The sequence below is a fragment of the Pyrgilauda ruficollis genome, unplaced genomic scaffold, assembly GCF_017590135.1.
Source record: "Pyrgilauda ruficollis isolate IOZ18807 unplaced genomic scaffold, ASM1759013v1 scaffold165, whole genome shotgun sequence".
NCBI classification, from domain to species: domain Eukaryota; kingdom Metazoa; phylum Chordata; class Aves; order Passeriformes; family Passeridae; genus Pyrgilauda; species Pyrgilauda ruficollis.
In genome coordinates this window covers 789,245-843,717 of record NW_024515320.1, presented here as the reverse complement: position 1 = coordinate 843,717, position 54,473 = coordinate 789,245, and the positions used below count along the sequence as shown (strand labels likewise).

The window sequence follows — 54,473 nt, the reverse complement described above, 5'->3', positions numbered from 1 at the left end:
CCGGCCGCCGGACCGCACCATCCCCGCCGGGGGGGCCCCCTGCCCGCCGGGCCGGCTGCCGGGCGCCGGGCTCGCTCTCCGCCGCGGCTGCGCTCCCTCGCCGGCTCCCCCCGCCGCGCCGCCCGCTCGCTCGCTCCCGCTGCCTCCTCCTGCTCCTCCTCCGGCAGCGGCAGCGCGGCGCTCCCGCCGCCGCCTCCTCCTCCTTCCCCCCCCGCGCTCCCGCTGCTCCGCCGGCCCGGCCGCGCTCGCTCGCTCGCTCGCCCCCCCCTCCCCTTCCCTTTTCCCTTCCCTTGCCCGCGCCTCGCGGGGGGGGTGTGGGAAACGGGGAGACGGGAGAATTGGGGTGGGGGTGGGAAATGGGATGAGAATTAAGATTGTGAAACAGTGGGAGACAGACAATGGGGGGTTGTAATACAACAGGAGGCTCCGAGAATCTTATTGGGGGGCTGTGAGGATCATTACAGGGGCTTTGAAAATTGTAGTGGGGCTGTGAGAGTTGCAGTGAGGGGCTCTGAGAGATGTAACAGGCTCTGCAAGAATTGTAATGAGGGGCTGTGAGAAGTGTATGGGGGCACTGGGAGTCTTGATGGGGCTGTGAGACTCAGTGCTGGGCTGGGGGAGTTGGAACGGGGAGCTGTGAGAGACAGAACGAGTTGCACTGCAAGGGCAGGGTCCTGCTGGCACGGCTCAAAGGGGCTTCACCCAGCCAGGGGCCCCTGCTGACCCCCAAATCTACAGCTCCCCCTAATCCCATAAGGATTCCAAAATCCTGGGGCACAAGCTACCTTCATCCCCAGGTGAGCACACACCCAGCTGTGGCCACTGGGCCGACAGGTAAAAAGTGAATTGAGGTGATGGCAGGGAGGGCCCCTGCTGCCCTGGCTCCGGTGTCTGATGGCCCCAAAGGCCAGAGCAGCAGGAACCTAGAGTGGGGCTGCAGGGGGATCCCCAAACCCCCTCAGCCGCTCCACGTGCTCCCCTCCGCTGACACCCTGCGACACTCCCTCCACCGAAGCAGGGTGTCCCAAGTTGTACTTCCTCCAACAGAACAGAGACCAGGCTGCCCTGAAAACCACACAGGAGAAACTCCCACTGTGGGAAGGATTCACCTCCCGCTCCCCCACGGGGGCTGGCACAGCTCCCTAATTAACGTGGGGTGAAGAAATTGCCCGTTGCCAATATCACCCGTCTCTAGTTGCCTGACATGTCACACCAGCTCTGCAACGTACAACTAGACATTTTTTAACCCACAAGATCTTCTTTTCCACCAAAACATGCCATTGCACTGATAAGACACCTATTTCTATGTCCCAAAATGAAAATCAGATCCCATTGTGAGACTCTCAGCAGCTTGAGGTCAGGATAAAACACACACCCACAGCCACGAGTGGTGGTGTTTAAAGCCTTCACTGCTTCTGCCACAGAGCAAACCGATATTTCAGTATTTTCCATGGCCAAAGTCTCCTGATGACGTTTTGGTATTGATCAAACCCATGTTTTATTTGTCAGAGCTGCCTTTTGCCACCCAATCCAGGTGGGACACCGTAACCTTCCGGCAACAAGTCCACCTCGCTACTGGTCAAAGTCACTGAGCTGTAGTGGCTTAACAAACATGCAAATCTCCCGATTTAATCACGTCTCTGACGCACATGGACTCGATCCGTGGTGGCCCCGAGCCTTATCCTCGACTCCAGTGGCTGCAAGCCCATCCTTTGGCAGCCCCGTGCCTCAGTTTCCCCAGTGATGATGGGCTCTGCCAAACTGGGATCTACTGATTAATTAAAAACCCCAACAACTCCTTGCACGCAAACCATCTATTATTCAAAACGTGCGATGGAGCCACGTGTGCACAAGAAAATGTGCTGCCAACACGCTCCACCGGTGCTTCCAGTGTGGAACTGGGCTCAGCTTTCCATTTTTTTACCTGGTGGGAAGCCCAAGGAGCAGTTTGTACGTGTCTCTACCTTTAAGGGGCTCTGCATTTCAGAGAGGAAAAACCCAAACCAAAACCACCAAAAAAATCAAACGGCTTTTCCATGACAAATTCTCCCTCTGATGGAGTGCACTTGCTGCAACTGTAATTCCAACTGTTCATTCTCCCTGCTGGGGTGGCATCTCCGAGGGACACGAGGCAACCACACCAGCTCCCAGGTCCTTCCAGGGAATCTCACATGGAGTCACTGCTGTCACCCGGCCACCTCACAGGACATGCAGGCACTGGGAGCTGTCACAAACAAAGCCATCGACTCTGTTGACAGGAGAGGGTTGAGACGAGTGCCAGGAGGGCTCCATTTACACAACAGCCAGCTGGAAGAGCAGCACAAAGCTCGGCTGGTGACGCAAAACAAAGCTCCGGACCGTGGTGATGGTCTTCAAATGCTTTGCAGGGAAGCTGTTCCTAGTTGCAGCTGCATCAGTGATGCTGCTGTAACCAGATCCTCCCAGCTCAGTCGAGGATTTTAAAGAACACAGACCCAGGCTGGAGTGCAGAGCAGGTATAACCCTCCCCTCAGCAGGCCAGAGGGGCTGTGACGAAGGATCAGCACCAGCCTTGCATCTGCAGAACAGACACACATTTGTTCCAGCCCAGTGTCCTGCCATGAGCGACAGCGTGAGGAGCACCCAGGGGGAGACATGGCTGCACTGCCCTGCGTGCTGCCCTTCCCAGGGGCCAGACAGCTGAGCACAAGGGGACTTGAGCTGTTCTCCATGACCCTCGGCCTTTGGGATACACACTGCAAAAAACAATTTAAATTACTCCTGGGAGGGTGTAGCTGAGAGCCTGGCTATCTCCGGACAACTCAGCCAGCCCCACAGTTAAAACATTTGGATGTTTCTTATCAGTGCTTGGAGAGGATTAAAGTGCCAGGCCATTTATTAGCGAGGGAGCAGGTTATAAACCTATCTCAGCTTGAGCACCACGTTCATGTCAGGAAAAGCAAGGCAAGAACAGGACAGATCAAAAGAGAGCCATTAAAGGCGTGAGAAAATGGGGCTGCCATATAAGGAGCTAATAAAGTTAGCAGCTCTCCAGTTTGAAGGAAAAAAAAAAGTGCAGGAGAAGCGGAAAACATCCTTGGGGTCCACACAGCAGCCTCTCTTTGAGGAGGATAAACCAATAAATAAAAGTGGGCAGACACAATGCTTCAAAAGGCAGGTTTATCCATTTTGAACACGGCGCCTTTCCCGAGCGGCGGAGCTGCCACGCATCGCTGAGACTGCTCACCAAACATTTCAAACAGCAAAGATTAGATACTGAACAAGGACAGCAACCAGGACTTGTTGGCTCAGACTACAACTTCCTACCCTCAGGTCTGGGTCAGCAACATCTCTGTGTGGTGTGCTGGGAAAGGGGGACATTACACCTCTCCCTGGCTACGTCAGCTGGAATTCACGGGGATCTGGGCAGGAACACGAGGGTTCTCCCCACCACCAGTGCACAGCCAGTTCCTTTGCTTTCTGTACAAAACCAGGAGGTTTCCCAGCAAAGAGCCCCAAGAAACACTCAGTGTTCCTTTCTTTGAGCCAGCCAGCTCCAGCCACCATCTTGTCAGGATAAAATGTATTTACATGTCTTCCTTGCTTATTGATAGTATTTATTAAAAGAACACTATGACAGCTGAATATCAAATTCCCAGCTAGGCTTTTATCTCCTTTTTAAGCCAGCCTGAATTATTGGCCTAATTTTATAGCTTACCCATTCTGCTTTATGCTCGTTTTCTCCAAGAAAGAATTGGTGCTGTTTGATATTTAGGCCCATTTGTTGCTAAGACAGAGGCTATGGGCTTAGGGGCTGAAAATACTTGGAGCACAGAGCCGGGTTCTGGGGCCTTAATCAACACAAAGCACAGGATTTATATTAATAAACTCTTGATTTCGGTTCTTTTTGAGGGTTAGTGCTCCAAATCTTCCTGATGAGATGACTCAGTGCAGAAAATTCCCTTCACGTTTTTGAAATGCAACATTTAGTAATTTATTTTCTGTTGCTCTTCCCTGTGGTGTTCTTACCCACAGCACCAGGGAGAGGAGCTGCCACAAAATGCCACCATTTTAGTCAGTGTCTTAACAGCAGCCACATCCCACAGCCCAGTATACAGGGGGCCCTGGACCTCAGTTGATACTGAACACACTTTTATGTCTATATAAAAGCACATTTCTGTTTTTAAAATTCCTTCTACAAAGAACCAGAGGTTTCTTCAGCAGAACCCAGAGTGATGGTTAAGCCACACAACCAAAGCTTACATGCCAACATAGGACTGCAAAAGAGTTTACTCTTGCTCATGGTGTGGTAGATATATTAGAAAGAACACCCTTTTTTAGCCTGTTGTTGGGGAAAAAGAAATCACAGGAATATTACAAGAATCACAGGAATACCACAGTGCCAACTTCTGCCTGACTTCCCCTTGCCCCCAGACTCCTGTACAACTACATGCTAGAGAGCTGTGTCTGCTCACTTCACAAGGATTCTCCCCAAGCACAGGGCTTTCATCACTAGACAGGACTAAAGCCTTCCAGGCTGCAAAAGATTGCATTTTAAGGGAAAACCAAAGATAACAAAAATAAAAAAAGACAGTTCCATGTGATTTGATACCCAAATAGAACAACTGTAAAGGATATAGGTGCCCTAGGACTGGTCACTGAATCACTGAATCCTATACTTTGCCATTTTTAACACCTAATTGGTATATTAACTCTATACCCAGATGTGATGTTTACCTGTGTGCAATGCCCAAGAGAAAAAAAAATCTCAGAAGTTACACTGGAAATGTTACAGGACAAGGCTTTAGCACAAGCCCCACAGTCCAAACCTGCAAGCTACAGGCTGCTCTTCCCACATTCCGCATTGGATTGAGCAGCACACCCAGCACAAAATAAACTCCGAGCCACCACTATCTGAGCTTTGGTTTCATCAAACACCATTTTGATACCACAGCAACGTGAGGGTGTTTAAATGAAGAGGAGTGAGCCCATGTCTGTGGAATTACCACTCCTTCACTCCAGAGAAAGCACAAAGAGAAATATTTGTGCATCAACACCTGCTGCGTTCTAAAGCCTCTCCTCCAACACAGCATGGGAGAAGTTCCTCATCTGCCTTTGGCTTTTATTTTCACCTCTGCAGATCTCACTGTGCAGCTTTTTAACTCCTTGGGCTAAGAGCAAAGCTTGAAAGACTGTGGTTTTCTCCTGAACAGAGGAGGAGTGGAGGTTTGTATCGCTTTTTGGCACTGGAAATTCAGGTTTTGTTTAGCTTGGAAATATCATGGATGTAGCTCGACTTCAGGGTGGTAAAAGTTCAGCGCTCACAAGGCAATTCTCGGTCGTTTATCCTAAACTGCCAAAGGAAAGTAATTTAGAGTCCCACAGGGTGTGCCAGCCTGAAAAATGTGGAATCATCCCAAGAGGCAGCTTCTTGCTCCTCCGAACCTCTCTGCCAGCAAAGGCCTATGAAGAGTACAAGGTGTATCTCCAAACCAACACAGCCCTAACGAGGGAATAAAATCCAAATCCCTGTCCACACTGCCTTATTCCAAACAAGGCTCTAGGCACACTTTTCACACATCTACCACAGGGAGCAGGGCATGAAATCTGGCCTGGCCACTTCATCCCCACCCTGTGCTTAATTTCGGCTAAAAACAAAAATAAAGCCGTAGCTGTGCTAGAAATCCCTGCAGCAACCAGTCAGTGAAATAATTTCTCCTAAGGGGTTTCTCCAGGGCCGGGTCAGCCAGCGGCATCCATGGAATCCTGATGCGATATCCTCATTAAGAGTGGCTAACGACCCCCAGCACTCCCTGTGCACTAATGACTGCGGGAAGCTGCGCCTCCAAGCCATGTGTGACCTGGCAGAGACCAGCACCAGGTCTCTGGTTATTACCTTTGCAACACAACAAAAGGAAGGACACCCAAGTAAGGAAGCGTTTCCCTTCTTCCTGGCGAGTGAGCAGGACTCTGAGGAATGGAGTAATGAACCAGCTGCATCTCACAGGAGCAAGTTCACAGAGAAAAAAAATGTAATTCAAGGGGACCCTTGATCTTCATCAACACCATTTAAGATGTTCAACACTCCCTCTGACTTTCACTGCCTTTGCCTGAGCAAAATTAGGAGGAATAGACTATCCCACATAGGTCTGTGGGCTTGGAGGGAAAGGGGCCTCACAGTTTTGCTCCCTGGAGGCACCCGCTCTCCCCACCCCTTTTGTGTGTATTTTTTTTAACGTGCCACACATCAGCACAATGCTGACAAGGGCTTTGTATGTTTTCTGCCTATGCAGCAGTTCAAGACACACAACTCTGGATTTTTTGAAAGGGAAAGGGGGAGGGAGCTGCCCTTTGCTGTACTGTTTAATTGCACTGCTTGCTCTTCTGCATGACCACAGGGAAGGGAAAAAGCACCAAGGTTTAAAAACAGAACCATTTTTAGTAGCCAAAAGGGTCAAACTCAGTCTTCTCACGAGATACAGTGGAGCTCACAATAAAATCTACCAGAGACAAGAAAAAAATTATAAATCACCAGGGTTTCTTCTCTGGATTTGGATGTGACCCCAGAAAAACAGCTCATCCATCCTCGCTTGCTGCTGTTACCGTCTCCACATTTGCACACCTGCCAATGCAGATTCCAGCACTGAGAAAAAAAAAGGAGGGAAAGGTCTGGAAAGCTGGACTGTCGGTTTTTCCACCTGCCAGGAGCAGCTCAACGAAGCCCGGGTGGCTGAGCTCCAAGGAGCAGCGAGCAGAGCACGTTACCAGCCTTCTGGAGTTCCCATCTCACACGCACATGCGTGATTCCGACAGCGCTGGCAAACAGCTTCCTTCAAAAATAAGGATGACTAATCCACAGCAGCGCCGCTTTATTTATTTATTTTAAAGGCCACAAGGCAGAGCTTTTTCCAGAAGCATCAGCCTTTGTGAACCAGCAAGCAGTGGGAAAGGGAAGCCCTGGGACCCACTCATGCTCTGCCGGCAGAGGTAATCACAGGAACACTGTGGGTTTGTGTGGCCCGTGTGTGACACACGCAGACGTGGCTGGAGCCTCGTCATGGATCCCTCATGCTTCTGGCAAGGCCAGATCCCGCTGCCTGGGTGACTCCCGGATCCCTGCATGGTTTCTAGGGATCTGCTGTGGAGAGGGGCTACATAAACAATACATTGTTTCCCTTGGAAAAACAAACAAACAAACCAGAGGAAAAAAATAAGGCATGAAACAGCTTTAACCCATAAGTGCAGCAACCCCCTGGGCGCTGGAAAAAAACAGGATGCAGGGATGTGGGACCAAAGCAGAGCACCTGAATCGCTCGGTGGGCCCAGTCCCCCCAGCAAGGTCACTCTGGCTCGCAGGGACACACATCAGTACTCCAGTGCAAGGCTGTGCTGGAACTGCAATGGATGCAGCGCTGCAGGAGGTCACTTAGGGACTGCAAAAAGGGAATGGATTAAAAAAAAAAAAAATTCAAAAAATCCATCAGCAGATGTTTACTGACATGCAGCAAATCCATAGCTCGGCTCTGGAAAGCTGCATGGCTGGGGGGATAACAGCCCAGTTCCCAGGACGCAGCAAACACTCTGCATCTACAGATTTAGGTTACAGCTTTTAGCCAGCCCCACACCCCAACCCCACCCCACCCCACTCACCACCCCCCACAAAAAAAAGAAAAAAAAAAAAAAAAAAAAAAAAAAAACCAAACCCAAACCAAATTTGTCATCTTTTTAAGCACTCAGAAATTGAGGTTTGCCACCGAGGTGATTTTGGGTGGTGGCACCATTAAATACTTACCCACCTCACAGCCAAGGGCTGCACAATCTGAAATTTGTGAGTGTTTGCAAATGGTTTGGAAAGCTTTCCAAGGAAGGTGCTGTACGATTGTAAATCCTTCCCGTTATTAATAAAAGGGAGCTATTGTTCCAGCTCTAATCAAGCCTTGTCTCCAGCTGGGCAATTTTAAAATGCAATTCAAAACACACACAGGAAAAAAAAAAAGATCATGAGGAAGCTTCGGGAAAAAAAAAAACCAAAACAAAACAACAAAACCAAAACAAAACAGTGAAGGAGAAATGGGAGGGGGGAAGGAAAATAAAAAATAATACTCCTTCTATTTAAAATGAATTCCGAGCAGGAGCACGCTGGGGCGGGGAGGGGAATCCCCTCTCCCACCGCCTGGGAAAGGTCACTTATGCCATCGGTGCCATGGCCACGCCGGAATAGAGCTGCGGCGCTGCCAGCCCTGCCTCATCCATCTCCATCAGCGACAGCTCTGCTTTCCATTTATTTAGAGGGAAGAAAAGGAAAAAAAAAAAAAAAGGAAAAAAAAAAAAAGCCAAACCAAAAAAACCCACAAACCCCTCCAAGTTGCAAACACCTCCCAGCGCTCTGTTTTCAAGGCTGGGGAATGGAGCAAGGGGGAGCGGCTTGGAATGAGGCTCCCAGCCAGGGAGAGGTGGCGCATCCTCCGCATCCTCCTCCTCCTGCCCGGCGCTGCGGCAAAGGCGCCGCAGTGGGGGCTCCCCGCCCCCGTGGAAACTTCTGGAACAAGCAGCCAAGCTGGAGAGAGGAGAGAAACCTTTATACCCGCAGAGGGGAGAGGAAAAAAAACCCCAAACCCATGTAATAAAACGGAGAGGATTGCACAAGGCCCGGGAAAAATAAGAGATCTCTGTAAAAGTGAAGCCCCCGAGCGGCTCCGGCAGCCCCGGCTCGGGGGGTGGTGCAGCCGCCTCGGCTCGAAACAAAACGCCCCAACAAAGCGTATTTAAAAACAAAAAGAGAGGAAAAAAATGGTGGTGTTTGTAGCGCGAGATGGTGGGATAAAGGAGCTGATCCCTCCTCCTGGATCTACAGCAAAGCCGGCCATTGCAGTTCCATTTATCCTTTTTTTTTGTGCAATGAATTGTCTGATCCGGACTGTTGGGTGGCATTTGCAGCTTCACTTACTGCGGTTTGGTTCTGTTGTGCTTTTTTTCCTTTTTGTTTCTTTTTCATTGTTTGTTTTGGTTTTGGGTTTTTTTTCTGGGTGTATTTTTTTCCTCTTTTTCATTAAAAAATAATCCTTCCCAAATCTCCCAAGGAAAATCTACATCTCTGTGGAACAAATAAAACATTCAGGCACAAACTTCCATCATGGACTGTAAAAAAAGAGATGGGTTGGTTTTTGTTATTTTTTCCTTTTTTTATTTTTGATGGCATTTTTTTCTCCTGCTTTTAGGACACATTGTAGTAGGAAACCAATGGAGGAAAACAAAGGTAATATATATATATCTATAAAATCAAAGATATATTATTAGGCCAAAGTTATAGTGATTATATATAATTAAATTATAGTTTTTAGGTGTGTGGGCTTATTTTATATTTTAAATAGTCCCTGGGAAAAGGTCATTTATTGAAAAATTTGAAATATATAACAGTATTTACATATTTATATTTAATAAATATATGCAAGTATTTCTGTATCCGTAGAAATAAAAAAGCATCTGTATGGGCCTAAATCTGCAATTCTATGGGAAAAAAGCATTATTTTTAGATACGCAGCTTTTAAGAATTAAGAGGCAATGTTATAGCCTGTAACAACATTCTGATGCAGGAAAAAAGGGTAAGGCAACATTAAAAGAATATTTAAAACAACAAAAAAACCCCAAAACAAAACAAAAAAAAAGCATAGTACCTTGGCTACAGCCTCCAACAACGAGCGTGTGGATGTTACAGGATTTGTTTTTGGTTTTTTTTAACGGTATTACCACGTCTGATCACACCAATATATGATTTTAATTAAGCGAATGGCGGGTGAGCTGTCGTGGGGAGCAGGCAAGCAGCGATGGCTTCTTCCCATACCACTACGGCTCCGATGATAAATCAATCCTCGTGCGTTTGGGACTTTTTTATTTTTGTGTTGGTTTTTTTTTTTTTCCTTTAAGTACTTTTGGGGATTTTCCATGCCGTGAAGAGACCGGGAGATGTCGGCTTCAACCCCTGCGAAGGAGAAAAGCGGTGGAAAAGCAAAGAATTAGGCATAAAACTACCCACCTTGGGGGTGCGTGTGGTGATGATGAAGGGAGGGGTGGGGGGCATGTGGAAAGCGCAATTCAGGGCCAAAACCCCTCAGCTGTGAGGGAAAAAAATAACATTTCAGGGGTATAACTGGGGGAGTGGGGGAGCTGAGGTGAAGGGAGAAACCGGAGACTCCGCCATGGCTGAAAGAAAATGCGCATTTCTGGCCATTTTCACATCCTTTCGCAAAGGCGGCGTGGAGAAAAGGGCAGGAGGGAGGGGGAATAAGAAGAAGGTCAGGTTTCACCCGCAGCGCTTTCGCCCCCCGCCCGGAGGGGATTCCCACAGGATCAGAGCCCTTCGCTGCGCTCATGCCGCTCCTCGCCCGTCCTTCCCCCCGCTCTCCGCCCGCCGCCATTTTGTCGCCTCAGAGCCGCTCCCGCGGCCCCGCCGGGCGGCCATTTTGTGAAGCGAGCGCGGGGGGGCCGCGCCTGAGGGGCAGCCCCGGCCGGAGCCACCTTTTGTCGCCCCAAACCCTCCTTTTCCTCCTCATTCTGTCTTTTTTCTTCAGGAGTTTGTCTTTTTCCTCACGAAACACTTCGTGCTTAACTTCCCGCCTAGAGCCTCATTGCTTCAGCAAACAAACAAAAAACTACCATACTCAGAGGAAGCAATCCAATAAATGAGATTAAAGCGTATTCCCCAGTTTGGCTGTGAGGAAAAGTTTAGCAGCACGGAGAATTAAGGTATATATTATTATATACATATTTATTCCCCATCCTTCTCCACTTTTTCCCCCCCAGTGATAAATCCCTGAGGTCAATAATCCACCTTGACAAAGAGGATAACCTCTTCAAAAAAATATCCGTGTTTTTATTTCAATAAAACTCCTCACTCACGCTGCTTTATGGGACATTCTATCAAAATAAAGATGTTACTTAAACCACTTGAAGCCAAATCTGGGTGAAAATTGGTAATTTTCAGGAAATAGGGATGCAGGATGCTATAATCCCTGATATGATGAAGGAAATCTGGGATATGAAATAGCAAAACCCTGCTTGCAGGTGTGTGCTGTGCGTGTGTTCACAGAAATAGGGTGGGTTGGGCTTTTTATCCTTTATTTTATAAAGAAGCCAGCATAGCACTCGCAGCCTGGTAACGCGCTTGCGCACTCGCCTCATCCCTTTCTCCTCATGCTATCAAAATCAATGTGTTTTAAAACTACATTGTGGCAGTGGGTGGTTCAGTTTTGCCAGGAAAATTGGGGATAAATGAGAATATTAGCATACAGCCTTTTTTTTTTTTTTTAATATATATTTCACCTGTGCTGCATGACCTGGAGAAATCCTCGCTTGGGCTGTTCATTTTATAATCCCTGCTGGTTTTTGCCTCTCCCAGAATCAGCAGTATCAGACCACTTTTCATGGAAGAGATATAATTTTTTTTTTAGGCTGTGTCAAAGGAACATGCAGAAAATAGGTCTGAACGCTCTGTGGGGAAGAACAATACTGCAGGGAGCTGGCTGGGATGTGACTGCTGTTAACCTGGGATCCAAAAGAAAAAAAAAAACCCCAGTTTTCCTACAGCTCTTTCTATCTTATTTCAGAAATCCATCACCAGCACCCAACCTTGCTCCCAGCACCTTTTTGAGCCCCTTTGTCATCCCAGTTTCCTTGCACCACACTACAAATCTTCCATTTCCAAATAAACCTGCAAAAAGGTTGGTGTTTTTTTCCATGAAGCAACACTTTAACCACTGTTTTAAAACCACTGTGCCTGGCAGCTCCTTCTTCAATTTAAAACCTCTTTTTAAAAACCAGGCAGTCCTTTGAGTCGTAAAAAGATAACCTTTAGGCTTTTTTTATGGGACACATGGTTGTATTCCTGGGAGCAAGTTGGCCTCGCAGCAGAGCAAGAGATCGGATGCCTTTGCTGGGAAAGCCCAAGGAAATTTTATCCGCGGGCCGCACCCAGCCTGAAGTGAGGAAATATTTGCATTTGCTGCTCCTTGGAAGGCAGCCAGGTCCTTCCCGCTCTCCTCAGCCTGCCAAGAGGGATTGCAAGAGCTGATTGCAGCAGCCAAGGGAAGGGCTGGAGCCATCCGGAGCACTGCCATCCTCTCTGCCCTTTGCCACTGCCACAGGGACAAGAGGAGGGACTTGGAGTGGGGTTTACACCTGGGTGGTCCAAGGTGGGCCCAGCCCCCTAAAATGTTATTGTTCGAGGCAGGATGTGTGATTGGTTTATTTCTGCGGACCTGGGTGCTTGCAGAAGTGCTCGTGACGGGGTGAGGAGCCCAAGGACAGGCCGAGCCACTGCAGATGATCTGGGTTTGCTCGGCAGCAGGACAGGATCCAGCTCCTGCAGGATCTCCTGCATGAGGCTCAGAATTCCTCGAGCTCCTCCCAAGGGAAAACACGGGGCTGTGCTTTTCAGGCAAAGCAATGCTCCCCATGCCTCAGCTCATAGTGCTCCTCCCTTTATTCAGGACGAAAATGCTTTAAATCAGCCTTTTTGTCCTCTTACCTATGTCCATGTATCCCTGTTCCTTGTCACCCTCCACTCCTGAAATACCACATCAAATCTGACCACACCACATCCCTTCACCATGCTGCCAAACTCTCCAGTGGTGCCTTTCCTTTCTCCTTGCTTTCCAGGACCTTCTCCAAGGCTGCCTGTAAATAAAAGCATTTCCCTGCCTGTCTGCAGCCAAAAATTCTGCAGTCCCAGTGCCAACAGCCCATCCTGGAAGGCTCCAAGAGGGAAATACCCAACTCCTTCCCACCATTCCTCTGTGGAAGGGTAGTGCAACTTGCAATAACACATCCAAAACACTCAGCATTGCACTTCCACCCTCCCCAAAAACCTTGAGTGGAAAAATATCCATATTACAAAATGCAAGCAGCCCTTTGCCCTCTGGGCCTTCTTTTTTCTGCTCCCTTTGGCCACTGCCACATCCTTTTACTTTTTTAGCATTATTTTGATGCCAGATTTTCCTCACAGTGCAAGAAGCTTTGGAAAGTGAGAGCTGACTTGGAGCACAGGAATTCCTTGGCATGGAACAAGGAGTTCCCACCCAACTGGACCCAAAGCCACCAACTTACGTGACTGGGACAGACCACAACTTATTTATAAATACCTTTAAAGCAAGTTGTGACCTGATTGATGGCCCAGAGATGCTCATTAACAAACACTGAGTAATCAGGTTTGTAGACAGGGAAGAGTCACCAGGAAATAGTTATTGATGTGATTAATTAACCATCATTAACCCCTTCACTCATAAACAAAGCACATGCTGGAGATGTTGTATGTGATCTGGGAGCTGCTAGCCTGGTGGTTGTTTTCTTTGTTTACAGCTCCCATTTTCCATCAGGAAAGCATTAAACATCATCTCACATGCTCTTGCTATTTTCTGCTCTTGATTTGTGGTTTTTTAAACACTTTCGGTTAAAAAGAAAGTTAAAAAGTTTCTCCGCCTGGTTTGCAACGCCCTCACAAAAAAAACCACTAAGCACTGGCAACATCGGCTGCGCAGATGTTGGACACACAGAGAAATGGTCTCATTTCTGCTGTTTTGAGGCCTGGACTGAGAGGAGATCAAAAAGCTTCCACTGGCAGAGCGCTATAATCTCGGATAATACGCAGAAAGCGGGCTGTCCGTCTTTCCCAGTGTCCCGGCCCTGCGGGATGCTTTTAGTTGGAGCTCTGCTGCCTGATGGAGGAATCTGTGCTCCGGCTGCCCTCTGCCGGCTCCGGGATAGATAGTCAGCAAAAAAAATCCCAAACCACACCAAAACCCCTTTTATCAACTCCATGAAACATCGCCAGATCCCATATACACCCCAAAAATTAACACTCGGCTCCCTCTCGGGTGACAGCAGCATCTGCAACATCGCTACACTCTAAAATCAACTTTTATGGACCAATTCTCGCACGACTAGAAAATCCAAAATCGGCTTTTTTTCCTTATTTTTAAAGTTGGATTTGATAGGTTTGGAATGCAGGGTGGATGAAAGGAATGAGAGTTTTTAAACTCGGGGTTTTATTTAACTGTGATTAACTAAATCAGTGCCCGCTCTCCACAGAGAGAAACATTTCAGTGAAACCCCAAGGAAGCTCGAGAAGAAAGAAACACCACCCAAGAAAACCAAACTGGCCTTTGGAAAAAGGAGTTAAAAAAAAGAAATAAGGAATAAAACCTCCACTCCTCATTACTGCTCTGTCAGGGCATTTTATATTCGTTATGAGTGCAGAGCTGTGCTGGGACATATCCACGATTTTTCATCCCGCCAGCCCACTGGGTCAGGGTCCTGGGGACATTTTGGTGATGAAAACCCAGTTCTGCAGTAATTTGGGGGTGCAGCAGGCACCCAGGGTCAGCCATGGGGCTCATCCCACTGTGGGCACCCCCTTTTTGTTGCCTGGCACTGGAAGGGGGTGATGAGTTGCAGGGTCTCAGCAGGATGACTCGTTGCGCCAGTGGATGTGGCAGGACTTGCAGAGGAGGTGGTTGTCCAGGGGGTAGCACCCGTTCTCTGTCAGCTCCGGCGACAGGGGCATCCTGCAGCTCTGGGGGCAAGAGGGGAAAAGGAAGCCACCTTTTAGGGGTCCCTGTATGTGTCACATACTATTTTCCCTGCAAAACCCACCAGCACTCCAAAAAAGTGACAAACTACATCAAAAGCATGCAAAGCTGAAGTTCTCCAAACACATCATTGTCTCACCACCACCCAATTTATTTATTTTCCCCATCCCCATTATTTGTAAGGTAAACTGGGGTCTAAAAACCAGCTGTGGGTGCTGCCATCCCTGTGTCCATGTTCAGCCAAGGCTCAGTGCCACCCAGCCCCTGGGGCCATACCTCGCAGCGGTAGCAGCTCTCGTGGAAGCTGCGTCCCAGGCACTCGATCTTGTAGGTGTCCTCGTCCTCACAGGGGACAATGGGGCGCTCGCAGGCGCTGCACACCGCAGCATATTTCCTGATGGAAGCCAACGGGGGCAGTGTGAGCCCCACGGGGTGACGGGGACGAGCCAAACCCAGCTCCCAGCGTGGGACACCCTTCCCCATGGCCAACCTGTAGTAGTCGGGCACGCAGTACACGTCACCCTGCTCGTCCACGGCGAAGCTCTCCGTGCCGATGGCCCGGCCACAGGCAGCGCAGGAGAAGCAGCTGGGGTGGTAGCCCTTGCCCAGAGCATGGACAATGTGCTCTGTGATCAGCCCCTGGCACTTGGCACATTTCTCCAGCGTGGCCTGGAATTTAGGGAACACGCGCCATGAGACACCAGCCCGCGCCCCAACATTCTGAGGGTGCTGGTTTTCCCCAAAGGAGGACGGGTACCTGGAAGCAGGTGTCACACGTGGGGCACCCATCTCTCTGGAAGTAGCGCTGCCCAGCCAGGAGTCGGTGGCATGTGCGGCAGGTGAAGCAGTCAGGGTGGTACTGCTTCCGCATTGCCTCCACCGTCGGCTCCCGGGGCCCCAGCGCTTTGTGGCAGAAGGCACAGATGTCTGCAAGAAGCAGGGAGAGTGGCTGGGAGCTGTGTGCCTCAGTTTCCCTAAGTGGGGATGAGCCCATGCACAGCTGGGTCTCCCTTACCTCTGGAGCTGTCCCTCCCCGGGTCACCATTCACATCCTGCCACTGCCGCTTGCCTGCTTGCTCCTGGGAAAATGTGGGTGGCTTCAATTCAGCAGGGAAGGTGGAAGGGGCCTGGCAAGTGGGGAAGGGCAAAGCCATGTTAGTTATACCCTGCAGGTGGGGAAACTGAGGCACTGGGGGGGACTGCACTCTGTTATCCTCACCTGGAGGGTGGAAGGTGCTGCAAGGTCCAGTTGCTGCAGTGCCAGACCCAGCGGCTCCACGGACAAGGGCTGGGGCACTTCAGAGAGGGGCAGGACTGGTGGGGATGCAGGTACAGGGGCCACCAGGTGGGTTTCTGCAGCAACAGACAGATGTGGGGGGTTCAGGGGATCAATATTGTCCAGTAACATCCCATCACAATAACGCCCTGTCACAATAACGCCCCAACAGCTTTGCAGCAGCGCTCGCTGACCTGCCCCAAAAGCAAACGCCATTGAAGCAAGAGGGGACAAACAGCACCGATAAGCACCCAGCAATGGAGAGCAAACACAGCCCGTCCCCAGAAGCCGGATCCATGCCAGGATGTGTGCAGGGATTGGGGGAATAGCCCCCTAAAAAATACCTCCACATCCCCTTCCTCACATGCATCCTTTAGCAAAGCGTCTCCACAGCCTCCTCAGCCCCATCACCATCCTTCCACACTGCTCCAGCCCCCATGGACACCCCTCACCTCCGTTGGGCAACGTGGGGGGTGACAGCAGGATCTGGGGCTGATGGGTGCCAGGGACCTCGGCACCACCTGGCTGCGGCTCCCGTTGGGTTTTCTCCTTGGTGGCCACATCCCTCCGTGGTGGCACGAGGGTGATGAAGATGGATGAAGCAATTCTTTTCTCTGCTTTCCCTGGCAACATCGCTGAAGCCGTGGAAGGGCCAGATCAGGGGTTGATTCTAGGGAAAATAAGAAAGAAAGAGAGTAAAACTCTCAGGTACACTGGCAGCTCCTTCAGCTGTGCTGCCCTTCGGCATCAACCCGCCTCCCTCCTCCCGGAAAGGGAGAAGGAACGAGCGTCCCATCCCACGTCACAGCAATAAATGGTCTCGTGCCTGGGAGGACACAGGGTACAGAGTCCTGGCGAGGCAGCAGCTGATAGCTCCCATTTGCACACCTCTGTGGCCAAATCCCACCTTTTCATAAGCATTTGCATCCCCTGTATTTCCTCTTATTGCTCCCACCCACCTGGGATTAAACTCCCCGTGGGCAGCAGGAAGTACCTACCTTTCCTTTGAAAAAACAGGGCTGCTATAGGATTTTGCTTTTGCAACCCCTTTTTTGAAATCTTTCTATATCCCCACTCCCTCCCTCCTTACCCCCAATTCCCTGCTAATCACTTCCAGCTCTGCACATCCCCCCTTTTATTTTTCCAGGTGGGAAAACTGAGGTGCGGTGCTGTGAATCACCACATCCCTGACACTGACACATCCCCTGAGCAGCACCCAGCAGCACAGGCAGGATGCCGACCCCTAGAAACCCTGCTCAGGAAGGAAAAGGGCTGTTTATCCAGCTTCCCAAGGGGAAAAGCAGCTGGGGCGAAGCTTCCCCTTCCCAAATGGAATAAATTGGGAGGGGGGCGGGGATGAACTCTGCGGCTTTAGTCAGGGTGCTGTGTTGGTGAAGCAGAATTCACCCCTGAGGTAAATCAGCAGCTTGAAAAATACCTGTGTGATGAGTTCCCGGTCTCATGCGGCTCTGCTCCCCCAAAATTCCACTCATGGGGGTCAGCACATTTTTTGAGGGGCAGACAGACTCCCCGAGGTGGGCGAAAAGCTTCGAGATATTCCTGCCGATGACTTCAGCCTCTGACTCAAGCAGGGAAGGGATTAAAGAGGAAAAAGAACCCGGAGCACTTCGCTCCCTCTTTCCCTCCCTCCCCGCCGGCTACCGGCCTTCGCCCAGCTCCTCACCCGCCGGAGCCCCCGCTTTTCCTCCTCCCTAGCAGAGCTGCGAAAACTGGGGGAAAAAGAAAAGATCATTAAAAAAAGAAAAAAGAAAAAAGCAACCTAAAAAAGAAAAAAAAAATCCCCGGGGTTAATGGGAACCATGTGCTCATCGCATTCCTCTTTGTGCCGGGGCTGCCGGGATCCCGGCGGCCCTGTGGCGGCACCCCCGAGATCCCCCTGGCCCGGGGCCATCGGGTGGCCGAGGCTCGAGGGGTGCTTTAATGGGGGTATCCCCTCCCCATGCAGCTCCATCCTGGTTTGGGGTGGCCGAAGCCACACTGGAAAGGAACCCCCCTGGTTTCCCTGAAATCTCCTGGGATGGAAGCTCAGGTGGGATTGGGAGGATAGGGCCGCTTTTGGGGTATCCCCACAACTCCCAAAACTGGGATGGTACACAGCCCTCTAGAGCTGCGCCTCAACTCTGTCCCCTGCCCCAGGGACCTCTCAGAGGGGTGCTCCGAGGACTCCCAAGGAAAAAGGGATGAGATGGGGGTACACAAGGCTTGGTGTTCCATCTTCCCCCACCCCGAGTGGTCCCACTGTCCTCTTGTCCCTCACCTGGGGTGAGGCCTTGCAGCCCCCGGCATCCCCTGTATCTCACCGTGCAGCCCCACACCTCCCTGTCCCCTAGCTGGCAGTGCCCCGTCCCCTGTGAAGCAGTGGCCCCACCGTATCCCCCTGCCTGGGAACCCCCATTCCCTCCCAGGGAGAGTCCCCGGTCCCCTCCTGGGGGGTGGCTCTTGGTCCCCTTGTCTCATCCCGGGATGACTGCGGTCCTTATCCCATCACGTGAGGGGTCCCGTGTCCCATATTGGGGTGTCCCCTGTCCCCTCCTGGGGGGATGTCCCAATCCCACACCTGGGGTGGTCCCTACCTGAGGGTGGCCCGTGTTCCCTACCTGGGGCGATCGTACCTTGCGGGCGAGGTTCTCTGCCGGGTAGGAGAGGTGTCGCCTGCCCGGAGGTGGCCCTGCAGCCTCACGGGGGGTGACCCTGTCCCCGTCCCTGTCCCCTACCTGGGGAGCCGGTGCGGGTCCCTCCGTGCGCTCCGCGGGCGCGGCGGGGGCAGCGGGAAGGCAGAGCCGCCCGGCATCACCGCCCCTTCCTCCCTCCTCCTCCTCCTCTTCCACCTCTCTTCCTCCTCCCCCCTGCCTGCCCCACAGCCCCGGGCGGAGGAAGAGGGGGGCACGTGTCCTTAGGGTGCCCCATTAACGCCCCGACTGCCCCACGCTCCCCAAAGTGCTCCATGGGTGCCCCGTCTACCCCAGGGTGACCCATGGCCCCGTGGGTGACCTATATGCTCTGGGATCGCCCCCTCACAGGTTTTCCCATGGACCCCCACAGACCCTCAGGGCACTCAACCCCAAGGGGTGCCCCGTGAGCCCCCCATACACTCCGGGGTGCCTGTGTACCCCAATACAGCTGTAATAGCTCCATATACCCCCAGGATAACCCCTATGCTCCAATACAGCCCCAGTCACCCCCATACTGCTCCATCCCCAAAATGCCCCATATTTCTTCTCTGTCCCCCCAGGACACCCATGTGCCCCCCTAGAGCCCCGTAAATCCCTATAGAGCCCCCGGTGCTCCAAACACCCCCAGACCCCCTCCTGCTCCCCCCTACCCCTGCACTGGGAGACCAAGCCCAGGCAGCCAGAACCCCCCCTCCCCACACTGCACCCCACCTTCACAGGGCCTGTTGTCCCCTGCCACAGCACAGCGGGCTGCAGGCAGGGTGAAACTGAGGCACCTCCCAGCCAGAGGGTCACCCCACTCTGTGCCTCAGTTTCCCTTCCCAAGGAGGAATTCTACCCACTTCCCTCAAAAAGCTGCACCGCCAATATCCCTTTTCAGCACAATGGGACCCCAGCTTGCTCTGCCCATAGATTTTGCTGATAAAAAGCCTTTATTTTCTGAGATTTCTAACCCCCTGGAGGCCCCTGACAGTGTGGCCCAGCTGCCAGCAACGATGGGACATCCATCAGCATTCTGCAGTCCCACTGGGACCAGAGAACAAACCCCAGCAGTGCTGCAACCTCACGAGGTTCCCCCAAAAACCAGAGGCAACACAAGCCCTCCCCCGACCTCCTCCATCCCATAGGATGGGGTTGGCTGCCTTCCAGGAGCCTTTTTCCTTGGTCCCCATGGGGGATGTGTGCTGGGGGACTCTGGTGTGCCCAGCGAAGCCACCCGGAGTTTCTGCTGTCCGGTTCCACCCTGAGGCTCATCGGGACGTCTCCCCCGATCCGGATCCCGACAGACTGTCCACGCCAGGCTGCTGGGCAGAATCCTGTGCGGGACGGAAGAGAGGAGCCCAAAGGCCCGTCACCGCGGCCCCGGGGCTGCTGCCCGCCCTCACCCCGCGTGGCACGGGGTGTCCCGCTCTCACCTGCCTGCAGCAGGACTCCAGCAGCACCCCGGAGCGGAGCAGGCACCAGAGCTCTCCCAGCAGCGACACGAAGACGTGCAGGATGTCGGTCCATCGGCCCACGGTGAGGAGGAGGATGAAGAGGCCGCCCATCCGCACCACGATGGTCCGGAACGCCGGCCCCCTGCCCGTGCTCTGCCGGGACCCCTCTGCGAGGGCACGGCATTGGGGAGCCACCGCGGGGACACCGGGACCTCCGCAGCCCCACAATGGGGACACCAAGCATGGGGTGGCTTCACACATAGCCCATATAGCCCCTATACACCCCCAGTACATCCCATGTACCCCCTCTACAGTCCCAGGGTGCCCCAGGTACCCCCAGGACGTCCCATGTACTCTCTGTACACCCCAGTACCCTCTGTGTACACCCGGGATATATACACACACCCCCTACAGACCCCCAGGATGCCCCACATACCCCTATACACCCCCAGAATGTACCATATACCCCCTTACAGACCCCCAGGATGCCCCACATACCCCTGTACACCCCCAGAATGTACCATATACTGCCTACAGACCCCCAGGTCATCCCATATACCCTTATACACCCCCAGAATGTACCATATACCCACTTACAGACCCGCAGGATGCCCCATAAACCCCTATACACCCACAGAATGTACCATATAGCCCCTTACAGACCCCCAGGACACCTCACATACCCCTGTACACCCCCAGCCTGTACTATATATACCACCTATACAGCCTCAGGACCCCCTGCACATTCCATATACTCTGCATACACCCCCAGGACCCCTCCCATCTGCCCCTACACAGCCCCAGGTGGCCCCCAGTGCCCCACACACGCCCCGTTGCACCCCCAACGCCCCGTCAGAGCCCCCCGTACCCTGCATGTAGACAACCAGCAGGGTGTAGCAGATGCTCAGCGGGGTCCAGAAGCGCACGGCCTCGCCCGTGGAGAGGAAGTCGCGGTTGATGAGCTGCACGGCGGCCAGGTCGGCCACGGCGAAGGTGAGGGCCAGGGCGTTGCGCAGCAGGCGCGGGATGCCGTGCCCCGCGGCCAGCAGCAGCATGCAGACGCCGCAGTAGCGCTGCCGGCTGTGCAGCTCGTACAGGGCGCGGACGTGCCGGGCCAGGCGCCGGGCGTGCAGCGCCAGCAGCCCCGCCAGCCCCGCCGCCAGAGCCAGGTTGCAGCTGCGGTGCGGAGCCCCCTCCAGCAGGAAGGTGAGGCCGCAGGACACCCCGCAGCCCAGCGAGTACTGGCACAGCAGGTAGAGCTGGCTGCTGTGCGCGCCCTGCAATGCAGCGGGGGGGCCATGGAATCATGGAATCGGTGAGGCTGGAAAAGACCTCCAAGATAACGAGCCCAACTGTTCCCCCAGCACTGCTGAGTTCACCTCTAATCATGTCCCCAAGTGCCTCATCCAAACACTTGTTGAATCCTTCCTGGGACCATGACTCCAGCACTGCCCTTGGTAGTCTGTGCTTCAGCACCCTTCCCACAAAGGATTTTTCCCAATATTCAATCTAAACCTTTCCTGGCCCAGTCTGAGGCTGTTCCCTCTCCTCCTGTCCCTGTTCCCTGGGAGCAGAGCCTGAACCCCCTGGCTGTCTCCTCCTGTCAGGAGCTGTGCAGAGCCACAAGGTCCCTCCTGAGCCTCCTTTTCTCCAGCCTGAGCCCATTTCCAGCTCCCTCAGCCCCTCTTGGTGCTCCAGCCCCTTCCCCAGCTCTTTTTCCATCTCTGGACACACTCCATCCCCTCAGTGTCCTTGCCACAGAGGTCCCAGAACTGTCCCAGAATTGGAGGTGTCCCAGCAGTGCCAGCACAGGGGACAGGCACTGCCCTGGGCCTGTGCCCACTTAGACTCTTGCCCACCTGGGGACACCTGGCTGAGGTGCAGAGGGACCCATGGCCCCCTCCACCCACAGCCCCTCCATTGGGTGCTGAGCAAGCCCCCAGTTTCCCAGCTCTATTCACACCATTCCCCACAGTGCCTCAGTTTCCCCCATGCTGTCTCACCTTGCCAAGGGAGAGGATGGTGGAGACAGCACGCAGGGAGAACTCCAGCACCACCAGCGCGGCCACGCGGGAGCCCACCAGGGCCAGGACTGCGGTCAGCACCAGCACATGCAGCGGCTCCAGCAGCGGCCGCCGCGCCGCGATCGCCTCCTTCTCTGCCTGCCTCTCGGGGTTACTGGGGACAGCAGGGGGATGTCACCCAAAATGGGGTGACAAGCCTTAGTGACATCCCCCTCCGTGCTGTACAGCAGAGGCTGCAGCCCCTGCCCTGCACACCTTGGTGCCAAGAGCCACGGCCCAACAGCAGATCCCAAAATCCCCAAAAACAGCCTTTCCCCCCAGAGGGGACAAAGGGCTGGCGCTTACTTTGCACACTGGATGTAGAGATAAACCTTCAGGAGGCTGCAGAGCACCGAGACAGCGCAGGCACCCACCAGCCCTGTGGGGAAAGGCAGCAGTGGGTCACTGGTGTCCCCTGGGCTGTCCCACACCACCCTCAGGGATCTCACCTTGCAGGAGCGCATCCAGCAGTGCCCAGCCCCACGCCAGCCCGGGCAACGCTGGGAGCCAGGACCCCAGGGAAAACATTTTCGATAGAGAGGAGCCACAAGTGTAGCCAGGCCCCGGCTCCAAGGTCCGCGGGGTGGAGGCGGGGAGTGGCTCCCCCCGGCTAGTAAATCATTATTGGGGCAAGCCAGGGCAGCTGGAGCCCCGGCCAGACAAGATGAACTCCAGCTGCCCCTTGGAGGTGAAAATTAGGAGAAGAGGGATGTGATGCACATGGAGGGGCTCAGGGACCACCAGAACCTTTAACCTCCCCCCATGCCGGCATTGCCATTCTCCTCTCCACCCTGAGGCATCGCAGCATTTCAGGTCCTGCCCCGCCCCAAAGACCCCAAGACAACACAAAAAATAGAAAAACCTCTTTATTAACATCGGTGGTGGTGGCAGGAGTCTGTCCTGCAGCCCTGGGGGCTGCTAGTGCTGAACCATGTTCCTGAGCTTATCCCAAAAGAAGAGGCTGAGGACGGTGTGGGGGCCGAGGCGGAGGTAGACGGCGCCGATGCCCTTGTACAAGCCCAGCAGCCCCTCTTTGCTGGAGATTTGCAGGATACAATCCAAAAAACCTCGGTAGAGCTTGCCCTGGGGAGAGAGGAACCAGCTCTGCACCCCTGCCGGATGGGAAAAGCCCTGTGTCCCCTGTGCTGTATCTGGAACGACCTTACCGTGCCATCGGCGTCCACTGGCTGGTTGTAGAGGCGCGTGCTGATCACGTCAAAAGGTGTCATTGTCACAGCCACAGCCACACCACTCACCATGCCCCCCGCCAGCACGGCCGCCCAGCTGCCCTTCCTGAACCACTGCGGGAAGCGCCAGCATCAGCTCTTCCCAACAATGCACGGGAGCACGGGGGGCCGGTGGCGGCCGGCTCCGGCACACGTTCCGCTCACCTGGCGCTCGCAGACCCAGTCCTTGGCGGAGGCGAAGGTGGCGAGCTGCACGGCCGAGCCCACGGCCACGCGGGGCACGGCGCCCGTCACCCCCCGCCACAGCCCCACCACCCCGTGCTGCTGGTAGATGCTCTTGAAAGCACTGGAGATGCTCTGGGGAAGAGAGGAAATTGGGGAAAATGGGAAAAATGGGAATGATGCATCCCACCTGGCCAAAATTTCCCACCCTGGCAAAATACCCCATCCCTGCTGGTCCTTGGTGACACAAAGCCACTATTGGCTTTGGAGAGATCTCAGGGGGTCTGGATTCTCTGGATTTGGTATTGCAATCCCACGTGCCTGTCACACCCCCTCTGTTCTTGCACTGTTATTTTTAGCATCATTACGGGGCCAAGCAGCCAAACAACAGCTTTAAATTCCTGCTGACCAAAATAGCATGGTCCCCGCTGGGGCCCGGAGCGTGCACGGACAAGGTGTCACCAAACCCTCTGTGTCCCCCCACCCCAACCTTGTCCCCACTCACCTCATGGTTGTGCTGGTGGCCCACGGCCATGGCCGACACTGTCTGGGCTTGTAGGTGGGTCTTGACCTTGGGGGGGACAATGCCAGGTGACAAAACCCTCCAATGCCCCCGCTGGGACTGGCTGTTGTCCCCCCATCTTCTTGGCAGATTTTGAGGGGACGTTTCAGCCCCTCTGACAGACATGGGGGACACAGCTGGGTAGCCAAGTGGTAGCTCCAGATTTTGAATCCCGTTCCTTTTACCCCTCCCTCCCAGGGCAAAGGGACCCTGCAAACACTCACTGCTGAAGCTCTGCAACCCCAAAAACCGGGGAAACCCTCTAAAATGGGAGGGGGGGGGGAACCCCTGCAATTTCTTTTAGGTTAATTTCCTTTTGGGGGAGTTCTCTGCTGGTTTCCTGAGGGGGATTTGGGGGAGAAAGCAGGGGGAGAGCATGCACAGCGCAGCCCTACTTTTTTTTTTTTTTTTTTTTTGGGGGGGGGGGGGGGGGGCAGGGGAAGAGAGAATGCGCCAAGCCAGTGTTTATAGGATGCAGCCAAGATGCCGAACCTTTTCGGGGGTACCCAAAACAGCCCCCTCCACACCCCACGGCCTCTGGAGCGGAGCAGCACTCACCAGGTACGCGGGGCTGCCCACGATGGCTCCCACCGCCCCGGCCACGGCCCCGGCGGCCACGGTCCCGCCGGGATACCCGGTCCAGCCGGCGTCCTCGGCGTGGGAATAGCAGTAGAAGCGGACGCCGTTCATGAGCCCCTGGTAGAGCAGCCCGGCCGCCAGTCCCTTCTGCAGCCCCCGCAGCCCGTCCGCCCGGCACACGGCCACGGCCGCCCGCAGCACCCCGCGGTAGGGCCGGGGGTACGTGCCCGGGGGCTGCAGCTCGCCCTGCAGCTGCAGCCGCGTCTTCACCACCTCCAGCGGGTTGGTGAGGAAGCAGGCCAAGCACCCGGCCGTGGCCCCCAGCACCAGGTCGGTGGCCGGGGGCACCCCCCCGGCCGGGGGGCTGTTTTGGGGGGGGTACTGGAATTCCTGCAGGGAGTCGGGAGGGCGGGGGGCGAGGGTCCCCGCCGCCATCCGGCACCTGCCCGCGGGGGTGGCCCCAGGCTCCACCTCCCCGAACAACCGCAGGGAAAAAAAATCCGGGGGGAGCGAGAGCGAGCGAGCGCCGCCTCCTGCAAACCAACCCCCCCCAATTCCAGCCCCCAATTTGGGGAAGGGATGTGGGGCAAAGGTCGGGCCTGGGGGTGCGTGGCCGGCCCCCCCCGACACCGGCGCGCCCCCGGCAGCCGCGTCCAGCCGGGCCCGGTCTCACGTGATGGTGCTGCCCCGGCGCAAACAGGGAAAAGCAGGCAAAAAAAGGGCGGGTAGCATTGGAACAGAAACGGAGGGAGAGGAATTTTGTGGGGCGCACGCAGTCACCCCCCCCGCCCCAGCCAGCATGGGGAGCAGGATGAGGACTGGAAAGCTCGCTGCGCTTGTGGCCGCGGTGGGGGGGGAGGTCTTGCAGAGGGTCTCGTCTGCCTCTCCCGGTGCTTTGAAATTGGAGCTTCGCGCGGAAAAATGCTCCCGGGGGTGGGGATGTCGGTGTCCCGCCCCCCGCCGTCGATTCCTAATTTTAGGGCTGCGCAGGGACCCCCATGGCCGAGGCACTGCGGTGGTAACTGAGGGGCAGGACGTGTGAAGCCCCCATATCCCAGACTCCTCCCCTGCCAGTGACTGTCCCAGTATCCCCCAACACTTTCGCTTCGATGTCAGAAGTCAAGGAGGGTTATGGGGACAGTGGATGATGCTGGGGGCTGGCCCCATGGCTGTTTCTCTCTTTTCTAGACTGGACTAGATCTCCTGAATCCAGGGGACTGGGAATATCGCCTGGATCCAGGGATAAGCAAGGACAAAGCATGAAGATCTGTGTCCTGATGGGTAACTCCCAGTCGAAGCCACAAACGTGTCCCACTGCAGGGTTAACGCTGTTGAGGAGCTCGAGGTGCATGTCCTCCCCTCTTTTCATCCCCTTCTCCCTGCCCAGAGCCGTCCCACAGGCTCCAAAGTGACTGCAGGAGGCAGGAGGAGCAGCAGCCCCAGTGGCAGAATCTGGCGTGGGGCCAAGGCTGAGTTACCAAGGTCTGTTTATTTGGGGAGGGGGGAAAGGAAGCAAATGTATGTACATATACATTCAGTCACATATGTTTCCTCCCAGAAAAAGGCCCCGTGAACTTATATTACATGAGAAGGTCTCCAGGTTATTATTATTGTTATTAATATTATTTAAAAGCTGGGGTTGTGCCCCAAAGTGCTCGTTGTGGAGCGCAAGTGGCGATGGGTCCTCGTTGGCCTCAGATGCAGTGAGCCGAGGAGATGGGGACATGTTTGGTGGCAGCCACATGACAATGTCCCTCAGGACACCTGAAGAACATGGGACTCCATCTCTTCTCCCTCAATGCACAGGGTCAGCATTAAAACCACAAACCGGCTCCTGAGATCTCCTAAAACCATGTTTAAGCCAAATATTTGGCCTTGTTCCTTCTTCCTTAGCCTCAAATCTCCTGCACAGGCTGAGTGGTCCAATGGAGTCCGGAGGCCCCGGGCGAGCTCTCCCGGAGGAGGAGGCGGGGTGGTGCCGACTCCTCCTCCCAACACAGCGGTGATTGTATGAGCAACAAAACATGCACGGTAGGGATTGAGCGTTCCCGCCTCGCCCCGACCCTGTTCGAAAATGAACAAGTCCTCAGTCCTGCTCCCCACCAGAACGGCGATGCTTGTCCCAGCCCACCCTGCTCCCACCCGCTCCCTCACTACTGCTGGGACATTATTCTGTAAAAGGCAAATTATTTGCCCCGTGGCAGCTGGACAAGGAGGAAGGTGCAGGTGGTGAAGCGTCTGGCTGCTCCCCAAACCACACTGGATGTTCCTGGTTGGTGGAGAGCGCGGGGTCCACGCTGCAGGCATGGCCCTGGTGGGGACCAAGCGATGGCAGGAGGGTTTGGGGTGCCAGCTGCCCAGATACAGGCCCTGATCCCCAAAAATGGGCCCCTGTGAGCTGTCCTCCCCTGGGCAGGGTTAGCACCAGGGGTCCCGCTCGGCCCGTCCCCGGCAGAGGCTGTCGCTGCGCTGCCAGGCGCTGTTGATGAGGCTCTGGGCATCCTCACATTTCTTCTTCACAGCAGCATCCAGAATGGCCTTGTGCTGGAGATCGACCTGAAACATGGGTGTGGGGTGGCAGGAGGGGAACAGACAACAGTCACTTCTCCCTCTCACTGTAAAACCACCTCAAACCCACATGGGCAAGCCACCTGTGTCATGGAAATGGTGACAGCGGGGCTGACCCACATTCCTCCCACTCCCCTTGCCAGTACTGGGTGCTCATGGCTTGTCTTGCCAGCCTCTAAATCCCACATCCTGTGATTATATGGAGCCAGAGGAGCTCTCTGGCTCTCCTGCCCTTTGTGGGAAATCTGGGTTCACCCTACAGGGACAAACTCATCCCTCTGCCCACCCTCGTTCAATGAGGGTGTGAGGCAGCCCCACATGCTCACCTGGTAGATGTTCCTCCACGCGACATTCAGTGCTGACAGGAACCTCTCCAGTTCCGTAGTGCAACTAAAATAAAGGACCCAGGGGGGCAGGAACTCCTTGCTGTCCTGAGCAAACTCCTGAACACCGAGAGAGAGGCCAGGTGTCAGCACTGGGAGTTTGCCCAGCCCTGGGCCAGCAGGTCCCAAAGCCCTGCCCTCACCAGGATGCAGTACTCCTTGCCAGCCTCCGTGGAGACAGCGGTGATGTCGGTCAGCTCCGCAGTGCCCAGCGAGCGGAAGAAGCTGGTCTGGCAGTCCTCGTGGCACGTGAAAGCTTTCTCGTCCGTCAGCACCAGGCAGCAGGGAACGCACGGCGTCGGGGCGACACCCTGGGGGATCACCTGGAGTGGGGAAGGGGGGTAAAACCTAGCATGATGGAGCCCCATCTCCATGGGGTGCCCTGTGGGGAAACCCTCCTGGCTCAGGATAAAGCTGCCTGCTCCATCCTGCCAGACATTCCTGCTCCCTTCGGCAGCACCAAAGGGGCTCTGGGCAAAGGAGGGGGCCGAAGCACCCACGCTTAGGGCCTGTCCCCAGCTCACCCCTTTGGAGACAGCCTGGCAGAAGTACTGCATCCAGTCTGCCATGTCCTCCTCGTTCTCAGCACTCAGCTCCAGGGAGGGCCGGTCCGTCAGGATCACCTGGAAGGAGTGGGGCCGGTCGGTGGTGTTGGAACGCCGGCATCCCCCACACTGCTCGCCGCTGGGAGAGAGGGGGAGGATGGAGATGAGTGGGATGGATGGGCCAGCACGAGCCTGAGAACAGCCTCTGACTGCCCTCCCTGGGCAGCACCTCACCCCAGCTCCCAACAAACTCTCATTCCCCATCCATGACATCCCCTGGGATTGCTCCCAGGACCATCTCCAGACTCTTCACATTGCAGGAGAGCGGGAGTTGATCACAGTGGGTCTCCCAGCAGGGCTCTTGGAGGGATGCATCACCCTTCAGAGGCCAAGGCCCCTTCCAAGGAAAGAAATGAGCCCGTTTCCAGTGGCATGCACTGGAGCCAAAACAAACTGACACCTGCCCCCCAGGCAGGAGCAGCCAGGATTCCTGCAGCATGGACCAGGCCATGATCCAGCCTGGAACCCCTCCAGGACATCCCAAGTAGCTCCTGCTCCCCAGATCCCCATGGAGTCTGGGTGCTGTGTCCTACCAGCCACTCACCCCATGTTGATGGAGAGCAGAGGGGTGACATCCGTGTGATCTGGGTACTGGTACAAGATCCCATTGCTGCCGTTTGGGAAGAAGAGAGAGGGGGTAACTGGAGTCAGCCCAGCTCTGGTATCCCCTGCCTTTGGTCCCACAGCCACCCCTGCCCTGCCCTCCACCCATGCAGCCCTGGGGGGTCACATTTCTGCTGCTGGGCACCCACAAACTGTGGCTTTAGCCACCAAACTGGTGCCTTGGCCCCTTTAGGTGGCAAGATGAGTCCTCTCCACCTCCCAGGCAGCTCTTGGACAGCAAACTGCTCCCAGCACCTTCTCCCAAGAGCCCTTCTGACCCCAGCCCTGTCCCACAGCCCCAGTGCCCACCTGAGCACCACGAAGCAGGGCTTCCACTGCTCCTTGCCCAGGTAGGAGGTGCCTGCCTTGTAGTGCAGGATGCCGTCCTTGGTGACGGCGTGTTCTGCAGAGGAGCTGCTGCTGGCGGGTCCCAGCGCCTCATCCATGGGGTCCTCCCAGTGAACGAGGCCATAGAAACGCACAACCACATTGCAGGCCTGTAAGAACCAGGAGAAGTCAAGGGAGTCTCTTGTGAGCCTTTGTCACCTGCAGTGATGGTAGTGACATCCAAACTCACCTCACACTTGGACTCCTGTGCCACAAACTTGGCAAGTGCCAGTTTCTCCATGGTGGCATCCGTGAGGATACTGGGATAAGGGGGCTCCCGGCACCCTTTGATCATGGCTGACTTCAAGGAGACCAGGAAGAACCTGAGAGGGAGACCGAGATCTCTGACAAGGCTGGGGCAAACAGCCCCTCATCTCCCTCATACACTCTGGTGCCTAAGGGGCTTCCCTTAACCGTGAGCCTCTGGTCTTCCAGACCAAAGAGCTGCAAAATCAACCCACGGACCAAAGGTGATAGGAGGCTGCAAAGTCTGAACTCCAGAAAGGAGATGGGTGACACCCGGAGGTGGTCACTCATCCCAGCACAGACCCCAGTATGGCTTGATGGTCACCTCTCTGAGCTGCCAGCACACACAGAGACCTGGGACATGCCTTGGAGCTCATCCCTACTCATGCCAAGTGACACAAGTGACATTTGGTCTGCATTGCCCAGAGTCCCAAAGCTCAGACTGAAGGATGGAGTAACTCTTGATCCAGGGAAGATACTCTGGTTGTATCCATGCCTGAGGCATTTACAGCTGTCAGCTGGGTTCAGCCAGTGGCATCAAACCAGCCCCCAACCCCCTCACGGGTGGCAGGACTGTCATGAAGGGCTGTCTCTGAAGTCTCCCACTGTCCCAAAGTCCAAGAATCCGAGTTCTGTGCTCCAGTTCCCCACTCACTCGGTGAGAGCCACGTCAGCAGTGTCGAGCAGGAACTGCTTCCTCCGGTTGGTGCACACCAGGGTCACTGTCTGCTGATCCAGCCCAACCTGTGCCACACAGCAATGGTTAGGGAAGCAGGCACAGGATGAGGGGCAACAGAGCAGGGCTGACTGGGCTTCTGGCCCCCGGGAGAGGGTCAGTGGTCACTCTGCTGCCCATGCAAAGACATGGGCACCCACAGAGGTGGCACTGGAAGGGGCATCACTGCCAGCTCTCCCAGTCTCAAAGGTTCACTGCCCAGAACACTCCCCATGTATACAAACACACCCTCAGCCCTGGACAGGTGAAAGCTGCCCCCCCAGCCAGGCTCACCGAGATGTAATCCAGCTCGTTGTAGGACACAGCCTCCTCCACCATGTATGGCTTCTCCGCTGCCCCTGGCACAGACAGAGAGAGCCACATGAAGGGGAGCACAGCATCCCCTCTGCAGCAGCAGTGACACCCCTGCAAACCGAGCCATGGCCCAGGCAGCACGGAGCCACGGGACACGTGTCCCAGGGCTCCTGGGGGACAAGTCAGTCTGAGCTCCCTGCTGTGACCACAGGACTCAAGGAAACTGGCAGTGAAGGCAATGATGGCCTAATCCATGGACAGGCCATGGATGGAGCCTCCCTCCCTGCCACTGAGCCCAGAGGCTGTTGGGATGAGATACCTTTCCGGATCAGGTACACGTAGCAATCTGTCAGCAGGACGTAGATCAGCTGCAGGTTCCCTTCCATGTGCCCCGTACTCATTCGGATCATCTGCATGGAAAGAAAGGAGCTCTCAGCCCTGGGCTGACGCAGGCACAGAGCTGATCTTTAATTGATGGAGACCCCTTACCCTAAACAACTGCTCCTCGTTCTCCCGAAATACATGGATCATCAGCAGGAGGAGATGGTTGTTATCCACCCTGTGGAGAGAGACAGCAGAGGATGGACATGGATGTGAGGCTGGGTGAGTCCAGGAAGGGCAGTCCCCTTCCTTGTTGAACATGTCCATGATTTGGGCACTTATTAGCTCCCCAAGACCTTCTCTTCCTGACCCTTTGTGCCTCCTCTTCATCCTGGAGAAGGGTGGGCTTTGCCCCCCAAACCGAGGACAAAGGGAAAGGCGGCAACTTGACCTCAAGATTGTTTTGAAGATGCTCTCCCTGCTGAGCAAACCCATCCTCACCTGAACTCGGAGGGATGGGTCAGCTCCGAGGGGCTGCCCTGCCCTTCCTCCACCCCAGAGTCCTCAGCGCTGCTTGGGGAAGGGCTGGGCTGCTCCTTCTTGGGTTCACAGAGAGCCTGTGGGTTGGTGGTTTCTGTCTGGCTAGTTTGAGGTTCATCACTCGGCCTTTCAGACTCTACTGCCCCAACTGCTTCTCCCTCTTTGCTTTCTTCTTCTTCAGGAGCCTCAGGGCTACCAGAAACATGTGGCGGTTGGCCAGGCCCTGGAGGGTCATGGTGGCCACCACCTGGTGCAGCAGCGTTTGGACTCTCGACGGTAAATCGGTAGAAGTCCATGGGGGCTGAAATTCCCTCGCTAAAGTCGCCAGAGGACGATCCATCCGGGGTCTCCCCTGGCGTGCCGGTCCGAAAGGGCTGCCCGGGGGGCTCCAGGGCGGCGCTCCAGCCCCCGGGGTCCAGCTGCCCGTTGAGCCTGTCCATGACCTTGCTCAGGGGCTGCCCCAGGCTCTCCATGGACGTGTCCTTCATCTCGGGGATGCGCAGGGCCAGCGGGCCAAGGGCAGCGCGCTCCCCGCCCTCCTCCGGCCCGCCCGGGGCAGCGGAGCCCCCGCCCCTTGGCGGCTCCTCCCTGTCCCCCTCCCCGTCCCTCGGCGGCTCCTCCCTGTCCCCCTCCCGGTCCCTCGGCGGCTCCTCCCTGTCGCTGAGCCCGTTGATGCCGCTGTCCCCACTGGCCTCGGGTGCTGCGGGCGCCGGGTTGTTCACCGTCTCCTCAGGCTTCACCTTCTTCTTCTTGCCTGTCTTCTTCTTCTTGGCTAACCTGTGGGAGAGAAGAGCGTCACCCACTGTGCCTGTTTAGACTCTGCAATATGCACGGGGGTCCAACAACATTCCTTCACAATTTTCCCTACTGCAGAGAAATCCTTCTAATCAGGAACATTGCTCAGTGTGCAGCCATGTAGAGCCCCCATCTCTGTGCCAGTTTTCACAAGACAAGGTATGGGCACTTTCTCCTACCTATCCCCAGAAGAGGTGTCACTGCTGACAAAGCACCTTGGGCTTTCTTTCAGCTGTAAGGGGATCACAAATGGTTGTGGTGCTGAAGTAATGTGGGAGAAATCCCTGGCTGAGATCAAGAAGCTGGGAAGGGAGATTTCTGAAGGTGGCAATGCCGTGTCCCCCCCTGCCAGGAGAGGGAGATGCAGGCTGGAGCACACCAGGATGTGCTGCAGAAGTGTTCTGGCACCCACAGCACCCAAACTGCTGCCAGGTCACCCCTGTTTGGGAAGTGAGCCCAGTGCTCCCCTTCCCTGTGTCTGCCATGTGGGATGATGTGTAAAACCCAGCTCCTCTGCTCCAGCACAGCCCTGCTGGGCGGGTTTGGGGAGTCCCCACTGCTGGGTGTGAGCAGACAGAGCCTTGAGCTCTTTGTCTGGACTGAGGGCTCTGAGGGATCCCTTGGGGATCTCCCCTGCAGGAGTCAAACATCCAAACCCCGGCCAGGAGCTCTGCAGAGGCATCTCCCACGACAGGTTTGGCCACAGTTCACTGACAAGCAGGAGGAGGAACAGGACGGGAGACAAGATCCAAGCCCCAGAGCTGCTGCAAAGCTGCCACCAGCTGGAGAGAGCTCCAAATAAACGCTCATGGATTACTCTGAGCCCTCTGACACACACTGGCAAGAAAAGGAGGTGATGTGGAATCAGCCCAAGGAACCCAGCCCAGCCTCAGAGGGCTGAATGAAGGCTGCAGCACGGAGACCGTCCTCGCCGGGACAGAGAGGTGGCACATGCTCAACATCTGCCACTCTCCAAGGCCAGCAGCTGTGTCCCTACCTGATGACCTCCAGCTCCGTGCAGCTCTCTGACTGGTCCGTTCCCTCGGGGGTGGCCTCCGCCTTGTCCCGGGAAGCCGCGTGCACCGGCGTGGTGTCGGCGGAGGACGGCGCCTCGGCCCTGTCCTGGTTGAAGGGGTTGTGGCGCTGCGTGGGGCTCCTCGCCGCGGCCCTGCCGCCGTTGGCCTCCGAGGCAGCGGAGCGTGGGCAGCTGAGCGTGTCCGTCAGGTCCCCGTCTGCAGGACAGGGAGCAAGAGCGGATCAGCGCCGGCTCGGGCTCCTGCACACAGCCAGACCAAGCCAAGCCACGCGCCAGGGGCTCGGGGCACTGTGTGGGCACCACGCCACTGGCAGTGCCAGCAGCTCCTGGTGAGGACAGACAGGGAGGCCAGTGTGAGACCCTGCACCCCCTCTGCAGTTCAGAGAATGCCTGGACACAGCAGCTCAGTCACCCAGGAGCCAGCAGCCCGATGGAGAGCAGAGGTGGTGTCTGTGGGAGCAGTCTGAGGGGTCCTGGGGCCGCTGCTCCTGAGCAAGGTGACAGCGAGCCACGAGGCTGCTGCTTCTCCCCTTCCGTGGCCGTGGGAAGGTGCCTGCTCAGGTGGAAGGGCAGACACAGAGCCAGCCCATGGAGCAGCAATCCTGACAGAGCTGGCTGCTCTCCTCTGCTCACATGAGACACACGTGGGGGCTGGAGTGTGCTGGAGAGGGGACACAGCATTCAGCAGGCAGCACAGACAGGGCAGAGCACAAACAGCTGGGCCCGTGTTAGTCTTCAGAGGGAAAAAGAGCAGAGGAGAAGGGCTGCAGGAGTCATGCTTGGACTATTATTATCTATCATCCATCCAAAATCATGGTTAAAGAAAAGTTATCCATGCCCTTCTGTTCTCCAGCACCATTCCTAGTCTAGTGGAAGGTATCCCTGCCCATGACAAGGGATTGGAATGAGATGATCTTTAAGGTCCCTTCCAACCCAAACCATTCCATGATTCTGATTCCTTTCACAGTCAGCTAAAAAGACCCCTTGGGAAGAGAACCACAGCCCTGGCAGACTGATTTGGGGTGTAGGATTTGAGGAGGAAAATGAAACCTCTTGTAAAACTCTAATCCAGGCAGTTTGTGCTGGATGATTCCAAAACTCCACTTTGTTCTCACTGAAAAAGCTGCCCTGGAGCAGGGAGAGAGTGAGCTCTACCAGGGAAGTCAATCAGGTTTTTTATCCTCAAATCCAGAGGGATCTGCCTTCCCCCAGCATCCCTGGGCTTCAGCCTCCATCCAACACCCCCACTGGAGCTGTTGGCTGCACCCTGGGTTTGGAAATCTGGTTTGTACCCTCCAGGGACAGGTTAAACCACCTCTGTGACATCCCTGTGCAGGGGGTAAGAAAGAAGCTAAGAGGGAGCGTGTTAGAGCCCAAGAGCAATCCACATTGGAGCAATCCACATGGAATTCAGGCAGATTTGCCCAAATAGTCCCCAAATATTCAAGTGGTCCCATCAGGCTCCAGCTGATGGGACCACCTGAATCCAGCTTTGAGCTGCAAAGGATAGAGTGTGGTGTGTTTCCTCTGGGAGTGAAGCAGAGAGGTTGCTGCTTCAGTGCAGGATATGCACAGGGGCTGCAGGTGGAAGAAGAATAAATTCCTTTAAGCTGGGCAAGTGCTCTTGGCCATAAAGGCCAGAGGTAGCTGGTAAGTGGGTTTAAAAAGTGATAACATTAATAAAAGTAACAAATGTAGTGACCCAAACTGAGCATGGCCGTGTGCTGGATATTGTGGCTTCATGGGAGAAGTTTTGACACAGGACAGGATGCTCCAGGGAAAACAAAACCTCCCAAACTAATCCCTGCAAAATGCCCAAAATTAAAGGCAGCAGAATTAGTTGAGCTGTTTTCCAGGGCTTTCAGGAAACCAATGATGGTGGATCAATTTTTCAGTCAGCACCCTGTGTGCTTTACCCCAAAGAGGAAATCCATGGCATGAGGGCAGCTGGCACATCCCACATTTTGGGCCTGTACAGAACTCCATCAGGACAGGGCAGTTGGTTGTTAAAGAAACAAACATGGGAACATGCAGCAAGCTCAGGGGGCAGCAATGCAGACAGAAAACAAAAATGCTGTAAGAGATGAGTGTGTCCCACCTTCCCAGTCTCTGCTGGGCATGGTCTGCATTGCTGGAAAGACATCTCCAAAATCATAATCTACAAGAATGAGGGATAAAACTCAGGATTAGAAATACAGGTAGTGGGGAGGGAAGTGGGGAGAGGGGAGAGTGTGAGGGGGATTTGGGGAGGGAGATGGGACTGGGGAGAAACAAAACAATTGCCCACTGGTATCTGAAACATGAGAAAATAGGGAATGTGAATGGAAACCAGCTGCACTAGTGGTTGTTCCTTCTGGAACAACCAGTGTTGGGAGCTACAAAGGGACTAGGGAAAGGTGAAGGCCCCATTATTCAAGCTGCTGGGAAGCTAAACCAGATAAACAGTGGCACCTAGGGCTTGATCCTCTCTGGGAAACAATTTAAATCTCTCTGTGCCTCAGTTTCCCCACTTCACACTTACCTCCCACAGATACTGTGATGTTTGACTCATGAATGTTTGCAAAGCCAGGGATCTGATTAAAGGGGAAAACTTGTCCTCTGATCCTACAATCCCCAGTTCCACCTACACTCTCAGGGTAGAGACATGCTCCTGTTGAAATGATGAGCAGGGTAATAGTTACAGGGAAAATTTAAATTCCTCCACACCAGAGGAGCAGCAGCAATTCTTGCCCTCCTGGGTCCTGGTCCAGCATTCCTACATCAGCACCAAATCCTTCTGTGCATGGGGAGACTGAGACACACAGCACAGCCACTGCCTGGACACATGGAATAGGCTGAGATGATGCCAAACCCAAAGCCCATCTCCAAAATCTCTTGGATCTCCACTCCAAAGCCCTCTTCTCTTGAGCTTTAAGCAGCCATTCACCAGAAGGCCGGGGACACCCAGTGGTAGGGGCAGGAGATGTCTGGCACAAGCCATGCTCTGCTGAGGGAGGAGCAGGAATGCAAAACCAGGGGTACAGCACAACAGCTGCTTATGCCAAACCTCTGGGGACAGAGAACCATCCTCTATGATTTTTATTTCTAGGCTCCTCATGCTGTCTCCAACTTCCCTGGGATGCTGGAGATTTGGCATGAGCAAGTCCCTAAAATCAAACCCTTTCCTGAGTGCACATGTGGTGAGCCCAAACCAGTGCTGTGCTTCCAAGTCCTTTGTTAAAACAATTCCAATGCCCATCCCAGGCTGTTCCTTCTCAGCATCTTTAATACCTGCAGGTTCTGTCTCGCTCATGAAAGGCACCTGGTGACCCTTGTCTTGAGGAAACCCATCCATGTGTGGGTTCAGGCCCAAATTCTCTCCATCCATCTAACAGTTCATTCCATTCCATCTCTATCCATAATCCCTCTTGTTCAAACTGACATAAAAACCAGGACATGGCCAATGCATTTTGGATTAGGAACAGCACCAGCAGAGCTGCTGCTTGATGTGAACATGGTGGGTGCAGGACAGGAGCTCCCTGCTCTGGCTGCAGCAGACTCGTGGTGCAGACACAAGGTACATGCCTGCCCAGTTCATCAGGAACAACACCCAGCCTCTCTGAAGGGATAAGGGGGTGGGTAGGACAATTTAGCAGGCTGCTCAAGATGTATCAAGAGGACAAACCAACACCTCTGACACCAATGGCTGCCTTTCTCCCAGACTGAAGACACAGAGAAGACACTGGAAACGACTCCCCTCCAGGGCCAGCACATGTGGCTCTCTGGACTGTGAAACAAACAGTTAAAAACCTCCCCTGCAGCCCTGTGTCCCTGCTGACCTGGAAGCCACATTCAGATACAGGCACGGCCTTCACTCTGTGGGGAGAGTTCTCCAGTTCTTGCTAAAACCCTCAGGATGGGAATGTGACCTGGGGTGCCTGCAGGGAATGTCCTTCTCTCCCAGTCTGAGGCATGGAATCAGCACAGAATGGTTTGGGTTGGAAGGGACCTTAAAGTTGACCTAATTCCACCCTCTGCCATGGGCAAGGACATCTTCCACTGTCCCAGGCTGCTCCAAGCCCCATCCAAGCTGGCCTTGGACACTTTCAGGGATCCACGGGCAGCCACAGCTTCTCTGGGCAGCCTGTGCCAGGGCCTCACCACCCTCACAGGGATGATTTTCTTCCTAATACCTAATCTAAATTTCCCATCTCTTTGATTAAAACTCTTAGTTTAAACCCATTCCCCCTTGTCCTGTCTCCCAAGAATGTAAGACAGGAGAGACTCCCAGCCTGGCTGCTGGTTCTCCTGCTTTGGTCTCTTCCAGTCTAAAATCTGCTGCCTTATCTGAAGGGGATGTGGGAAGAGCACAGCCCTGCCCACACTGTGCCCAAACCCCACTGACCCTCACTGGATGGAGCAATGGCACTGTCGTCCCATTCCAGGTTGGTGGAGGTGACAGAGTTGAAGGAGTTGAGGGAGAGGCTGTCGGAGCCGTGCACGGAGCTGGGCAGGCGCTCCTCGAAGTCCAGCAGGTGCTGAGGTTTGTAGTAATCCGGCATGTACGGGGCCAGATCCAGGTACGGAGCATCCTGCAGGGCAGGGAGTGCTCAGAGTCAGGCTGCAGTCACTGTTACTGGCACAGCTGGGGGAAAATGCCACCCCACCAAAACACTGGGACTGCCCCTTGAAGGTCCCTTCTCAGTGTCCATCTCAGAGGAAACCCAGTGGTTTTACCAAGGGTTATCTGGTGGATTTGTGTTTTCTGGAGGGACACCAGGGTTTTGTACCACAGTTGGAGAGCTCAGCTCCTTTATCCCCATCAATCTGCCCTGCAGCTGCCTTGTTCCTCCTCCAAGCAGTGAAGAACTGAGCAATAGGAATAAATCCCATTGCTGGATCCCCAAAGACCTGGAAGTCTTTCCCAAAATCATCAGCATCATCTGCAAGTCCACCCTGGACCAAGCGGAGGGATCTGTCCCACCCTGGACCTCCCCTGCTCCACATTCCCACTCTCCCAGAGCTCGGAGAACAGATCAAACACTCACCAGATCCAAGTCAAAGCGGATGAACTCCAGTCCAGACACCAGTGTTAAGAACAAGGTCAGATGGTCGTGACTGCAGACCAGGGCGTTCCTGCCGCAGGGAGGAACAAAAGGGCTTTACAAATGAGGGAAAGAGGAGAAGCAGCTACAAGGGCCCTTCTGTTTCTTTGGGGGCGTCTCTGAGCTGCCACAGATTGGCCCTGGAGCTGGCAGCCCACTCCTTGCCTCTGAGGGCAGCCACTGTGTGCTGTCCCCAAACTGAGCTACAGCCACATTTCCAGGTGTCCAGCAAAGCTGTGTGCCTGAACAGGAGCTCAGCAGCTCCTTGGAAATCATGGAAAAATATAAAGGGGACTGCAGAGTAAAAGCAGGAACTAGGAGAAATGCTTGCAGGGCCTCATAGAGATAAGAGGACAGTGTGTTCACATCTAGGACCTTTAAATTAACCATGTAAATCCCACAAGGAAAAAATTAAACCCTGATCAACTGCTCGTACCCCACAGGCAAATTCAGGCTGCCTTCTGACCAGGAGGGATGTCAAATGCTACCCAAAGAAGGAGCTCAGATACTCACTTGACATAGTACTTGTGCAGCAGGCTGAGGTTCTCCTGGAACAGCCTCAAGTAGCTCTCCAAGGAATTTTCATTGAGGGCAAGGTATAGCCAGGCCCGGCCTGGAAACAGAGCAGCAGAGAGATTTATCTGGAAACACCTGAGAAGTGACACAAGCCTAGAAACAGTCACAAATTAGTAAAACCCCTCAGATCATTCATTCATATCATTTGAGGGGAGCAACTATGAGGAAATCTGGGGCAGGGGGATGACAGTGAGAGATCCATGATTTGGAGTAAAATTGGTGAGAGACAGATAAAGAAGTAGCTACACAACTGTGTCCCTCCAGCAAGATGGGAGCCCTACCAGAAATGCCAGGAGATGGGAGAGGCAGAGGGAGAATTGACATGAATCAGCCCAGGTGAGATTTGACACAAATTTTGGTGCAGAGAGAGGTGACAGTAGAGCCTGTGCTCAGCTCTGCTCTCACCAGTACAGGCCCAGGACAAGGCAGGTGTTTGGATAAGCAGGCACAGAGGATCTGGGCATGGTCCTGCATCAGAAGTGGCCTCAATGGTCCCAAACATCTGCTATGGACAACTTGGAGCAGGGAAAATGCAGAATCACACACATGACTGCTACAGCAAGAGGTGAGGTGAGAGGGGATGCTCCCATCTGCCAGGAACCCTTCCCAAGGGCATGGCCCTGCAGGACTCCCATCTGTCTGGAACCCTTCCTGAGGGCACAGCCTCTTGTGTTTCAGGGCAGCAGAAGCCAGGCTACACCTCAGCACCTGACCCCAAGGCACAGTGACATTATTTCCAGAGACCTCACGTAGTCATGGCAGGACTCCCACCTCCTTGGCACAGGTTGCCCAGGGAAGCAGTGGAATCACCATCCCTGGAAATGTTCAAACTACGTGTGGATGTGGCACTTGGGGACCTGGCTTGGTGGTGGACGTGGCAGTGCTGGGCTAATGGTAGGACTCGATGATCTTAGAGGTCCTTTCCAACTTTAATGATTCTGCAATGCCTTTGCCTGGGACCTGGATCCCAATGGCTCCCTTGATCCACCAGCAGCCCAAACTCCTCAGCACAACCTGGGCCTCCCCAGGTGTCCCCACAGCGAGCTGGGGACACTGAACACTCACTGCGTCCCAGGTTGGTGGCCACGTGCTGCAGCACTTCGATCTGTTTGATGGCTTCCCGGCGCGTGAAGTGAACCACCAGCACCCAGTACCCCGAGGAAAGATCTTGCAGTCTGGAGGAAGAAACATCCCAGAGGAAAATTAAGCAAAAGCTTCATTTTCTCCACACCAATCCCTGCCCAGATGCTTTCTCCATGCTGAGGCTCCACAGCAGGCTTTTTCCATGGGGAAAAGCAGCACCCCAGGCTGGGCTCCAGGCTCACCCGTAGAGCAGAGCGTGATCCAGGTGTTCACAGAGCCGCTGCAGGACCTTGTCGTGGTTTCTGATGGCTGGTGTCTCATCTTCACAGGCAGCAAAGTAACTCTGCAGCTGCAAAAAGAAGAGATGAGATGGCTGGAATGCCCTTCTCCAGCCCACGAGGAGCAGGTGGAAGTGCCAAAACGCTCACATTCAGCACTGAAGTTTTTTGTGATCTCTCAGCTTGCTACACCCTGTTGCAGGTTTTACTTACGGGGTACAGCTGATGGTTTTGAGAGGAGCCTGAGGCAGTAACTACAGGGAGAACCTTGCCCAGGGTCCCCATGTCTCACAGCCCAGCAGTGCCATGGTGGCTGCACAACCAAGTTCCCTGAAGGTGAGCAGCGTCTTCCCTCCCAGCCAACACTACAGCAGGGTCTGGTGGTTCCTCTGCAGCCACCACACAGTGGTTCAGAGCAGAAATAAACCCCAGCTCTGCTCTGTTTCTGGCTCTGATATGGATGAGGCCTCTCCTTGGTTTTGCTAGAAATCCTAGAAATCCCCTTGCACCCAAATCCTATATCCCTTCCCAGCTGACCCACAGGCCTCCTCCTGCCCCCAGAGCTTAGGGATCTATTTAGGTCCTGTCTCACGTACCCTTGGCATCCAGGCAGGGAGATTACCCTCCCAGGATGTAATCTCAGCTGGACAGGCCATGGCTGTTTGCTGGCAACGTGCAAAAACAGCTCAGCTGAGCCACAACAATATTAGAGACAATATATATGTCATTTTAGTGACCTAACATGTCTTTGCCAAACCTCACTAGATGATAGATGTGTAAAACCCCAAAACTTGACATTACTGTGCTTGTCAAGTCTGATCTGTCCCTCCAAAACAGGTTTCTCCTCCAGAATTATTACCAGGGAAGCTCTTTTGGAAAAATCATCCAGTCTTGATGTGCAGTTACCCAGGGTTCAGAGAACACCTCGGGGCCCCTGGGAACTGACCCCAACAACACTCTTAGGAGTATGAACATATCAAGCTCCAACACCCTCCTGGCCTGAAGACCTTGAATCCCTCTGGAGCTCTTAGGTAAGATGGCAGAGCCAGGCAGGTTCCTGCATGGAGCTGGTCCCAGCCCTTATGTGGGAGAAAACTGCTGAGCCTGGAGAATGGCAGCCAGAGCTCCCCTGTCCGATGGCACAGCCCTCCTCTGCCTGTCCCTGTCCCAGCAGGTGAATCCCCTGGGGAAGCAGATACACAAGGAGGTGGTGATTGCAGAGGCACCTGTGGGTGTTCTGGAGATCCTCAGGGGCTTTCACAACACCCAGGTGAGACCTGGAGCATTTCAGCTCAACAGCTCCTATCCATTTTTGGGAGGAAGCTTTTCCAGAAGATTCCCACTATTCATAGGCAGCCCAGACTAAAGCAGAAGTTGCAGCAAGGACACCAGAGGAAGAAACAAACCTATAATTTAGAGCCATATTCCTTGGGTGATGGATGGATGGAGTCATGGGGATGATTTCCAAGAGCTGGAGCTTACTAAAATATCCTGTTTTTGGGAAAACTGAGGTAGAAGCAAAGATCTCACAGGACATGAGCCAGCATTTGAAGGCAGAAATCCCCAACTTGTCCCAGCCAGGCTCTGGGTTCTGCAGGGAGCTGGGGCACCCTTGGACGAGGTTCTGGGTGTTTCTGCAGGCTCTGTGCTGGACTGGGGAAATGCAGCTGGGGGGAACAAGAATAAATCAGGCATTTTGTGAACTCACCACTGAAAAAAAAGGAGACACAGCTTGGGGAGGTCAGTTTGGAGGGAACTTGGAGCCTGTTTGTGCCTCTGACCAGAGGAATTCCTCGTGACAGAGACACTCCATGCCTGGGCAGCAAAAGAGATGAGGAAATAGAAGTATTTCCTCTTTTTTCTTTCCTCCTTTCCCCCAAAATAACTCAGAACTTCGTCATGCTCCTTCCTGCAGCCAGTGCACAGCTCCCATCCCTCTCCATGTATTGACCCATTCCTGTCATCCAAGGTTGCAAACTATTAGCAAACAGTGGCTGTCTCCACCTCAAACATGGATTTCTCTTCCTTGGAAAAGCCGAATCTTCCCCCAGGAAGAGGTTTAGGATTTGAAGGCTCATTCTTTGTTACACCAGAGGCTGGTGCCCCTTTTACTGCTCTGCAAGGAGCACTGAGCCTCCTGCTCTGCACAAACCAGCTCCCCTTGCATCCCCCTTCCTGGGGAGGCTGCTGGAAAACTTGGCTCCATGGCCAAACCAGAGCAAACCCACCCTAAAAGGCTCAATCCTGTCCCTGTGGCACACCAGGGGCCAGAGGATGGGCTTCTGTGACTGTGCTTTGCTCAGAGTCATGGGGTCACACCAGCCCAGAGGGCGGGAAAGGCGCGCTCAGCAGTTTGGGATCGGGATTCCAGCACTCCCTTTTAGGAGCTGTGGGTCACAGGAAGCCACGAGGGCTCACTCCCACTGAAATGTGCCACCACGTCCCCATACAGCACTGCACCCAGGGATGGCGCCACTCCCAGCATCCCTCCAAAATAAACATGGCCAAAGGCTGACAGTGCCCAGCCAAGGGCAGGCACAGCTCACTGGAGCACAATTCCCACAAGAGACCAGCCAGGTGAATCCCTGCCCAGCCACCCTGACCAGGGAGGAAACAAGACACAGCAAGCCTCAGGATCTCCTGGGTGTAGTCATCCCTCCAGCCAGGGTGGGGAAACACTTGCAAAAGCTGATGGGGAGGTGTTTCTGGCTTGGGAAGAAGGGTGAAGACACACAGAGAAAAGTTAGGATGAAACAGCTTTCCTAACTGGGGAACAAAGTCCAGCTGTGCCGTTTTTCAAAGATCAATGCCTAGCTGAAAATTTGTAGGAATTGTGATCATGAGTATCATGAGGGATGATCCCGGCACCCATGTGGTGATGGCAGCAGTGATGTGGCACTGCCCCAAAAAATGGCATTTTACAGAGTGTTTATGTGGAGTCTCCTGTAAGTTGGTATAAAACACACATGGGTAATTGAACCAGCCTCTCCTTCTGCAGTTAGACCTGTCTGGGAGGTGGTGACCAACTTCATGAGGCATCCACAAAGCAGCTCCCTGACACAGCTGGGCAGTGAGCCCGGCTGGAGCTGGGGAGATCAGGAAGGAGGCAAATAATTGGGTTAAAAATGCCATCCCTGGGTTTCTGGAGAGATGCTCTTCCCCTTGTCTCCTCTGTGCCCCAAATCCAGAAGGAAGGGCTGAAGGCTGACTCAGATGGAGGACTCGTGCTCATGAGGGGCACAGCAATGCCTGGAGCCCTGACCCGGGGCTATTTATAGACATTCCTGTGGCCAAAAGAAGCCCTGCTGGCATGCAGAAGGCATCCCAGCCATCCAGCCACCGGGACCACTCTGCAGCCCCGGCCAGGTCTGAGCACCAGCGCTCCTGGGACAGAACCTGCTCAGGGAGAGGGCCAACAGCAGCCCAGCCATGGGCTGAACACTCCTGGGAGAGCCTGGAGCAGAACAGGAACAGACCTGGCTGCCACTGGGAAACACTCACACCACGTCCCCACCGAGGAGGAGGAGGATTTAATTGCTGTTTATCAACCACAAGTTCATTTTTCTAGCAGTGACACACCCCACCCCACGCTGGCACGCACAAGAGAGGCTTGTCCTTGCACAATTTTATAACCTATTACTGCAGTGGTTCTCAATGAGTGTAAAGATTTCCAGGATGATCTGCAGAGCTCCTGTATTGCAAAGGAAGCCAAAAAAATAATCAGGGAGGTGTTCTGGAAAGCCCATTCCCAAATCTAATCATTCTTGTGGTGGTTTTGAAATCCCTTCAGTAATTCTAAAACCTCATTGGAATACTGAAATAGTCTCCTGACCTGTTCAGGGCTGGCCACAGCTCAACTGAGTCCACTTCTCCCCTCTGTAAATCTGCCCTGCAGATGTTTCACCAGCAGCTTTCCAACATCAATTCCATTTCACTTGTTCTGCTTGGTATTTCCCTGGCAGGACAAACACAGCGGAAGAACAACAAACACCCTTTGCATTCCTCGGCTCCTTAACTGGGATTGGAAAGGTGCTTCAAAACCCTCATTCCCACCCGCAGTACATGGACTGAGGTGAGGGGTTTTCCCCATCTGGAAGAGCTGAGCACCCTCAGGAGCAATCCTGGAGCTCCAGGGAGCACAAGAAAGGGCAACTGACCTTGTCCCAGGCGATGACAGCTCAGGGCCAAGGGAAGACACGCAGGAAGGGCCAGGACAGACACCTCAGAACTGCCACTTTCACACCTGCTCAGGGGGTACAGACATGCAATAGCAAATGGATACAGAGGAGGCTGAACTCCTGTGCCTGGAAAACTCCTAGTTTTCCATAGCATCCATAAAAGCAGGCTGAATGCCATGGCAGGGGCACTTGTCTTTCTCATGCACTTGTACAACACAAAGCCCTAAAACTCCAGCTTCTAGCAGGATATTTGGAGGTCACACACATGATCTGACTCAACACTCCTTACAAAGTAGCACTGGCCTCAGTGCCCAGCTTCCCACTTTGTGCACCTTGCCTGGATCTTGGGGTTTTTTCCAGAAAAAACACACCAGGCACATTCAGAGCATCAGCATCTGGAAGGCAACACGAGCACCACTGGAGCAACCTGGAGATGTGGAGAGACAGGAGCCTGACTCAGGTGAAACTGAAACCCACAGCAAAGTTGCTCCTTGCTGGAAACACTGAGCTTTGAAGCATTCCCAGTCAAATGTCAGCAAGATTGTCACCTCCTGAGACACATACATTTTCTCAGCTCACACCCTCCAAGGCTTTTCTGGGGCTTTCCTTCACTATTTCTAAGCAGCAAATCTTGCAGCAGGCTGGACCCCTCTGTGACTCAGACAAGGATAGGTTTTTTTTCCAGTGGGAATTTTTACGGAGCATGCTGTTCCTCTGCACAGCGAGCAGAGCAGGGGCTGGGCACAGAATTGGCTGCAGTGGAACAGGGTCCCTGAGCTAGCCAAAGGCAGGTGGGAAGGTAACATGCTCAGCATAAGAGAAAAAATAGATTTTATGGGAAAAAAACCCAAGTCCAGTGGCAAACACACCAGAAGTAAGCAAAGTGCTGCTCTCCAGGGAGCTGCTGCTCCCTCACACGCCGGGTCCCACAGCTCCGAGTCCCTCCCCACCGCCCATGGCCTCCAGCCCCTGCTTAATTCAGTTACACCTCTTGGACCAGCTCACCAGAAGTGGGGAAAGCTGAAATCACTCAACAGCCACCAAAATTGTGCAATCAGAAGCAGAGAGGCTTGGAGGCTTTCCTTTAGCTCCTTGGGAAAACCACGGCCAAATTCACCCTCCTAAACCAGCTGCTCTCCCAGCAAAATGCTTTGTGCTAGAGAGAGGAGAAAAAATGGGATTTTTTTAATTCCCAAAATGTCATCACAGGCTTGTCCACCCTCAGCTCCAGAGCTGATTTTGGGTGTTATGGAGGACAAACATCAGTTTAGGTACCTGCAGAACTCCCCTTGAAATTGTGGATGACAAACCCTGGATCACCACCAGCCCTATGGTGGTGTGAGTGTGACTACCAGACTGGCTCCTGGATGGCCAGGCAGGGAAGTTTCCCTGATCACTGGGATGAGGCAAGAGGAATTTCTAAAGAGATAAACCTTGAAATACTCAAGCAACCCAAGCAATACACAGCTGCAATGAGAGCAGAACCACAGCACCACAGAGACAAAGCCCTTGGAGGCCCACCAAGACACACCTGTGGACTTGTTAAAAGCACCTGAGTGACCCCTGTGTCTTGTCTTCATGGACAACTCAGGAGCTCCATGAGATTGCTGCTACTTCACCCACAGGCTTTTGGCAGCTGGCAAACCTGGTATGTGTGGCAAAGGAACATGCAGGGCTACCCTCTTCATGTGGTCCCTGCAGCAGCAACAGATGTGGCCTGGGGAGACGTGAGCGAATGAGAGGAAAGACCCTGGCAGAGATAAAACCCCTGTGGTCTTTGAGCCAGAGAAGTGCCTCTCAAAAGGGAGCAGAAGGCAAGAGACTGTTTGGCTGTTTTTACATCTCCAGAGCTGCTGCCTCGGTGCTGGGCTAAATAAATCCAGCCAGGCAGAGATGAGCACATTCCCTACGTGATTTGAGTAGGGATGCTCCCCTCCAGCACTCCCTGCTCCTCTCCAGGACACAGGGGCTCTAAGCCATGCCCAAACCCACCCTCTCTCACCTTGCAGGAGAAGCAGAGGAGTCACAAGGCAGAGCTCATCAGCTTAGGAGACTGAAAAGGCATTTCAAAGGTACAGGGCTAAAAATCCAACCTGGAGACAGGCATCAAAGGCTCAGCATTAGCTTGCTGTGAGGGCAGTGGAAACCTTCCCAAAGTCATGCAGAAACAGAGCAGAGCCAGAGCTTTTGGCAAGAACTCCTGCAACGTCAGCAAAAACCACTGCTCCACCTGATTGACATGCACCAAGGATCAGCTGCTCCAGAGTTCATGGCAATGTGTGTCCTTCAAAGGCAGCAGAATGGCCTGAAACCAGAGAGGAGTCCCAAAATCTGGGATTCTAACCTCTTTTCTGATTTTACATTCAGTTCCTGGAATTGTCAACAATAACACTGTTTAAGGACTTTGCATCTCCACCACCTAATCCCAGGTAGGAGAGCACTGAACCTCTCCTGAGCCCAGGGAATATTCAGGGAAACCCAAGAGAACACAAACCACCAGCTTCATGGACCAGGGAACCTGTGACAGCTCCTGGCTACCAGGAGATGCTTGGCCAAGGATGGATTTGAAGTTTGGATTTCTGGTGTGTTTAGAGCTCACCTGGGCAGCACCAGGAAGCTGCCCTCATCCCACTGCCACCCTACACAGCAGCATCTCCTAGAAGGAAACAAGCACTTGAGTGAACAAGAGCCTGCACACTGAGCCACAACATGCCCATCCCCAGCCTTCTGCCCCAATAAAGCCCTAGATCTTCATAGAAAACAAGGGTTAGGCAGCAATCTGTGCAGTAATTTGAGCTGGAGCACAGCCCTCTTAGCAGAAGGGGAACTGAGTGGGAAAAGGGAAATTAAACAGTCACAATACTGTCCATGTGTGCAGAAAGCATCACACTGTGAATTAATCTACAGCTTCCAGGGAGGACACAGAGGACAAGCTGTAGATGGGAAATCAAAACCATGCTCCCAATTCCCTTGGAACTGAAGCAGGGACCCAGCTCCCCAGTGCTGAGCTTTCCCAGCCTCTCCTGAAGCCATCAAGAACAGAAAGCTCTTGACATGTCTCTGGTTAGAGAAGCCTATTTTATCTAAGTTAGGTGTTTTGCTTCACTTTTTTCAGTGGAGGCTGACTTCACACCTCCAACCCCACAGCTCTGAAATCTGCAGCAGAGCCACCACTGATCTTCCCCCCGGTACCTGGGAACCACACAGAGAACCCCACAGGTTGGAATTACCCTCTCCAAGCACATTTGCCACTTTTCCATCTGTGCTCCATCCCTCAAGTCTCTCCAGGAAAATAAGAGAAACGGACCTGTTCACTGAGGTTTGAGGGATTTGCTTGGAATTGAAGCATTTTTTTGCCGTGGATTTGTACAAAATCCACACACCCATAATTCCAGTTCTATCATTCAATTTTAGAAGTCTTCTCCACAACCTCAGTTCAAATGCAGTGTTCTCCTAGGGATCAGTGCCTGTCAGCACAGAAAATCTAAAATTCTCAGTAGCCAGGTTCCAACATGAACTGATCCCCCAACCCTAAAACCCAGCAGCACCTGGTAAAAACTGAAATCACAGCTAGGTACAGTCGCAGCCCTAAGTGTCAAACCCTTCCCAGGGCTGTGCTGCTGCTCCTCTCCTTCCCCATCTGAGGCTGCTGAGCACAGGGTGCTCTTCCCTGGGCAGCTCCATGAAAATAAGGCATTGTTTCCTCCCCTTTGGGTCTGCAGCTGAGAAAAGAAAACCCCCACCATTACCACAGACACATCCAAATCCTCCTGCACCAGTGGCAAAAGTAAGGAGTGAGCAACCCACACTGCGAGGAAGCTTCTGAAATCAGAGGTAGGATGCTTGGAAAACTCCTCCAAGCCCCATGACACAATTCCAGTGCCAAGGAGTTACTCAAGACAAGGATGACAGAGAGTAGGATTTCCCAGCACAAAGCCACTTGCTCCCTTAACCTAGTACATTACTCTTGCCACTCACAGGGAAAAAGAGGATCAGGGATTTCAGGCTGAAGTGGGAGAGGTAAGCACCGGGAAAAATTAGCAGCTCCATAGTGATTTCCCTGAGGAAAGAGAACTGCATCCTGGGGGTAAAAAAGCAGGGTGGAATTTCACCATGGCCTGAGTTTGGTTTCACTGGGATGGTAGAAATTAATCCATCAGCCTACACTTAATCCATCAGGCTCCTACACTTCCCTGAGTTTTGCTCTGAACAAGAATGAACAGGCAGGAGTAGAAAATCCCAAAATTTTCACTGCTGGACCAAGACAGGAGTTGGCAGGGATCAGGCAGGCCAAGGTGTGCTGGCAGAGCTGGAGCTGAAGAGTCCTCTTCAATCACAACAGCAGTTAAAATAAACACGTTGATTTTTTAGCATTTCCAAACATGATCTCCCAAGGATTTTCTGAATGCAAATAAATTATGTCCAACCAATCCTGTGTGGGAAGTTGTATTCCTTATATATACAGGGAAACTGAGGCAGGAGCATTGCAGAACATTGTGATAGAGCTCCAAGCAGGCTGAACATCCATTGATTTCCAGATAGATAGAAGATTATCCTTAATTTTTAGAGGACAAAAAGGCAAGAGACCAGAGGTCAGGGTCATCCATGGAAGAAAAAAGCTGGGAGAGGTTTGCACATCCATCCTACATCCCAGAGGCAGTGTCCAGCCATCCTTTTCTTAATAGCACCAGGAATTCGCTTGTGCTGGTCTTCATGAAACAAATTTTCATGGATGAATCCGTGTCAGGACATACTGCAGAGCACAGGAAAACTCCTATTCCATAAGCACAGGAGATGCAACAACTGGAGAAACAACAGCAAGTCCAGACAGCCTTTACCCCAAAAAAACTTGGGACAAACACAAATGAAACTCCTGTTGCCTTCTCAAATGGAGCAGGGGTTCTTTTTCAAGGTTGGTTGGAGCTTATGTGTGGGCCAAACCAAAACTTCCAGCATGTCCTTAAAACTCACTCCTCTGGCCTTCCCAAAGATTTCAGCATCCCAGTCCACTCTGTGCAGCTCATGGATGTTTCCACCACCAGGATAGGCTTTAACAAACCGCTTGACGAGAAACGAGGGGCAAGGAGAAGGTGAGAGGACACATGTTCAGAGCACTACTTTGAGGGCATAGAGCAGGGCACAGGAATGAACCACATATCCCCCGTGTCCGTGGGGAGAATGTCCCAGGTCCTGCCCCTCTATCCTGTGCCCCCTGCAGGACACACCTGGTTGAAGGGAGAACCTCTGGAAAGATGGTTTTAGACTGGACTCCAAACCCCTCCCGAACAGGAAAAAGGGTTCCCCCAGTCCTTTCCTTTGAAATCGGGAACCCCAGTCAGGAGAATCCCAGTATATCCCAGCCAGCTATGACAGAGGGATCCCAGGGGTAACCCAAAGGTGTCCCTTTGGTAGGGTAACTCCACACCCCAGATGTGCCACCCCCACCACCAGAAGAGCTGTGTCCAACCTCATACCCTCAGCACAGGGGGTCTCCAAGGACACTCCCAAAAGTGTCCACATCTGGCAAAGGGGATGCTGCGTGCCCTTGACCCCATGCTCCTGTCCCAGAGTTCATCAGTAACCCTGGGATGTTTCTTGGGTGTGGGGGTCTGTACAATTGTCCCTCAGCCCCATGCCTCAGGCAGGAGGTCCATAGGGACCCATCCTTCAACCCTACACCCATGGCAGTGGTGTGTGTCTGGGGGGTCCCCAGGAGTGTCCCCCAGCTGTGCACCTCTGCAGACACAGCCCCCACGGCTGTCCTGGAGCTGTCCCCAGGCCCACAGCCCCACCCTCAACCAGAGGACGGTAAGGGGTCCCAGAGCTGTCCCCAGCACCAGCAGAGGCGGGTCCCCATGGACGTCTCCAGGCCCAGAGCGCTTGCAGAGCAAGGTCCCCAGGGCCATCCCCAGCCCCACAGCTCTGCAGAAGGACTGTCCTCCCGGCTGTCCCCAGCCCCACCTGCACAAAGCGGGTCCCCAGGGCTGTCCACACCACCACAGCACAGCACCGGCCCCGTCCTGCCGGCTGCCCCGGCCGGCCCCGGGCTGGCGGCTCCGCGGCGCTCAGCGCGCCATGGCCGGGCGCGGGGGCGAGCGGACCCCGCGGGAGCACAACGGAGCCGAGCCGCGCTGGGGCCGCGCTCCGCCGGGAACTGAGGTCACGGGAAAGGAGGGAGGGACGGAGGGAGGGAGCGAGCGACGCTGCCCGCCCCGGGCCGGCACCCAGGGCTGTCCCCAGCCTCACAGCCCCGGCACTGGGGTTCCCCAGGGCTGTCCCCAACCTCCGCAGCCCAGGTGTGTCCCCAGGCCTAGTCCTTTCAGCACCGCGGGTCGGTGTCCGCAGCCCCCGCCGTGCTCCGACTCCCACCTTCTTGACGGAGAGGGAGATGTTCTCCAGGATGCGGTCCTTCACCTCCGCCGGCTCCATGGAACTGAGGTCACGGGAAAGGAGGGAGGGACGGAGGGAGGGAGCGAGCGACGCTGCCCGCCCCGGGCCGGCAACGGGACCGCCTAGGGCCGGCAACGGCACCGCCCAGGGCCGGCAACGGCACCGCCCCGCCCGGGGATGAGGGTCCGGCCCAGCCCGGGCGAGCCGAACCGAACAGGACCGAGCAGAGCCCAGCCACACCCGGCCGAGCCCAGCAGGGTCGAACCAGCCCGCCCCAAATGGCGCCGGTGGCGGGGGGAACCTCGCGACCTCGCGAGGGGACCGTGAGGGGAGATGGCGGTGGATCCCTCATGAGCCCCTGAGGGGAGATGGCGTCGGAGACAGTTGAAGGATGTGAGAGGATAGTGAGGGGACGCGAGGCGATGTGCCACTGCGGACAGTGAGGGAAGGTGGGACTGGGTTTCTCACAGCCCGGGGCTCAGTGAGGGGACATGATGCTGAGGACAGTGAGGGCATGGAGGGAGGTGGCACTGGCTCCTTCACAGCCCTGGGATTAGTAAGGGGATGTGGGGGGAGATGCACTGGGGACACTGAGGGGCATGAGGGGCCTTGGGTCTGTCATGGCCCTGACCTCAGTGAGGGGCGGTGGCATTTGGGAGTCTGCCATGACACAGTGAAGGGACACGGGAGAAGGTGGCATTGGTTCTTCCACAGCAGGGAGGATGTGAGGGGAACAAGGGGAGTTGGTTCCTTCACAGTCCAGGGGGACAGGAGGGGACAGTGCTGTTGGGTGCCTCCTGAGTGGACACACAGTGGGTTTGGAGATGTGAGGTGCTCACCAGCCACCCAGCTCTCCGAGCCAGGGCCCAGCCTGCAGCTTTGCTGCACTTTGGGGTGCTGGCCTCGAAATTATCAGTGCTGAGGGAAAAATGGGCGATCCTTATGGCACCCCACCACCTCAGGCTTCCTTCAGTTCTGCTCCACCAACCTGAAATGGAGGATCCAGCTCTTTGCTGGGGTCCTTATGCTGGTGCCACCATGGATCCAAAATGGGCCACAGCCCAAGCCTCCATTGGTGGGAAAAGTTCCTAAAAACCTCAAGTACAAGCCCCACTTGCCATCACAGGACAGAGACAGGAGTTGATGAAAAGGCTTAAGATAAATTATAAATAAAACCTGAGGCTGAGGTGAAGGATTGTGACCTAGGGCTGGCCTAGCACCTGCATCACCTGGGCCTGGTAACTGAAAATGGAACTGAAAGTAAAAGCAATTAAAAAATGTGAAAGCCAGGAGCTTCCAGGAGTGCATTCCCTGCCATTCCCACCCCTTCCTCCATAAATAACCTGCTGGCAGGGAAGGAAAGGGCTGAGCAAGGGCTTGGATGGAAAAACCACAGCAGGCCAAGCCTGCTCTTTCCCTGCCGGGATGGCCCAGCCAGTTTAACAGCTTTGGAAATGGGAAGGGAAGGGAAGGGAAGGGAAGGGAAGGGAAGGGAAGGGAAGGGTGCATGGGTTAGAACTGAGCCAAACCAAAAAGCTTTTCCCAGCTCCCCACCAGCCTCTGGAGATGCGGAAGCATTGCATTAAAGGGGATCCCAAGGATCAGAGCTTATCTTGGCATGTGGAGAGGAAGATGACTCTCTCCTCCTGAAGGGGAGGGGGGGAATGGAGCAAATTCTGAAGCCTGATCACCAACAAGTCACTGGAAAGACTAAAGTCAGCTGCTTGTAAAGCAGCCCAACAGATCCCCAATACCAGTTTATGTTTTCCTGGTGAATTTTAGGATTTAAAGCATAAAGTATAAGGCAAACGAGCTGTACAGCACCAGCAGGTACGTGCATCCGTTTGCATTCCTCCTTGCTCTGGAGGCACCAGGTGCAGCATTTACACCTGTATAATCCCATGGGGGTTGGAGTGAGCTTTAAGGTCCCTTCCAACCCAAACCACTCTGGGATTCTATGGTAGAACAGACTTACTGGTGTTCTGCTGTTTTCCTGAATGTTTTGAATGCCCCCAGTATTTGTTTTGAGTAAAACGAGTTAATGACCCCTTAAAGCACCCACCACACAATTATGGATTTACACGGAAAATTCCCCACTCCCAGCATTTAGGCAGCTCCCATTCTCCTTAGAGAAGCTTGAGAGGATCCATCCCACTCCCACCACACATGGGTTGCTTCCCACCCTCTTCCCAAGAGATTTTTAACTCTTTGCTCAATATTTGCAGCCTGAAGTTGGCATGGAGAACATGATCCCCAGGAAGAGCTCTCAGGTGCTTATCATGGATGGAGAGTGAGGAAGGACAGAGCGAGTCACTGAGGGGAATCACCCCCTGCAGCAAGGTGTGTTACAGGCAAGATACTCCCAAGATACCACCCCAGGCAGTGCAGTCATAGGGCACCTCAGTAATGCTGCCAGCGATCCAGGGGGAAATTAAAGAGGCACAAGGAACACTTCGGGAATTGCAGTATGCATTCCAGGAGGAAAAATAAAATTAGTATTAGGAAAACCATGGAAGAAACTGTTGAGTTATAAGGATAAGTCAACTGTTAGCCCTGTGAGCACACCTCCATTTCCACAGGCACAAGTGCTTTGGTTTTAAACTCCTTCCCATTTCTATTTGTTAACAAAGAGACTGGGAACCAGACATTCCTTTGGCAGTGGCTCTTGGGAGGGATTTCAGTCACCAACCACTCACATCCTTGTGTTTGACTCAGTGCTTTATTGGCAGGCTCACAGCACCGTGTAATCAGCACATGTGGTTGCTGGAGGTAATTATGTCAGTCTAGTGATTACACTTCTGGGGGTCCCAGCACCCCCAGCGTACCCCCAGGGAATGAGGCACAGCAGATAATCAATGTAAGGTCACAGTCAATCAAAAGCCAGGTGGGCCAGCAGGGTTTCCCAAATCCCGTTCTGGTGACAAACTGGCCCAAAAGTGGTTACCTTGGCAAAGCCACACCAAGCACGTGCTCAGACATGGGACTGCAGAGGGGCTGATGGGAGGCACTGCAGAATTCCTGAGCAATGGCTCAGTCATGTTCCTTCTGCTGACCATTCCTTGAACTATTCTGAAGCAGGAAATTGCATGAAGGAACACTCACCTCTCTGCATCCCACTCCTGCTCTTAATGCAGCCGCTGCATCCACGTGACTACTCAAAAAACCTTCAGCTGTTATTTTTAAACTCCAGGCCTCTGCAGGAAGTTTTTAGGAGACCTCTACTTGTAAAGGCCCACAAAAGATAACCAAGGATAACATAAGATAACCAAAACACCAACTTGGAGTCCACGTTTAATGCACAGGGCCTGACCCTCTCTTGGCTGTATAAAGGCTGCAGATGCCAATGCCCCCATTCATGGAATCCCAGAATGGTTTGGGTGAAGGGACCTTAAAGCTCATCCCATTCCACCCCCTGCCATGGGCAGGAACACCTTCCACTGTCCCAGACTGCTCCAGGCCCCATTCAGCCTGGCCTTGGACACTGCCAGGGATCCAGGGGCAGCCACAACCTAACCCTGTTAAGCTTCAGGACATCAGGCCAGTTCAGACTGGGACAATCCTAAACGTGAACACAACTGTGCCGTTTTACACATTACCAAAATAAAACCATCTTCATCAAGCAGAACATACAAGGCCCAAGTGCTCAAAGTAGTTTTGAACCAGAGCATTCAATCCTTAAATCATCTCCCAGCAGAAGAAATAGCAGCAACCCTTTGGCCAATGTATGAGGCTGTAGCAGCCCACACATCAAACCTTCCCTTTTCCCACCCTGAGAACTGAATTCAGAATGG

At 54.0% G+C, this 54,473-nt stretch overlaps 4 protein-coding genes and 2 long non-coding RNA genes across 18 annotated transcripts; 1 reads left to right on the top strand and 5 right to left on the bottom strand.

Moving 5' to 3' along the window:
* Positions 1–6,831: 6,831 nt before the first annotated feature.
* LOC121351412 lies at positions 6,832–10,717 on the bottom strand. 4 transcript variants are annotated; one of them, XR_005954793.1, is made up of 6 exons: positions 10,284–10,717; positions 9,654–9,958; positions 8,336–9,117; positions 7,772–7,926; positions 7,284–7,412; positions 6,832–7,154 (listed from the first exon to the last, which is right to left on the bottom strand). It is a non-coding gene; the product is annotated as an uncharacterized LOC121351412 (long non-coding RNA). The 4 variants fall into 4 exon arrangements; XR_005954790.1 differs by having other exon boundaries at positions 7,772–9,117; XR_005954792.1 differs by having other exon boundaries at positions 7,776–9,117.
* Positions 10,718–13,973: 3,256 nt separating this feature from the next.
* On the bottom strand, positions 13,974–18,639 carry FBLIM1 (filamin binding LIM protein 1). Of its 2 annotated transcripts, XM_041463566.1 has the most exons (9): positions 17,522–18,639; positions 17,276–17,416; positions 16,290–16,507; positions 15,781–15,914; positions 15,577–15,688; positions 15,319–15,488; positions 15,052–15,230; positions 14,838–14,955; positions 13,974–14,545 (listed from the first exon to the last, which is right to left on the bottom strand). In XM_041463566.1, exons 3-9 carry the CDS (start codon positions 16,468–16,470, stop codon positions 14,432–14,434), a joined length of 1,008 nt encoding a protein of 335 aa, XP_041319500.1. In that variant the 5' UTR covers positions 16,471–16,507; positions 17,276–17,416; positions 17,522–18,639; the 3' UTR covers positions 13,974–14,431. The 2 variants fall into 2 exon arrangements, with proteins under 2 accessions (XP_041319500.1, XP_041319501.1); XM_041463567.1 differs by having other exon boundaries at positions 15,577–15,640; positions 17,276–18,639.
* An 800-nt stretch (positions 18,640–19,439) lies between these two features.
* TMEM82 (transmembrane protein 82) lies at positions 19,440–22,800 on the bottom strand. Of its 2 annotated transcripts, XM_041463384.1 has the most exons (6): positions 22,479–22,592; positions 22,336–22,408; positions 21,970–22,144; positions 20,835–21,243; positions 19,946–20,133; positions 19,440–19,846 (listed from the first exon to the last, which is right to left on the bottom strand). In XM_041463384.1, the coding sequence occupies exons 1-6, from the start codon at positions 22,555–22,557 to the stop codon at positions 19,781–19,783; spliced, it is 990 nt and encodes a 329-aa protein (XP_041319318.1). In that variant the 5' UTR covers positions 22,558–22,592; the 3' UTR covers positions 19,440–19,780. The 2 variants fall into 2 exon arrangements, with proteins under 2 accessions (XP_041319318.1, XP_041319317.1); XM_041463383.1 differs by having other exon boundaries at positions 22,336–22,800.
* On the bottom strand, positions 22,336–25,237 carry SLC25A34 (solute carrier family 25 member 34). Of its 3 annotated transcripts, XR_005954781.1 has the most exons (6): positions 24,559–25,234; positions 23,944–24,009; positions 23,421–23,573; positions 23,196–23,330; positions 22,892–23,112; positions 22,336–22,408 (listed from the first exon to the last, which is right to left on the bottom strand). XR_005954781.1 is itself a non-coding variant. In XM_041463387.1 (5 exons), exons 1-5 carry the CDS (start codon positions 25,012–25,014, stop codon positions 22,973–22,975), a joined length of 855 nt encoding a protein of 284 aa, XP_041319321.1. In that variant the 5' UTR covers positions 25,015–25,237; the 3' UTR covers positions 22,883–22,972. The 3 variants fall into 3 exon arrangements, 2 of the variants coding, with proteins under 2 accessions (XP_041319321.1, XP_041319320.1); XM_041463387.1 differs by lacking the exon at positions 22,336–22,408 and having other exon boundaries at positions 22,883–23,112; positions 23,196–23,235; positions 24,559–25,237; XM_041463386.1 differs by lacking the exon at positions 22,336–22,408 and having other exon boundaries at positions 22,883–23,112.
* LOC121351331 lies at positions 24,819–26,167 on the top strand. The gene is made up of 2 exons (XR_005954782.1): positions 24,819–24,909; positions 25,768–26,167. It is a non-coding gene; the product is annotated as an uncharacterized LOC121351331 (long non-coding RNA).
* Positions 26,050–50,723, bottom strand: PLEKHM2 (pleckstrin homology and RUN domain containing M2). Of its 6 annotated transcripts, none has more exons than XM_041463378.1 (22): positions 50,662–50,723; positions 40,079–40,185; positions 39,819–39,928; positions 38,691–38,790; positions 38,121–38,208; positions 37,478–37,664; positions 35,615–35,743; positions 35,192–35,251; positions 33,055–33,289; positions 31,866–32,039; positions 31,224–31,832; positions 30,891–30,960; positions 30,721–30,811; positions 30,381–30,445; positions 30,027–30,115; positions 29,316–29,448; positions 29,048–29,235; positions 28,680–28,745; positions 28,055–28,214; positions 27,674–27,853; positions 27,474–27,590; positions 26,050–27,135 (listed from the first exon to the last, which is right to left on the bottom strand). In XM_041463378.1, the coding sequence occupies exons 1-22, from the start codon at positions 50,719–50,721 to the stop codon at positions 26,998–27,000; spliced, it is 3,156 nt and encodes a 1,051-aa protein (XP_041319312.1). In that variant the 5' UTR covers positions 50,722–50,723; the 3' UTR covers positions 26,050–26,997. The 6 variants fall into 6 exon arrangements, with proteins under 6 accessions (XP_041319312.1, XP_041319314.1, XP_041319313.1 ...); XM_041463380.1 differs by having other exon boundaries at positions 31,899–32,039; XM_041463379.1 differs by having other exon boundaries at positions 31,224–31,879; positions 31,913–32,039.
* Positions 50,724–54,473: the final 3,750 nt, after the last annotated feature.

Bases quoted from the DNA above. Each gene is read 5' to 3' on its own strand.
- FBLIM1 (XM_041463566.1), bottom strand. From the start codon at position 16,470: ATGTTGCCAGGGAAAGCAGAGAAAAGAATTGCTTCATCCATCTTCATC. The intron at 15,231-15,318 runs GTACCCGTCCTC...CCTAAATTCCAG, and splicing joins CGTGTGACACCTGCTTCCAG to GCCACGCTGGAGAAATGTGC. The intron at 14,956-15,051 runs GTTGGCCATGGG...GGCTTCCATCAG, and splicing joins TGCGTGCCCGACTACTACAG to GAAATATGCTGCGGTGTGCA.
- TMEM82 (XM_041463383.1), bottom strand. From the start codon at position 22,493: ATGCGCTCCTGCAAGGTGAGATCCCTGAGGGTGGTGTGGGACAGCCCA. The intron at 21,244-21,969 runs GTGAGACAGCAT...GCTGCATTGCAG, and splicing joins CCATCCTCTCCCTTGGCAAG to GGCGCGCACAGCAGCCAGCT. The intron at 20,134-20,834 runs GTACGGGGGGCT...GTGCCCTCGCAG, and splicing joins GCTGGTTGTCTACATGCAGG to AGGGGTCCCGGCAGAGCACG.
- PLEKHM2 (XM_041463377.1), bottom strand. From the start codon at position 50,721: ATGGAGCCGGCGGAGGTGAAGGACCGCATCCTGGAGAACATCTCCCTC. The intron at 30,961-31,223 runs GTGAGGATGGGT...CTCTCTCCACAG, and splicing joins ACCCATCCCTCCGAGTTCAG to GGTGGATAACAACCATCTCC. The intron at 29,236-29,315 runs GTGAGTTTGGAT...TGGTTCTTACAG, and splicing joins CACAGGAGTCCAAGTGTGAG to GCCTGCAATGTGGTTGTGCG.
- SLC25A34 (XM_041463386.1), bottom strand. From the start codon at position 25,014: ATGGCGGCGGGGACCCTCGCCCCCCGCCCTCCCGACTCCCTGCAGGAA. The intron at 23,574-23,943 runs GTGAGTGGGGAC...TCTCTTCCCCAG, and splicing joins GCCACCAGCACAACCATGAG to AGCATCTCCAGTGCTTTCAA. The intron at 23,331-23,420 runs GTGAGCGGAACG...CGCTTCCCGCAG, and splicing joins ACTGGGTCTGCGAGCGCCAG to TGGTTCAGGAAGGGCAGCTG.